Source organism: Pyrus communis, chromosome 14 (genome assembly GCF_963583255.1).
Source record: "Pyrus communis chromosome 14, drPyrComm1.1, whole genome shotgun sequence".
NCBI classification, from domain to species: Eukaryota; Viridiplantae; Streptophyta; class Magnoliopsida; order Rosales; family Rosaceae; genus Pyrus; species Pyrus communis.
This window is the reverse complement of record NC_084816.1, coordinates 21294052-21365643: the sequence shown is the minus strand read 5'-3', so window position 1 is coordinate 21365643 and position 71592 is coordinate 21294052. Positions and strand designations below refer to the sequence as shown.

The window sequence follows — 71592 nt, the reverse complement described above, 5'->3', positions numbered from 1 at the left end:
CAGTTATGCTGCCATGCATTCAATGCCAGATAATCTTATAGATCAGCTTACAAAAATTGGATTAGATCCATTTCCCAGAACAAAAAATGTCTGAAAATACATGAATCTGTCGGCTTTTTGTTATCATTACTCTTTGGAAATGGACCGCTGGACGTGCAGTGATCATTGAATTATCAAGGGACCAGACAATGCATTTATTTTTCCCTAAACCGTAAACCCTAGACACTGTATTTTTTCCTTACCTTTTTTGCAGATGTATAGCTTGAGCTATAAGCCAAAGGAGGGGCAAAAAAAAAAAAAGGGCAACTTGCGTTGCCTGCTTGGTTGTACACGACTACTAAAGCAGCGCTATTTTGCTATTCTACCTCTTGAAAATGGCTCCTAAAGCTAACTACTAGCGCTAGCAGGAGCTAATAACAAAAGCAAAGCTACTAGCCAGCCGCCGCTATCTCTTCCTATATAGCATAGCTTCAAAATAGCCCCAAGCACTTGTCCTATAGAGCTTCCACCTTCCCTACGCCAAATCAAGGGAGCAACTAAAACAACTAAGGTGGCAGCTAGGAGGAAGGGAAGATAATGGTATTGAAACAACATCGTATTCTTGGGATCGGAAATAGCCATAGGAAGAATTATAGGAACGATATCTCTTATCAATATAAAAATCAATCTCTTTTTCGCAATCGCCCATCAAAAGAGTGCAACCATGGTCCATGGCAAGCAGGACACAAATAGAGCTGTCTTTCACAAAAGGAGAGAATACTTCATTGAAGTCCACACCCCTCTCTCTGGCTATAGACCTTAAGAAAGAGCATCAGGTTAATCACGGTCGCAGCCAGCTAAGTCCTTGCCTGCAAAAAGCGAAGGATATGTAGCAGGTCCAGTCTCACCAATTAAAATCGAGAGGCACCGGGACTTGTAATACAAAGAAATCGCACGGTTAAACAAAGTAAGGCTGATAGGAGGAACAAAACTAGTACTCTAGTGATTCCGGTCTGATCATGGTGGCGGTCTTGGCTGCCAATGCCAAGAAAAGAAAAAAAAAAACAGCTACGTATATGGAGATATAAGCACCGTGGCCTTAGGTACGCAAGCTTAAGGTGAGTTGGGAGGCTGCTGTATGAAAGTCTTGAGTGCCGCTGAACCAAATGATCATGGTTGATGCATTGTTTCTTGAGTGCTCCTAAGCCTCTTGACCACCCCAACTATATGGATTGGCAACCATTGGATTTTACTGGAACACGTACTGCTACAAGCAAAAAAGCAAATGATGCTACAAGCAAACAAGCAAAACATACCTGCAGAGGAAGGCAAAGAGAAGATGCAGGTGACAAGTTGATGAAAAGTTAAAGAGCATGGGTAACCAGGAGAAGCTAGACATACGTGCTGGGGATGCTCTGAAATTGCTAATTGTTGACCCTAAAAATTACAAACCCTACGTGGCGCGCAGGCTAAGTAATTAATGAGTTAACTACGTCCTTCGGTTGAATGACGGGCGTGCCAACTCGTCGGCCGAGCTCGGCCGAGGAGTAAAATTTGTTGATGTTGCATTGATGCTGACTTCTTGATCTTGCGATTGCGGCCGAGGAAGGAACAAGTCTTGGCCTTTGGTTTCTCGAGCCTAAAGACAAAGCTGCTAGTTCTGCGAAGTTCAATATCAAATTGGCTTTCAATGTGCCGAATGTAATAACCTGGTAACACCTCACTTCGTCGAGAAGGCCAATGAGATGACCTCTGCCAATAAGGATTCAAAAATCCTTCTCGACCGAGACTTGGATAGATAACCAGTCGGCCTCGGCGCAGTGCTGTTTATCCAAACTGAAGGTATTCGCCGATTGCCTTCACAATGCTGTTTATCCAAACTGAAGATGTGTCGGCGGAAAAAGAAAATAAAAAATCTCAAGATATTTGAGAGGTTTTGCACAGGGCAGTTATGTGTTGAATTGAAGCTCTCTTTTTCCGTTGCCATTGCATCTGTATTTATAAGACTGAAGTACTTGCTTTGCAAGGTCAGATAATGTTGCAGAGTTTAATTGCAACTCTAATTCCTGAAGTTGATCCGTATCAGAAACCAAGGCATATCCTTCAAACTGAGCCGTGGGATTTATTCCAAGACTATTCAAACCTAATAAAAGTCCATCTAGGCTTATCACATCACATTTGTAGCCCACCTAGGCTTCTCATAAAAACCCATCAGTAGCCATGCTTTATCTGATCATCAAAACATCATAGAAAAAGGACTAGCCTACTTAGGTTCCTTGCGTCATCATTATCTAAGACCATGATTTTCCCTTATCCTATTATTCCACATGGTTTTGAATGCAAATCCATTCAAATATGGAACTGTGCAACTGACTAGATATCAAGCTGCATCGATCACCTAACCTTATTAGGTTTCCTATTCACCATTATCTTTGAATTGCAGATCCATGTTAAGCCATGTGAAGTGTCCAAGAATCTGTACAATTGATTTTGCATAAGAAAATTAAGATAATTGATTAAAAGATAATTATTATGATTAAGAACCATAATATTATCTCTTAACAATAGCAAATTATCCTAACTTTCTTATCCGACGATTAAGAACCATGCTTACTCAACGGCCTCGATCGCTTGGGCTAATGGTGTAAAATCGGGTCCAAACACTAATACAGAAAAACAACAAACAAAAGGAACTCGGTGAAATAGTAGTAGAGCTCTTCATTATATATTGTAGTATTTTATTTGTCGATTTTCTGATTTGAGATTCTTACATTCTGCAACGTTACCTCAAGTTTCTTAAGCTTAATGTGTGTGGATCCCTTGACCATACACTATCGCTAGATCAAATTTGATCTTATTCTAGTCCCCTAAATGCAAATAGCTCAGTGCAGTTGTTGCTTGTACCCTAAGCGCATACTCATGCAAAAATTATCATATACAACCGAATACAACCGAAGCGCAAAACTATTTACACATTAGAATGATTTAGCTTAGATGCCGAAAATGCAGCTTAAATCCGAGCGACAGCTATATCTTCAATTGGTTTTCAGGGACACCAAGAAGTGCATTTGATTTTTTTGGCACCAGATTGTACCTGTCTAGAAAATAGGTTGTAATGTATGAGTGCAGATTAAAATAGTAACAGACACAAAATTTGAGAATTACAACCACAGGCAATTCCTTGAGTAAACAATGAGCGAATTTCCAAATGAAAACTTCATAAGACGGAATCCCTGAACTCATTTGTATTAATCAAGATGCTGCTGATATGCCACAGTACAAAACAGTCGTATATATAGACCAGATACCATTGAGAAAGATGCAGGGTTTACTTCACAAATCAACCACATAAATCCAATGCACGCTGGCCACTACTGAAATTACAATTGGTGACATAGCACGAAATCTCTATTCATTATTTCTCTCATTGAAAATTTGCAGTTGCATGTAAAGATTCTAAACATTATCATTCATTCCTCCCTTCTTCCACCTATTGCTTCAATTAAAGTACAAATTGCATAAATTAATAATAAAAACATCCACAAACAAGAGAACCAAATTACAAATACTACGGAGGTGTGACCGTGTAAGGACACATACTAAAACATACAAAACGGGATCGAAGAAGGAACCAAATGATTCCGGATCAAAACCCTCTCTAGGTACAAATTGTTGTTGAGGAATGAGCATTGCTATGAATTTTTACAGAAATAGGACAACAGAAACTAGAAGCAACGCTTGATGTTTGGGACCATGTATAAAGAAGGTGGTTGGATTAGTGGGACAATATATATGACAGAAGTTGAATTAGAATACAAAAGCTTAAACCCTAAACCTATGAAGGCGAGTTTAAGGGTTATTTTTCAACACCAACAAAATTGATTTTTAGCGGTGTATGATCTTCGGAATTAACACTTAACAGTCGACAACACGAAAGGGATAGAATCTCATATCATTTTGCAGAATATCAAATGGTTAATATGGTGAAATTTAGGGAAAAAAGGGCTAAAAATTAAACACAAATCAAAGTATGGTCCCGGCGGGGCTCGAACCCGCGACCTTCGGCTCATAAGACCAACGCTCTAACCAACTGAGCTACGGGACCTGCTTATTGTAATGAACTGATTTACATTATTAACTGTAATAAGGAAAATAGTTATACGATTGAAAGTTCCAATTATTATAGTTATTGTCTTAGTTTTTGTAATCTAAACCTGTTCATCTAATTCGTAAATGGGTTTTGTGTGGACTGAGTCCAGAAAAAAAAAAAAATAATAATAATAATAGTAATTAAGGACTGACACCCTTACTGGCAGTTGGAATTCTTAATTATTGTAGCATTAGTCATCCTTTTTTTTTAGAGGAAACGATAGTGATTTTATTTATATAAAAAAGAAGGCATACAATCCTTAAAGAGGATATCCTAGATTATATCCAGAGGTTCCTCAAACCAATGAAAATTAGAAGAAAAAACTTATGCCAACTTGGCCAAACTATGAGCCGCACCATTGGCAGAACGAGGAATATGGCAGATTTTAGAGGAACCAAAGCCCTATAGACTCTCTCGAACGTCATCCACTAGCAAATCCATAGAGGAAGACCCCCTCTTCAAGCTCCCAACTCCCTGAACAACTTGCAAAGCATCGCCCTCTAGGAGAATACTTTAAAAGTTCTGTTGCATTGCCCAAAAAAGGCCATCTCGGGTAGCAAGCAATTCAACCATATAGGGGTTATTGACGTGAGATATTCGGCAAACAAAACCTCCAGCATAGCTACTAGCTTCGCCACGGAATATCACACCAATCCCCCCTATTTTAGAAGCAGCAAAAAAAGCACCATCAACATTGATTTTAATCCATCCAGTGGGAGGAATAGACCAACGGGAAATCAAGTGCACAGACTGAGGTTGGGATGCAGGTTGGGCTTTGGTAAAGGGGTCCAGTTGAAGACTTGCAAAGTAATGTCAGATTCACGAGCTTACCATCCCATAACAAGGCATTCCTGGCGTGCCAGATTGAATGAATAAGCATCAAGAACAAGTTACAAAGAGTAGGAGAAAGAAAGCCAATAGACGCAAAAAAACCAATCCCAAAATGAAGATTATGTCGTAGGTCTCTGACCCAAATTCATGTTGGGGGAGAAGAACATTACTTAGGCAAATGGACAAGCAAAAACGCATGTAGCATAGACTCCGAAGAGGAACTACACAAAACACAAATATTGTCCACCGCCACCCCTTTTTTCTCCAAGTTCGAACGAGTAGGAAGGATATTGAGACAAGCCTTCCAAGCACAGATTTTGACCTTTCCTGGGATCGAGGCTCTCCAGTGTTTGTTCCGGGTAGAGGTACCAATTGTGCTTTGATTGGATGGGGAAGCAAGATCACGCAAAGAGATGGCAACCTTACAAGCACTTTTGACAGAAAACAACATCTTAGAATCATAATGCCAAATCAGGTAATCCGGAGGCAATTTGCGACTTAACGGGATTGAGAGAATCAAGGTTGCCTCGCAAGGAGGAAATAAGGAACTAATTATCTCAGTGTTCCAAGAGGCCGACTCCCAGATAATCAATGTCATTAGTCACTCATTTGGACGTTTATTCACTTGATTCATACTATAGAACGATCTATTTCAAAGTTCCATTCTATGTATATTATAACTTAGGAGGACTTACAAACTCTAGCCAAGTTGGGTGAATAATGCGTTATGAAATTGCTAAAGAAAATATAGGAGCTGAAGTGTTTGTAACAAGGCTAAACATTAAAGTAATTTGTCGTATAAGCTGTTGAATTCAATGCTAGATTGATCACAAGGTACACCCTACCCACAATGGGTAGGTAGCTAACAAACATTTGATATTGAAAACAAAGAAAAATAGACGAAGTTGATTCAAAATAGTATGGTAGATGATGCTTTACAATAGTAGCAGAAAGCAAGTATATCTATACACTCTCGTACGGGTTTGATCTCTATCATTTCCTTTTTCTCGTGACGACTAACTATATAACCCACTAATGTTATCGATCTACTAAGAAAATAGTATGAGTCAAGTGATGAATTGTCCTAGTGGTTATGGTCTTTCTCTTCAACTTATTGTGTCCCAAGTTCAAATTCACAAATTCACCCCTCCTCTTAATGTAGATTAGTGTAAAATATCACTTGTAAATTTTTTTGTCAAAATAATAAAATGTTTACACCATTTTCAAGATGGGACTAAACCATCCCGGAGACCCTATCATCCATCTATGCAAACCGCTAATACGATTATCAAAAGAAGCCACAGAGTGAGCCACTTTATTACAATTTCGCGAGCATAACAACTGCTCAATGGACTCTAATTGCTTAGCCATGTTCACAATCCCATCAATAGTAGCATATGTCTCAAGAAAATGGATTTTTATGTATACATTGAGATGAAACGATAATGGTTTTATTAGGTTGGTTTTTATTTTTTTATTTTTTTTTGGACAACAGGTAAATTTTATTACCAACAAAAAGCAAGTACAAACAAAGGCCTAGATACAAGATTAACACAGAAAGAAGGTCAACATAACACAAAGGACAAGGCCCAAAGCCAGCTTTGGAGCCCAGCCCACGCACAAACAGAACTCAGAAACACACAACGCCTCCTTCGGCGCCTACAACAGCCGCCACCAGAAAAGTAAACATCAATCACCACGGTCCGACGCCCACCACCATCACTAAAGGTCATACCTGCAAGAACCCCAAAAGATGAGGGAGCCAATTGATGAAAAAGATGAAGGGAGATGGATGGAGGGGTATGGAAGGGGATGGATCAAGGCGGATGGAGCAAGCAAATGACCGGGGGTTGGAGTTCGAGAAGGTACTATCAAAAGCAAGGATAGATTTCGGATGAGGAAACTGATATTTGCATGGATGGGGGAAAGTGTAGACAACATGGAGAGCAAGGAGAAAAGAAAAAGGAAGAAAAACCATGGGACTACCACCGACCCTAGCAGTAGCTAGGGCCGGCGATAACACTGGTTTAATCGAAAAGACCACTCACACTAAACTGAGAAAGGTTCTCACGGAAGGAGAAAAGGTCTCTCACAGAAGGAGCGAAAACTTTTTAGGTCGTGAAGAAAATGTACAAACTTTCAAATAAGGTACCCTGAATTAAATTAATATGGTTTTCAAACTAAAAAAATTCGAAAGAAAGAAAGAAAAAACAATACCAGCTTTGTCAATTTAATAGTCACCATATTGATGGATATGTGTGTGACAAGCACAAAATGTACAAAACCAACACTCCAAAACCGAAAGAGCTTCAATCTCACCAGTGTCAGTACTACGATCTGGTGGTATTCCTCTTCACTTGTAAGTGAAAGGTCTTAGGTTCGAATATCGTAGATGGCGAATTCAGTACCAAATTAGATTGTCATTGTATGGCTTAACCGAACTCTCACTCCCCTTAGTGCAAAAATATATCGTTGTACTAAAAAAAAAGAATTTTCATCTCAGCAATTAGATATTCAATCACTTCATATATAACTCATAGCATGAAAGATTTTTTTATTTATTTTAAATGTAGCTCTTAGTCTAATTTCTCTTCTCAATATTAAAGAAGTTTCAAGTTCAAATATTTTATCTTCGTTGATGAAAAAAAAAAGGGAGAAATTATAAAATGATACAAAACCAATTTCGAGATCATCATGCACTAAAAAAATTTCACTCATACAAAACCAATTTCATATCTTGTTCACACTAAATACAACTTTAAACACACGACCCATCAATATTTATGATGCTATCAACCACAATAAAGTATTGGTTGTTGAAGATTTTAAATTCACCCCAAATGATTCAAATACCAAATAATGCTAAAGAGACATTCAAAAGTAAGACTTTTTATAGACTCTCTTTCACATCATTTTTTTTGTCACAATATTTTATAATATTAGCACATTAATTGACATTAAACTATAAGGTAACAAAGAATTCAAAGAAAATCTCACTTTGAAAAAGTCTCTTTATAGCATTTCTCTTACATGGTACTCAAACCAATGAACAACCAATGAAAGAAAAACAAGAATGAGATCAGGCAAAATAAACAGAATCTTATTGATAGATGCTTTATATTTATGATGGACGCCTTATAGTTTGTGAATCCAACAAAATCTTTGGCTTCTTATGTGACAAAAGGAGTGGTGTCATGGAGGCTCCACAGTCCCCTATGGAATATATGGATGGTGGGTGGCTGGTTTTTCTTGAAAGGCACCATTTTTGTTTTGTTTTGAGAAAGTTGGGATAGTTTGCTGTGGCCAAAGTGGGGTCTTTCAAGAAAGGTAGATTTTAGCTTTGCTCATTGGTATGTCACAAGGCAATATTTGAGGATTCGATCATATATAGTGACCTCTCAACTTGTGTTATCTATTATCTGTTTCAGATTATCAAATTTATGATTAGATTATGGTTACCTTAATTTGACTCAAATCTTTGAATTGGCTAAGAATTTGATATTACTGTCAATTTTTTATTGGATGGAATTTGAATTTAAAGTATCTAACTAACGGCTCGTGGCTCATAAACCAAATGAAAATAAATAAAGTAAATAGGATCTAGTGTGTCCAATTTTGGTAGATTTTCAATTTTCATGATAGATTGAACTTAAAACCTAAATCCAAGTTCTGATCACCATTAAATTTGAGAAATCTCCTATTCTAATACTTTAATTATTCTCTTAATTACTATAAAAATGAATCATGCGGAACTATACGTCTTGGTTCTTAAAACATTTGGTGATAAAAAAAACCAAGTGATGGTCACTTAAAAGCAAATATATCATTTGTATGAAAATTAAGCAAGCACTTTTGAGACATGCATATATATGATATATGTCTTCTTTTTTTTTTTTTTTGGAAACGTTTATAGGTTCTAAATATAATTTATATGAATTTAGTGTAGATTTTATATCATTTGTGTGTGTGTGTGTGTCTGTGTGTGTGTGTGTGTGTGTGTGTGTGTGTAATTTACTTTTTCTTTGATGCGGTATACCATTCTGGAAAGCCTAATGTATAACATTAGGCGTATTTGTTTTGAATAAATTATATACTTGTGTTAACACATTTTTTTCTAAAACGTGAACTTATTTTCTTCAGTTTCAAATCATCACACACACCATCTAGTTATTATTGAAAGTATACGATTTATTTTTTTTTCCGGTAACAGAAAGTATACGATTTTATATATAACATTGATGTTCTCACAGAAGCTTTTGCTCACGTATATCCAATCGGAAGGGGGAAACATAAAAATTGATCCAGTCTGTATATATCTATCTTCAACTATGTTCTTGCTATAGTTCGTAAGTAAATATGAACCGTAGAATATCTTTTCTTATAAAGCATAACGTTCAAAATAAGTTAACGTTATAAGTAAACTTCCTATTCAATTTCCATTAATAATCATTTATAATTGTTATCACTAACTTTCCATCAATAGGAAGTAGGAAATAGAAACTAACAAGTTGAATTTAAAGTATAGAAAGGAAAGAAGTTTAGAGTGACAATGACGGTAGGTAGGGATGGCAATTTAATCTATCAAATATGATTCTCGTAAGTAACCGATCCGAATGGTTTGGTTTCAGGTTCGGTTGTGGTTATTGGGGTATTCGGCCCGAACCCATACCCGAAACCGAACAATTTCATCTATGAATAAAAAAAATATAAATATTTATTATATGAAAAGGGATTGTTAATAATCATGCATTATTAAATATGAAATCAATTATTTACTTTTATATCATTAATAATATGAATTATATGCTTATCTCTACTAATTAAGAAAACACTCATTGTCAACTAAAACCCTATGAAATTACTAGTTTAACCCTTTAATTATAACATAATATAAATAAGAAATATAGGGCAGAAATCTAATTTCACACAACCAAATTTTACTGTTTTTTTTTTCAAAGCCTCAACTACATGTAATCCTAACATATCTCCAATTTAAAATAAAATAAAATAAAATAAAAAAACCTTCCCGCTCCCACGTTCTCTATCACTCTCTCCCTCTCTCTCCTCCTATTTCACAAACAAAAATAAAAAAAATTCTCACACACTTTGTGTGTGCCCATATGCTAGTAATTTTTAAGAGTGTAAATGTTTTCTTAGTAATATAAATTTTTAATATTACTTATTAGATGCATTGTATCAATTGTATTAATAATAGCAATTTATTTAATATCATTTATTTAATATTCTTCATTTAGTTAATAATATAAATATCATAATGGGAAAAGCCGTTCCTCAATCAAAAATCCGTCACCCGACAAGTTCGATTATGGGGAAAATATGTTCGGGAATTCCACGGGTTCAGGTTCAAGGAAAATAAATGGGTTCAGGTATGGAGATGGCACATCCGAACCCAATCCACCCCGTTGCCATCCCTAGGTATGACAATGGAGGATGGGGTTGAATTTGTCATTCTGTTCTCAAATTTTTTTTACTATTTTTTGCCTTGAAAGATGAAACAATTTCACCTTAAATAAAGAATGGATAATTAGCCCAAAGATAAACGATGACATAATGAACGCACAACAATGTTATAACGAAAGAATGATCATCCAACTAATTGTCCATCAAGGATATAGGACATATATTAGTAACAATGACAACTTCAAAGACATGTAACATGTCATTCACTCATTCTAGTCAATGATATTCATTTAAAAACCTCAACCGTACGTACAAGACATAAATCTTAACAAAATTGTAAATGAAACAAACCGAAAAGGGTAAAATTAAAGGAGGCACAAACTGCATAAAAAAATTAAAAAAAAGAAAAACTAAAAACTCACGTCACTAGATTAATTTATAGTTTTCAACATCATTGCAAAAAACAACAAACACTTATCTCAAATTGTATAAGAATAGTTTGCATATGGTATTTGTTTGTTTTTCTAGTGCTTCTAGCTTTCCTATCAAAGAATTTAGTATGTAAATTCAAGGGTAGTGCCAATCAAAGTTTGAACTTGTGTTATTTAAAAGGAATTTTGTCATGTGAACACAATGTCGATATTTAAATTAAAATGCATATGATATTTGTCCAAATAAGAATGTGAAAACTCCCATATTGCAACACTTTATACTTTTCAAATTCCAAAAACATGCTAGTAGATATGGATAATATTAAGGAAACTAAATTTGTAGACAAAACTTTATAAACTAAATGACATGGAAGTTGTTGATTGAATTATTACTTAAACGTTGATAAACGTACTCATTTATTTTGATGACACATCATTTAATTTGTAAATTTTGTTTATAAATTTTATCTTAGTAATATTATCCAATAAACCTATACGTTACTACGTTAGGCAAATTTAATGGCGGTGAATTCCATGCGTCCGTGTTGGGGATTCTTTAAACGGGTCCCGCGTACGTGGGAGTTGAGATGGTAGGCCCTATACGCTAAAGCTGCAAAAGCCAGCCATGCATGGATGCCCAAAAATGAAACAAACAAGCAAAGCATTGGTGACACTCTGGTTCGTAGCTCAATTTGGTAACTCACAAACAAACCCAATTGGAATTTGAGAGCAAAAATATAGCTTTCAGCTTTTGGCTTATGGCTTTCGGCTTTCGACTTTTGGCTCTCACTTGTCTTCTCAGGAGCGAAAGTAGTGAGTGAGTGAGAGAAAACAGAGCTCATAAGAGTCGGTCTAGGAAGCAAATGAGGAGTGGAGCGAGAATGTGGGCGACAAATTGGAGAAAAATATTAATCATAGTGTTCTAGATTTGCATGGTTTGAATTTCAAAAAAACCCTACAAAAAATACAGATTTTTTGGTCATAAATTTGCATATACTCTCTCTCTCTCTCTCTCTCTCTCTCTCTCTCTCTCTCTCTCTCTCTCTGTCATCTGATCTCTCTCGGACATGTGAGAAAAATCTGAAAACCTCTCAGATTATCTCTCTTCCGCTTCTCTCTCTCTCTCTCTCTCTCTCTCTCTCTCTCTCTCTCTCTCTCTCTCTCTCTCCCCTTTCCCTTTTTAATTTTTGTACTGTTTGTTTTGCTAAAAACTTGGCTAGGCTTTTGGGTTTGTTCCTCCCCAAGCGAGATTTTGGGTAATCTTAAATTCCTCTAAGAGTTTGTTTTCAAATCATGGTTTCTTGAAAATCAAGGATTTGGGTATCTCTCTCCAATCTTTGTTTCTTTATTTCCTTAAACTCCCAAAAAAAAGTTATAAAAAACCCAAATTTTTATTCATGGAAGAGATGAACAAGAGCAAGCACTACAAAAGCCACAAGAACATGTTCCTCCTCCAACTCAAATCACCATCAAGATTTAGTTTTTCTCCCATAAATCCCCATTTCAAATCCTGAGTTTCTGAGTGTGATCCAGAAATCCCCTCTTTTTTATTATCAATCTTTTGTTGCTATAAAAGTAGATGGATTTATTAACATAGCAAAAGAAATGGCTCATGAGGAAGAACAAACCCAAAACACTAGCACTGAAATTATTGGGTTGGGAAGCAATAACATCATCAGTAGTAGATCTTCATCCAAAAAAACAAAGCAGAAAAAAGTGCCACAGAGAGGACTTGGTGTTGCACAGCTTGAGAAAATCAGGCTTGAAGAACAGCAGAAGAAAGCAGCAGCAGCTGCAATTTTGTCCACCACCCCACCATCTTCTCTCCCATCACCAACAAAATCTTCTTCATATTCGTGTACTAGTTCGGTTCCGATCAGGCATTTTTATCAGCCTCCCTCTTCAATCCCATTCCCATCACTGGATCTGCCCTCCCCCAACTCGATTTTCCATCCGCAGTTTATTCCATCGGCCCACAGCGGCGTTGATGGTAGGAAGCCAATGATCAGCAGTGGAACTGTTCCATTTGGTGTGGGAAATAATAACAACAACAATAACATTAATGGTGGTGGCAATGGGAATCATGTTCCCAACTTGTGGGATCCATGTGAGTTTAATATTCTTGATCAGAAGGTGAGTTGTAATCCTGGGTTGGATCCTGGATTGGCATTCAGGTCTACTATGAATTTGCCTTTTGAGTCCAGCAACAACAACCCCGTTTGGCCGCTCTCCAATTTTCCAACAAGAACACAGCAATTTCATCACCAGCAGCCTCCTCCTCCACCGCCACCTCCTCCTCCTCCTTCAATGGTAACACATTCTTTCTACTCTATTTTCTTCGTTGTTTGTTTCAGTTTCCCCTTTCTCTTTGTAGTTCTAGAAAAAATCTAATTATGTGAAGAAATGTTAGATTCAAGTTAGGCAAGTGTTAACTCAGGATAGCGTGCCTCTTTGTAGATTAAAGTAGTTTAGAATATTGTCGTATAAAAAAAATAAAATTTAGTTACGTGAAGAAATTAATGAACTTTTGATGATCCACTCTTTTTAATTCTATTTGAGAATGAATTGTTGGTGTATGGGAAATATTGCAGGTTAATCTGTCAACAGCAAATTCATCATCTGTACTAAATTTGCAGATAGAGCCCCCTTCAAACCAAAGCTATTACAGCAACTATACTCCTATGTGGCCGGATGAAGAAAAGGTTTGTTCTGTTCACCTCTATATTTAGCCTATATGATTGCCTCTTTTTCCTGAAATATGTATCTAATTTTAGCATCTCAAAACTTAAAATTTCTCAGTACTTATTTTGCAAATTATTTCTCCTAGTGGGAATTAGTCCAACCAGTGGGATTTCATTAGATTTGGAAATCCTATTTCACATTGGAATTCAGAAAGAATTTGTATACTTTTATATTTCAGTTTGTTTTATTTTGATGCAATTGAATTTGAATTTGAGTACAATCTGTTTGATAATTTTGTGAGGCACCTAAGAGATTGGTGTTCATACATACCTATGAGTAGCCAAGTTGACTATAGCAATGTGGTCCTCCTTCTGAACCCAAATTGTAATTTTCCTCCTCGTAATTTAGATTAGAATATAATCAATATATAGAATATCACTCGAATAATACTTCATTTGATTAATTCTTACTATCTTTAATATGTAGTAGATGGTTGGCATGAAGAGGCCATATCCATTTTCTCTAGAGAATCCACCGGTCCCCTCCATCAAGTTCCCTACATTTGTTGCTCCTCCTATAAGAGCCGATGAAGCAACTTCATGTGGGAACAGATCCGCCTTTAATTTTGATCCAGCAATCAAAACAAATTTCAGGTCAGTTTATCTCTAATTATCTTCCATTTATTTACACCAAGCACATTATTTTGCTCACATGGATTTTCTTTCCTTTGCACCATATTCAGAGAAGGACCTTCATGCTCAACTTCAATTTCTGAGTCGAATTCAAGAAGCAGCATCAAAGAAAATGGGAGTGTCAATGGAGATTTTCTCACCCTAGCCCCTCCTTCAACTAGTTGGACATGTCCCAGCCCAAAGCTCAACCTCCCTCCATCTTATCTTGCGTTTCATAACCGTGAAATTCCAGATTTTGAATCATTTCACTATCAAGTGCGATAATCAATACAGCCCACTTCTCATTTCACTAACTTTGTTTAGCAGTTTCATTTCATTAATTGTCTAATTTTTTTTTCGTTCATTCGAATTGTTATAGGGGAACAATGCAGATGACACAATTTACCAGCCAGGACCAAGTATTCCAAATCCACAACAAGCTTTCTACAGCTTCTTCCCACTAGCAAAGGCACAAAATGGTAGGGCAGCGACCACTCTAAACAACAATTGCAATGGTGAAGTAGGAGAAAGTGTTGATCTCAATTTGAAGTTATAAAATCCGATTTATTTATTAATTAGGCCATTTCTTGTGGATCTTGTTTTCTCTGTAAACCAAATTATAATTTTTTTCTTTTTCATAATTTAAATTTATACTTAGATGGGTCTTTTATTTGCATATGTAAGCTTGAGCCTTGTGAAGGGTGAAGAGTTTGGAAAGGAAAAATGGACATGGAGATGCAGATTTGTCTGTATGAGTGGTTACAATTGTATTCTTATGAAGTCAAAAGTGCTTGTGTGCCTTGGGATTTTGGGATCTTTTGAGTTATGTTTTGAGTTTGTTTTTTAGTTGGTGGATGACCGAGGCACTGCAGTTGCTAACAAACTTTTGCATGTGGATTGTGGAAGATCTGACAGTGCTTTGTCCTATCGTTTTTTATGTGGGGTAGGCACATATGACATCCACTATAATTGCAAGCGTTTGATGTGAGACTCTGGGCCTATGTTGCCTGGAAAAATGTTAGCATTAGTCGTGCTAGTTAATTCTAATCGTTAATTTTTGTATATTTCATTCGTGAGCATACAATTATAGTTGGTTCTTCAAAAAAATTATAAGATAAAATTATTCCAACTATCACAATAACTCTCTTATAAAGTGCTCTCTTGCACTCTTCATACACTTACCGAAGACGATTTCGATTGAATTTTTATCGCCTAATGATTAATTATGGTTTGAACCTCGTCATCAATCTCGTTTTGGTGATTTCTTCTTACTCTGGTTTTTATTTGTCTCAAATCTCAACCATCTTGTTGGATCCACACCACCCACTTCATATACACTACTAAATTTGGTGTTTTAGGTAGGATGGTGACACTACTATACCAAAAGTATGAGTTTTGATAATCTAAAGGGTTATGAGTTTTAAGATGTATAGTTTAGAGCGCTTTTATTAATAAGTTGTAGAAAGAAACCTCTAGTTTAATTTTGTTTTTAGTTTTGTTGCATCTCTCTAAGAGAGTTTTTAATTTACTTTCACTTCAGTATGGATTTTCCGCTTTAGGTCGTTTTTGTTAAAGTTAATCATTTGCTTTAAAGTTAATCCTTTTATGTAATTTGAAATGTTTGGATTTTTAATCTATTGCCACATGTATGGCATAGATCTTTTGTAAAAGAGTTGACCATTTGCCTTATCAGATGTCCCATGTATTGGGACATTCAATCAATATCAAAAAATATATCTTCATGAAAAAGCTCTCTGCCCTCTGTTTCCCCGTTTGCTCACTGCCCTCTATTTTCCTGTTCTACTCATATTTGTCATATGTTGCTTCATCTTTCTAGCCTAATCCGTGTGTTTAGTTTATTAAGATGAAAGATTGTTTGAATATCAACATGGTTTGATCAAATAGTAGGGCGTTTTTTGATTCTCAAAAGGGGGAAAATTCTAAGTGAAACCCTAGAATCAAAATTTTCAAATTCATGGCTGGTTCAAGTAGTAGTGGAGAGATTCGAACTCCTATCTTCATTGGAGAGAATTATGACTTCTAGAGGACAAAGTTGAGAACAAGATTTGTATCTCATGATTTGTGGAGCTTGATGGAAGATGGCTATGTGGTACCTCTAAGTACTGTGGTTTTGATAGAGGCTCAAACAAGGGAACTAAAGGAAAACATCAAGAGAGATGCAAAAGCTCTTGGGGTCATCCAAAATGCTATCTCAAATGAAAATTTTCCGAGAATTTCGAACAAGACAGATGCCAAATCAACTTGGGATGTGCTGGAGAAAGTCTACAGAGGCTCTACTAAGGTAAGGGCAGTCAAACTCCAATCTTTGAGAAGAGATTTTGAGTACATAAGAAGGAAAGATGATGAATTACTAGATGATTACCTGAGTAGATTGTCTGAGATTATTAATCAAATGAAAAGTTATGGTGAAACCTTGTCTGATGAGAGAATAGTTCAGAAGTATCTAATTAGCTTGCCAAGAAAGTATGACAACATAGTTTCAATCATAGAGGAGACTAAGGATTTGTCAACTTTGAGTGTTGAAGAATTGATTGGTTTACTCAAAGGTTTTGCTCAGAGACTATCCAGGCATGACAACAATGATGTAGAAAATGTTTTCCAAACACTTACAGTGAATCCAAAAACTAAAGCTAGTTCAAGTCAAAGCAAAGCCAAGTCCAACAAGAATTGGAAAGGCAAAAAAAAAGTGTGGGAAGGAAAGGGTAAGAGAAGAAAAAGGTTGAGAAGAGTTCGTATGTTTCGAAGTGAAAAATTTGTGACAAAGCTCATTCTGATGAATGTTGGTTCAAGGGAAAAGTGAAATGCCACAAGTGTAGCAGATTCGGGTATATGAAAAAGGATTGTACTTACAAAGATAATCAACTAGCTCACTACACCAAAGCTGAAGGTGAAGAGACCAATATGTTTTATGTTGGTCATAATACAACCGTCCAAGAAGAAGCTAAAGTTTGGTTTGTGGATAGTGGCTGTAGCAATCATATAACGACGAACAAGAACATTCTCCATAATATTGACACTACAAACCCAACCCGAGTGAAGATGGGAAATGGGCAGCTAGTTGATACTTGGGAAGAGGTACTATTGACGTGCATACGAAGAATGGAAAGATGTTCATCAAGGATGTCATGTTAGTTCCTGATTTGAAGCAAAATTTGCTAAGTCTTGGACAACTCATTAAGCATGGCTACTACTTGTATTTTGGAGACAATACTTGCAAGATATATGATGGAATGAATCATGAACAACTCTTGGCTAAGATTGAGATGAGGAAGAGTAGAAGCTTTCTATGCAACTCAATATGCACTCAAGATGGAAGTGCAAGAAGATTGAAAGCTATTGCATAAAAAACTTGGCCACTTGAATTTTCAAAGTCTCAAAAAGCTACAAGAAAAAAAAATGGTGTGTGGGTTGCCGAGTATCCAAGAAAATGAAGAAATATGTGAATGTTGTGCACTTGGGAAGCATCACAAAGATTCATTTCCACATGGTAAAGCTTGGAGAGCAAAAGCTTCATTGGAATTGATTCATATATATGTTTGCAGACCCATGAAGGCCTCTACTCAAGTGGGAAACAAGTATTTCCTAATCTTCGTGGATGATTATTCCAAAATGACTTAGGTATACTTTCTAAGACAGAAATCATAAGTGTTCTCAATCTTCAAGCAGTTGCAAGCTATGGTTGAGCGACAATTTGGTTATCTAATCAAAGTTCTTAGAAGTGATAGAGGAAGAGAGTACACATCCACAGAATTTGATAAGTTTTAAGAGTACACATCCACAGAATTTGATAAGTTTTATTAAGATATTGGCTTGGAAGGGCAACTTACTGTTAGCTACACTCCATAATAAAATGGAGTAGCCAAGCGAAAAAACAGAACCATAGTCGAAATGGCTAAGGCAATGTTGCATGACAAGGGAATGCCTCAATATTTATGGGGTAAGGCAGTTAATACAGCGGTCTACTTGATGAATAGGCATCTGATAGTGGTGGTTGAAGGCAAGACACCATTTGAGGCATGGAGTGGAAGAAAGCCTTCCTTGAATCACTTGAGAGTGTTTGGGTCAATCTGCTTTGCTTATGTTCCGAAAGAACTAAGACAAAAACTTGATGAGTCAAGTGATGCATTTTCGTAGGCTATGCTTCACACACAAAATGGTACAGACTCTACAACTTAAAAAAGAAGAAAGTTGTGGTTTGTAGAGATGTTCTCTTTAGTGAGAAATCTTCGTGGGATTGCAATCAAGCAACCATCTGAGAGGAATCTGCACTAATCAGAATTGAAGAAGAAAATCGGCCAAATGAAGAGGAAATTGAGCCGGAAATTCCACGATAGTCACCTGAAAACAGTCCTCAAGTTCACTATCCCACAACTTCGAGTCCAAGTTCAACGCCGATTCAGTTAATGAGCTTAAATGAAGTCTATGAAAGCTGTAATTTCTGTGTTGTAGAACCGAAAAACTTTGATGATGCAGTGAAATAAGATACATGGAAGGCTGCAATGTAAAAGGAGATTAATGTCATTGTGAAAAACAAGACATGAGAACTAGTAGACAGACCTTGTGACAACTTCGTCATTGGAGTGAAATGGATTTATAAGACTAAGCTCAATCAAGATGGTTCCATTCAAAGGACTAAAGCTAGATTGGTAGCAAAGGGTTATTCTAAGAAACCCGAGATTGACTTCCAAGAAACCATTGCACCGGTAGCTAGGCATGAAACAATCAAATGCCTTATTTATGTAGCTACGCAGAAGGGGTGGTTTCTACACCAACTTGACATCAAGTCCGCTTTCCTAAATGGAGTCCTAAAAGAAGAGGTGTTCGTTGATCAACCTCAAGGATTTGTTCTTAGAGGATAAGATTAAGAATGCACTTTATGGCTTGAAACAAGCTCCGAGAGCATGGTATGGAGAGATCGACTCATATTTCAATGAAAGGGGATTTCAAAGAAGTGAGAATGAACCTGCCCTCTATGTCAAAACCGAAGGTATTTCAGATATCCTTATTGTTTCCTTATATGTTGATGTTTTGGTTTATACTGGAAGTAGTGATCAAATAATCTTGAATTTCAAGAATGACATGATGAGGAAATATGAGATGAGTGATCTAGGCATGTTGCATTATTTTTTTGGGAATTAGTATCATTTAATCAAATGATGGTATCTTTATTACTCAAAAGAAATATGCAAAAACAATTTTAGAAAAATTCAAAATGGCTGGTTGCAAGCCTGTTGCAACACCTCTAGTTGTGAATGAAAAGTTTCAAAGAGAAGATGGTAGTGGTGATGCTGATGAATCTATGTATAGAAACCTAGTTGGGAGTTTGTTGTATTTGGCAGCGACTAGACCTGATATTATGTATGATGCAAGCTTGTTGTCCAGATTTATGCACAAGCCTAGTCGCATTCACTATGGAGCTGCAAAGAGGATCCTAAGATACATACAAGGTACACTTGACTTTGGTATTATGTATGAAAGGAATGTTGAGCCAAAATTGTATGGGTTCTGTGATAGTGATTGAGGAGGTAGTGTGGATGACTTGAAGAGCACATCTGGCTATACTTTTACTCTAAGGGCTGGCGTATTCTCTTGGGTGTCTAAGAAGCAAAAATCAGTTGCACTATCAATGGCAAAGGCTGAGTATGTGTCGGCTTCAATTGCAACTTCTCAAGCAGTGTGGCTGAGAAGAATTATGCAAGATTTTGGTGACAAACAACTCATATCCTTCGTGACAACAAGTCAGCAATTGCCATGAGCAAGAATCCTGTCTATCATGGCAAATCAAAGCATATTGCTCTAAAGCATCACTACATCAGAGGTGTTGTGGAAGACAAGGAAGTGGATGTGGTCTACTGCATGATAGAAGATCAAGTTGCTGATATCTTCACCAAGGCATTACCAAAGGACAGATTCATCTACCTAAGAGAACTGTTGGGAGTGAAGCAGCAAAGCATTAACGAGGAGTGTTAAAGTTAATCCTTTGCTTTAAAGTTAATCTTTTTATGTAATTTGAAATGTTTGGATCTTTAATCTATTGCCACATGTACGGCATAGATCTTTTGTAAAAGGGCTGAGCATTTGCCTTATCAGTTGTCCCATGTATTAGGACATTCAATCAATATAAAAAAAGATCTCTTTGTGAAAAAGCTCTATGCCCTCTGTTTCCCCATTTGCTCTCTACCCTCTATTTTCCTGCAGCAAGCTGCTGCTCATATTTGTCATATGTTGCTTCATCTTTCTAGCCTAATCCGTGTGTTTAGTTTATTGAGATAAAAGATTGTCTGAATATCAACAGTTTTGTCAACCTATATGTGTGACTCAAGAGATGTGATTTTGGCGAGTGACTCAGATGTTTTCCTGTGTGTTGATTTCAAGGGGATTCTCTCTATATATATCATTTCAGCTTTACGTTTAAACTCGTTATAGAAAAAATATTGAGATTTGTCACTACGGAAGGATTTGATTCCATTCTTGCTCATCACATCACTGTCTTTTGCAATTAGGATAACCCCTGTTTGTTTTTAATCTTGTATTAATTGAGCATCATAACTTTTTTAGACTTAAGGTCCATTTGAAACTACTTCTCTATGAAGCACTTTTGCTCATAAGAGCTTTAGCTATTACTTTTATGTGAAATGTGTTAAATTTTTATTAAAAAAATCCAATTACTTCTCGAAGAAGAGAGCGGTCCTATGATTTGTAAGCACTTTTAAGTTTTTTTTGTCAAATATAGCCAAAAACATTTTTGTTTGTTAGAAAACCAACGTTTGGATTCTGCTAAGAATGATTTGGGTTATTTTCTTGATATTCTTTGTTTTCATGGTTTTTGTCAAATATATTGTAAGCGAATATGTCAATCACTAAGGAAATCACAAACTTCTTAAGAACAAAATTTTTGTTGAAAGCAAAAAAGTTCATAAGATCAAAACGAGCTATCCACTACAATAATACACGTGAAATTGAAACCTGTCCTCAAATCCTCAGGCCACAGACAAACTGCATAAACTGAAAACACCCTACTAAGTTCATATGGCCCCTCTAGTCTATGACCAGCCGAAAATATAATCCAGGACATAAATCAGTGCGACGGAGAATGGGTAAAGTAGGAAAGCGATCGAAGATGTCCAAAGAGGGAAGACAGTGCGGAAACTGCAGAAAACCCCCATCACGATGCAAACAATGAGAATAATAAGGACTTCTGCTGAGAAGTCCCACGTTAACTCTCGAAAGTAAACAAGGGCCAAAAAGACCGACAGGCACAGGACGTTGTTCATGGTCGCTGATCCGTACAACTGCAACAAGAAACAAAAGAGATAAAGAGGTCTTATTTCAGCATACACTGCAGTTTCCATATGTTACAGTTAAAAACAAAGCATCATAGCAGAATAACTACTTGTGAAAAGCATTTGACATGTAAGTACATTCTGATTTTTGTTGATTTAGAAGCCTATAGTTAAAATTGGGCGTTTAGTAAACTTAATAATGATGAAACTGGACTATTAAATTGGAGAACAGTCGAACCTATTATGGATATAGTCCTAGCGGTCCACTTCTAACCACACCGATTATATTGTGCACCAACTCGCATTCTACTAGCTGCCCAGCATGGCAGGGTCGAGGTTTTGTCGAAAGGGACATTGGTGTAATAATTAGTAGTGAAACTACTCAATAAAAGTCATGTATATTTTCTGATGTAGAATTCTTCTGTTCTTCAATAAGTTATTGACACAAATTTTCGCCATGTGAAGTACTGTCAGGTTCACAGAGTGATATAACATAGAGTGAGATCGGATATGTGATATACGAACCTGAGAAAATGTTAAAGAGGTGGTTCTGATCTTTTTGCGGCTAGCAAACATTATTGCAGACACAGCCTCACAAGAAGTAGCCAGAGGCAATGCAATGAATGAGATGAAGAAAGTCGGAATGCCGGTGGCAGTTGAGAAATTATCAACAACGTCAATCAAGGGATCTGCAGCAGCAGCTGCTATAAGAGTTCCTATCAACAACATTAGAACTGCTTTGAAGGATGTCCACTTGGGATTTTCAACACCTTCAATGATCTCATCACTTTGCCCCCCGAGAAGATCGTGCTCTTGCTTAGTTTTCTGCACGTTAGTTTCTGAGCAGTTAGTGTTGAAGTTAGAGCATGCAACTCAAAATCAATTGGAGATATCGAACCTTACCAAGTGAAAGTCAAACAAAAATTTCATCGTGCGATGATCATTGTCATCTCCCGAACGCTTTGCCTCATGAATCCATTTTGAGATACCGAAGAGGAACTCATTCCGATCGATTTGAGAATCGTGAGAAGTGTCAAAATCATTCATCACTTTCTCCACAGCATCATTCTTATCCAACTCTATTTCGTCGAACTTGAGACCTACAATCATTGCTCTTAACTCATTACGTGAAATATGTCCATCCCCGTTCTGATCCATTGCATAAAACAACCTATACACGAAGAATGTTGTAAGGTCAAGAATGGACAATATAAATAATAACGTCATACGAACGAGGTAACTGCATTATAAAAAAAATTAAAAAAAAGTGCATTAATCCTAGTGAAAAATTTGATAAACAATGCTAACTTTATTATATTTTCTTCATTAGGTTCACCGTCATCCGTAAGGAGATTTCCGAAGCGCATTTTTAGATGTTGTAAGATTCCTGATATAACATGTTTGTGCTTTGCATACGCAATTCGCCTCCGCTGGATCCAAGGCTGAGACACCTGCACCACAATTAAATGTGTTTTGTAAGCTCAGATTAAGCTTGATTGGACATATCAGACTAGACAATTATGTAATTGATTGCTACATGAACATCAAATTTACCTGATAAAGGCAGTAAGAAATAAATAGTGCGACAGAGATAACAAGTGCAACCAAAACTGCGATCTGGCTGCCGGATTTTGAACTGAGAACCGCTGGTAATTGAACAATAATGAAAGGGAGGATAGATATAGCCATAATCCTTGCAGCATAGCTTGTCCAGATATCAGTACTCACACCAGAACCTGCAAATACAAAACATCTCCAAATTTATAATTCCTCAAGTGAGAAACACAGTTATTTAAAACATTCAGGCAGCAAATATATAGGCATGTCATGTAAATTGTAAACGAGTTATTTCCGATTCCCAGTTCACAAAAGCTATTATGAATTGTGATTAATTATATTAAACTCATGCGCAAATTAATTACTAAATAGAGGGTCAAGGGTTGAAACAAAGACGGTAAAAACGGGAGTTTTATTCCATTTAACTGTTGAAAAAGGAGATCATGTTAGTCCATTTTTTTTTTGTTTGAATCATGATTTGTGTTCTCTCATTAGCTTTTCAAAACTTCAAGGGTCTCTGAGGAGCGAACAACCATTTCGTAAAGTAACACTCCACTCTGCTGGAGGAGGTCGTGTTCAAATCTCATGGACGAGGACTGAATAAAATAAAAAATTAGCTCCGAGGTGAAAAATACATGGAAGGTTTTCAAATATTGAGCATTGATCCTTTCCTCTTCATGTCTTTTGATGTGTTTCTGAATCCTCAGTAGGAAATGATTTTACTGTAAGAACTTAGTATCATGTTTGACAAATGTAGACTGCATAGGAAAGAAAAAATGTATACTGTATAAAGTGGACGAATATACCGGTTAAGCTAAGGCCCTTTGTATCTTTGTTATCGATGGCAACCGAATTCTGGATATCGCACTTGCCAACGACAACGCAGGAACCCCAGATCAATGTGAGAATCAATACAGTTGAACCAGCTAGCAACCCCATTCCAACTGAGACCTGACTTTGAGCTGTTTCTTTACTCCCAGAAAGTCCGGATACTGCAAATTAAGAAGACTAGTTTAATTCAGAAACAATTTTATCCCAGTCTATCTTCCGACACTATAATTAACTACGTCTGGTAAACATTTTTTATAAATGCTAAGAGGACTCTCCTAAAAAATGACTCTCTGTCATCTCATAATTTAATGTCAATTTCGGTAGCAACATTATAAAACACTGTACCAAAAAATACAAGATAAACATGAGGTGGCAAAGGATTCATAAAAAAAAGTCTCATTTTTTAGAGAGTCCCCTTGGCATTTCTCAACATTTTTTTATATTTTTCCATGTTCATTGTTAATTTGGATAATCCAATCAAATTATTCCAAAAAAAATCCAACATTTTACAGTTATTCACTAATTCTATGTATCTTGTAAACATTTTTTATATTTTGTCATGTTCGTTATTTATTTATTTTTTTCAATTGTCATGTTCGTTGTTAATTTAAGTAATTTTGTTCATGGCTTTTATATTATATATTGAAAAAAGTGTTTGATTATAATGTTTCTATGTTGTATACAATCAGTAGGATAATAATATACCAAAAAATGTATTATAATTTACATAATTGTTTACAAATATTATTGAATTGCATGCAGAAGAAAAAAGATCCATGTAAACACATCCGAAACATGCAAGATGTAGAAATTTCAAATTATGACCCGAAAATTCCAAAAAAAACCACCGATTCCAGAAAACCGAAAGTTTCCAACTTAAAAGAAAAGTTAATTTCAAAAAGTTTTAAATAAAAAATTGAAAATCTTATTTTTTTTATCTTATCCGATCTGGCTGAAAGTCACCTATCATTGCCAATAATTTAGTAAAAGGAGTAAAAGAAGATGTGTTTCCCTAATCGTGGGCCACATGGTTTGTCGAAAAAGTAACAACTAACAATTTTAATGCTGCTTCACTTTTTCAACGTTGTCCTCGGCTTTTCTTTCAATTTTTTCCCAGACTTTCCCGCCCAAAAGCAAACAGAGAATGCATGAGAGGGTAAGTCAGAGATATTCACCGAGAATGAGAATGGCGTCGGGAAGCGACCCGAGGACGGGGAGGAACAACCCTCCGACGATACCGGGGCCGAGAATCTCGAGCAATAATTCGCTCCCATTAGACAGGTACGTTGCTGCCAAGTACATCAAGTAACCGTACACCAAAATCAGGAACAGGTTCCCTAGCACGCTGTCGGTACAAGGTAAGAACCCGTACGTCTCCTCACACTCCCCCTCCGCCTCCGCCGCGATGTCTCCGGGCCGGTTGAGAGTAAGGTAGGGCACTGTGGAGTTGTTAGACTGGCGGTGTACCCCATCAGACACATTTACATCGTGCGGTGAGGATTGAGGCCTGGAGATGTTGTGGCTCGCAGCCACTCCGCCGCAGAGGATAAGAAAGAAGAAGAGACGGTGAAATAGCAACGTGTTGAACATGGTTTTTTCAGGTGGATGTTGAAGTTCTTGTGATTCAAAATTTTTTGGCTCTTCAGATTGCAGTCCCAATTTTATGATAATCTGGATACTGCATGCCACATAAAGCAGATTTTCAGCAGCAAGTCAACCGAGGTCCTCAGCCAATCGTGTGGCCACGTCAGCAATATTTGTGCCCACATTATCTTAAAAAATGTCAGCATATGAGTTGCCAAACTTGTAATTTATCCTCGAATAGTTGGCAATTTTGGCACTTCCAGTTTAGCTTCCGACACTTCCAGTTTGAGTATTTTAGTGTCAAAAGATAAACTGGGATAAAACCGCTAACCGTAACCCCCATAATCGAAGCAAAAAATGTTTAGGTCAATCAAGATAGCAAGTAGCCATTCACGACAGTAGTAGAAAGGTGTTGAGTTCTTGCATAATAACGTAGGTTCAAATCCCGTCGATAACTAATCTAACAAAATCTATTGTTTGATCAAAAAAATTAAAAAAAGATGACAAATTTCAGAAGGTATAACTCGAGATGTTAAAATTGCAATAACATATCAGGGTTTTGCTTATACAGAGAAAATTGTCTGATAATACAAGTGCCCCTACAAATCTCAAGTTTCTGACGAAAATGAAACAGGCATACTCACAAGAACATTATCAAAGATCATGGAAACCATAAGAAAATTGAAAACTGAAAAAAACATGTCGATTTATATAAGCCGAAGACCACTCAAACGGATTCGTATGACCTCATGTGTCTATGACCAGCCAAAAACATAGTCCAGGACGTAAACCAGCGCCAGGGAGAATGGGTAGAGTAGGTAAGCAATTGAAGACGTCCAAAGAGGGAAGACAGTGCGGAGACTGCCTAGAAGACCCATCACAACGCAAACGATGAGAATCACCAGGACTTCCGATGAGAAGTCCCACGTTAATCCCCTGGCGTAAACCAGGGCCAAAAATACTGCTAGGCAGAGGAGGTTATTCATGGTTACTGCACCATATAACTGCAACGAGAAACACAGATAAAGAGGTCATATTTCAACCGCATGATTGCAACGGCGTGACAGCAACAAAACCATACAGTACATTACTTTTCACGTTCATGAATTGGACTCAAATTATGCAGTACTTTCATACATTCATTTTTTTTTTCTTTTTCTGTTCTTTTGGTTAGATGCAGCACCTTCAATAGTACCTTCAGTGCAATAGTTATCAAAATAAATCTTCCATGCAATTGTATTAGTGCTCTCGAGCACCCATCAATTAATATAGCATCTCGGCTTCAGTCAAATACTCAAAATAAAACCTTCTTGTACTATGAGCGCATTATGTCAATCAACTAATACGATGGAGCGTGAAATCACAGATTCAAATTAAATATCATTCCTCCATCAACATAGTTAAATCATGACAAACAGAAGAATGTTAAATTGCTAATTGTGCAGGATACCCTAAACAATGTTGAATTTGGTCAATAATAATTTAATAGGATTGAGTTGGACACTTTAGAAAAGAGTTTGATCTGAGTGAAAGTCTAAAACTTAAAGTTGTAAGTTTATGGCAAACTTGTAAAAGCTCCAACTGATAAATTATACAACTGTTGAAGATGTGAAATATTGACAGGCTTGCAGATTGGTAAAACATCAAGAGATGGGATATGTGAGATACAAACCTCAGAAAATGTTAACGAGGCAGTCCTTATTTTTTTGCGGCTGGCAAAGATAATCGCTGATACAGCCTCACTAGAATTAGTAGCCAGAGGTAGAGCAATGAATGAGATGAAGAAAGTTGGAATGCTTGTGGCATCGGAGAAATTATCAACAGCGTCTACCAAGGGGTCTGCAAATGCAGCGGCAATAAGAGTTCCTACCAACAACATTAATCCTGCTTTGATAGAGGTCCACTTCACATTCTCAACACCCTCGACAACCTCATCACTTTGGTCATCCGCCCCCAAAAGAGCGTGCTCTTCTTTTGTTCGCTGTACTCGACAAAGCATTTACAGATTAGCATAGAAAAGTCGTATCAAATAAGCAAACCTTAAATCTATCTTCATAAGCAAACATTACCTTGTGAAAGTCTGTTAAAAACTTCATTGTACGATTACTGGGGTCAGTACTGATATCTCCTTGACGCTTTGCCTCATTGAGCCATTTTGAGATGCCAATGAAGAACTCATCACTACTGATATAGGAATCACGAGAAGTGTCAAAATCACTCATCACTTTCTCTACAGCTTCATTGTTATCCAACTGTATTTCATCAAACCGGATTCCTACAATCAGTGCTCTTAATTCAGAAGCTGAAAGAAACCCATCCCCATCCTCGTCAATTGTACAAAACAACCTGACACATATCCAATCAGAAAACGAGTTAGAACGAATTCCAACAATAAAATAAAATAAAAAATGCAACAGTCTCTCATAACAAAGAGACACAAAGCACAGACATGACTAACTACTCCATTGGTAATACTATTATAAAATACTAACTTCTTGATAATGTCTGCATCAGGTTCACCCTCATCATTAAGAAGCTTTCCCAATGCACGCTTCTTCAGATGTTGTAAGAGTCCTGATATTACATGCTTGTGCTTTGCATAAGCAATTTTTCTCCTCTGGATCCAAGGCTGAAACACCTGCAACAACAATTAAATATAAGTCAATAGCAGTGAAAATAAGCGTGAAGATCCAATTCGTAATACTAGGAAAAAGAAAATTTAAACAGTTTATGTTACCTACGGAACTAGCATGACAGAATCGCAACGGGTATCCAAACCTTTGGTATAAAAGAACTTACAGAATATTAATGCGCTTAAAAGTACTCAGACCTTTTAATAATAAACCTACAAAGCATAGGCGGTTGCTCACCCTTGATTAATAATAGGGCTGTCCAAGCATATCCCGAATTCCCATTAGTAACTGGAGTTCACAGTTTAAAAAATTAACAAGCAACAGTTTCCACCAATCTAGTGATATGGAATCCTTATAAGAAACCAAGATAAATTCTGTGATCTTAGTTTATAATACCTATTAAAGATATGAAACAACCCAAACACCCCCTCTTTCACTAAAGGAGTAACCAATTGTTATGTCATCTTCAATTATTTTTCCTTTTTCTTACGAGCTGACAAAGTTAGCTTTACTAGGCATAAGTACCAGCAATCTTCACATGAAAATGCAAATTACAATAGATGGAAGAAAAGCAGACAAATTTGTTAGCCGTAAATTACAAATAAGCTTTATAAATTAAGCAAACAGAAAAAAAAAAGTAAATAAATATAAAAGATTGGTTACACTACACCGTGTATGTAATTGCTGACTTGCTGCATCAAAACTATAATTACCTGATAAAGGCAATAAGAAAGCAATAGTGCTACCGAGACAATGAGTGAGATCAAAACTGCTAGGTGTCTACCCGAGGTGGAATTGAGGAGCTGCGGTAATTGCACAATAAGAAATGGGATGACAGATACAATCATAATCATTGCAGCATAGCTTGTCCAGATATCAGTACTGACACCAGAACCTGCAATTACCAACAGTTCTGCTTTAGTTCATATCTCCTTATATATCAGACATTCAAAATTTATGATTCCTGAAGTGGCAAACACAATAATTTAAAAGATTCAGTCAACAAGGCATATAAAACTGGGTTTTTTAAGATGAACAAGAAGGTCAAGTAGTCCAGTTTTCTTGTTGGAACATTCACAACTTGCTCTCTCTTGTTCACAGAACCGGAGATTAGGAAACAAATATACAACTAATTCAACAAAGCATTCTTCCCACTACATGTCAGTAGGAATACAAATTTTCTCTTAATTTCATTTTTCAATCTTCGTTTAGAATTTCATCACTTATTAAACTTTCACTGGTCAACATATAACACATGCATTCACACATGTGGATCAATCCTTTGTTAATCGTCATTGTGCATTTTCCCATTTACCATAGGTGAAAATAATTTCTGACCACAGATAAAGAGAACAATGTTTGTAAGGTGAAAACAAGGCATATAAAATTTGCAATTTACATTTCTCAAATAAACGTGCAAAGAGAATATAGACTTACCAGTTAAGCTCAACCCTTTTGTATCTTTGTTATCCATGGCAACCGATCCCTGAATATCACACTTTCCGACAATAACACAGGAACCCCATATTACCGTAAGCAGCATTACAGTAGAACCAGCTAGCAAGCCCATTCCAACAGAGACCTGACTTTGAGCAGTTTCTTTAGTTCCAGAAAGTCCGGATACTGAAAATAATACATTACATATCAGAAGCCATTAAAAGTTAATTATTAAATAGATAATCTAAATAGGATGGATAAAACAAAGAGCATCCTTTTTTTAGAACACACCACACATCCCCGAAAACCGAACATGTATAGCTAAAGACTAATGCGAAGGTTTAAGGTATTTGAGAAAATGATATATTAGACTATTGCATAAAAGTAAGAGCCTGTTTGGTATTCTACTTGAATCCAACTTTTTAGACTCGAACCACTTTTTAAGTTTTACAACTTGAATGCTTGTTTGGTAGGACTGTTTTCAAAAACTGAATTCAAAACTAACTTGAAAATTAACCTACTTCTAGAAAACACAGAAAGTGAGTTTTTAAACCGTAAATCCACTACTTTTACTCTCTCTTCTCCTCTCACTCCCTATTTTTCTCTCTATCATATCTTACTCTTTCCTCCCTTCCAGATCTCTCTCCTCTTTCTCTTTCCTCCCCTCCTCCCTCGAATCTCTCTCTCCTACTTTTCTCTTCTCCATCTGCTCTTTCTCTCTCATCTCTCTCACCTCCCCTCCTCTCCCGAATCTCTCTCCTCTCACTCTTCTTTCTCTCTCATCTCTCTTGTTCTCTCTAATCTCCCTCTCCTCCGACCCTCCAATTGAGTTGTTGTACGATATTTTTCTATTCTTTTTAATTATTAAAATTTAAAAACAATTTGAATCTCATAGCGAACAAATTTTTGGATCTTAAATAAAATTGTTCTTAAAACATGTTCTTAAGAAATGTTTTGAGAAATTATGAAAAACAAATTAATACGATACCAAACAGGCCCTAAAGTTCCAAAATTTGCATATGCAAAGGGCTAATTCAGCACAATTTATATTGCAGGAACACTTTCTCTTCTTGATTTAGCTTTTAAGCATTCGATCTTTGTTTTTTTTATCTTAAATTTGCTTCTGAAGTACGATCACTAAACCGAAACAGGTCCAATTATTCCAGATCAAAATCTTCAAATCCGAGCAAAATTTTGGTATTAAGGACAAGGCATAAAGCTAAACAACTGGGGCCAATCCCAAATTCGAATCGCAAACAGATAGAGCAACTAACAAAAGTGGGATCCAATCTACATCACAATTCAAAATTCATATCATATTCTCTCTACTGGGATCCAAATGAAAAGATACATTCGAAAAAAAGTTGAGAATTCAAATTTGTTTTATTTAAATATTGAAAAGAAGAAAAGAACACAAAGCTTGCAAAAGTTTAAAGGTATAATCTTTCAATTTCCAAAGGGAAAAAGTTGAATTATTCGAAAGCAAACACAAACAAAACAGTGCATATTACTATGGTCTATCACTGTACATCACTCACATAAAGTCGATATTTAAAAATGCATAATTTCATCCGAAATAAACAAAAAAATGATAATTTTCTATCACTTTCTCGGCAACCAAACAGCTAGTAAGAAAAAGAGACTGACCGAGAATGAGCATGGCGTCGGGAAGGGCGCCGAGGATGGGGAGGAACAAGCCTCCGATGATACCGGGCCCGAGAATCTCGAGCAACAGCTCGCTGCCGTTGGAGAGGTAGGTGGCGGCCAAGTACATCAGGTAACCATACACCAGAATCAGGAAGAGGTTGCCGATCACGGTGGTGGTGCAGGGCAGGAACCCGTAGGTCTGCTCGCAGGTGGAGTCCTCCGCCGAAAGGGCGTTCTTGAGAGTGAGGTAGGGCGCGAAGGTATGGGACCGGTGGTGGTGGTGGACTCCATCGGAGATCAGATCGGATGACGTTGATTGGTTGAAGTCGGAGAGGAGCAAGCGGCCTCCGTGGGCCTGGCCGCAGAGGACCAGAAGGAGGAGGAAGAAGGACACGTCAGAGGGTTTAGACATGGCGGGAGGCGGGTGGGCTCGGGGCGCGGGGGATTGGATGTGAGGTGGCGATTGGTAAGCGATAAGGGAGAGGGACTGGGGGAGTCGGTCAGTGTCTGAATCGTGTTTTTCGGTTGGTGGTGGGGGATATGATATGACGTGGTTGGGGGGGGGGGGGGGGGTGAAGGCGATTTGTATTACTTAACTTTTAAGCATTAATTATGATTCAGAAGACTAATTTTTCCAACTATTTCTATTTATATTTTTAAATTGATATTTTAAATTCCAAGTAATTCCATCCAAATTTAAAATTTCTATTTTTTTCATATTTTTTTTCCTTTTTAAGATGTGCTCCAATTCTTATAAAAATGCTTCTACAGGGGTCATCTGGCTCATTTCTTTTATTTTGGGATGGTGATAACAATACACTTATTCTTACTTTTTTCAGATCCCGTTTAATTTTTAATTATCAATTCGTATAAATTAAAGAAGATCAATGAACAAATATTAACAAGTATGTGTGAAAAGTTAAAAAAAAAAAAAAAATGTTTGGATAGCACTACTCTTATTTTATTTGGTTGAAGTCTTGTTGAAAGATTTGTGACTACTGTACTGATGACTCTTTCAATCTTCTATGTATGGGCCGGCCTAAATGAAGTTTTTGTTTTCTTTATCAATTAAACAAAGATGAAAAAATATATTTAAACCCAACACATAAAGTTTAGGGGCTTGGTTTATTTTTATTTTTTATACAACGATAGATTTTATATTAAGAAATGAGGAAATATGTTAGTATAGAACTTGACATATATATTTTTATTTTCTATACTATCATAGATTTGTTTTTTTTTTTGACTCCCCATCTTATCACGTTTTTGGCACAATTCGCGTGTCAATATTGTAAAATCTTATGCAAAAAACATGAGGTAGTGTAGAGTTCATAGAGTCTCACTTTGAGAAAATATTCTTAGCATTTCTATATACAAAATATAGTTTAAAGAGGAATATTAGGTTGACTGAATTTTGTAAACTAAATAACATGAAAATTAATGATTGAATTATTACTTAACTGTTTAACTGTTGATTAACATATTTAGATAACATATCATTTAATTTACAAATTTCGTCTACAATTTTAATTTACCTAGCATTACTCTAGTTTAAATAGTTGATCTCCGAGCATTACTCAAAATTCTTTTCTTTCTCAATATATTTACCCACTTGCAGATTTTTATAGCTTTACCACAAACATTTCACCATCATTTCCAACAAAATTCGTCATTTGGATATTTCAAATCATTTCACATTAACTATGGTGGATGCTCATCATCCTTCTTTTAAGACTGCTACGTGTCTATTTTTAATTGTAGTTAACATTTATATTAAAGGTTTATTATTAAACTTTTAAAAGGCATAAAAAAGCTAATAAACATTAAAAATGCAAAAACCCAACAGTCAAGAAAGCTGCACCGCCACCATCACCTTGCCACCGTCGGCGAACCCACCCTCTTACATACTCTCTCTCTCTCTCTCTCTCTCATATTTCCAATTGAGGATACCAGCCTTCGAACCCACAACAATGATGATTCAAACGCTCAATTTTGATTTAAAAGATACACAAAACTAAGTAATCATGAAATAAATAATTTCAACAGTCACCTAACCCAGTCACATCACCTCGCCGGCAGCAGCCATCTCACCTCCTTGCCGCCGGCTATTTTCTTCCCTTCAACCTCTCCTTCTTCTTCCCCCATCCAACCTCTCTCTCTCTAGACATTGTTCTAGGGTAAAGATAATCTGAAATGGGACGAGGAGAAGGAGACCGGGTGTGGACGACAACGAAGGAAGCGCGCTAAAGCTCTAATGGGTTGTAGGTTTGGAAGAGAAGATGGAACAGTCAATTAAAATATATATTTTTTAGAATAAATTACATAAAATTACTTTAACTATAGATCAAATCATAATCTCATATCTCATATTTTAAAAATGACAATATCATACCTCATCTTACAAATTTGTTATAATATCAAATCTCCGTCAATTTATTTAATTATTTTGTTAAATACTGACGTAGCTTAAAGTGGACCACATTCTTTAGCCCAAGTGGATAAAAATATTAATAAATTTACAATAAAATTATTTAAATATTTTTTGTAAAAACATATGGGATCCACCCTCTTCTCTCTCCACCCCTGTCACATCCGATCTCTCTCCTCTCTCCTATCTTTCTTTCACATCCAATCTCTCTCCTATGTCTCTCACAACCGATCTCTCTCCTCTCTCTCTCCTATCTCTCTCTCTCACATCCAATTTCGTGAGATTCTTTCTTCCTCCATTCTTAACCTTCATCCTCCATATTTTTCAACTCATTTCGTTTGTTTCCCAGAAATTCAAATCGGCACAAAGAAAAAAAAAATTCACCACTCTCCTCCTCTTTCTCCAAAAAAATTTCACGTTCATCCTCCAAATTTCACCACTCATTCTCTGTCCCCCCAGAAAAAAAAAATGGACAAAAAAAAACCCAAACTTTTTTTTTTTTTTTTGCAAGCAGGTTTGTCAGGCCTGGGGACTGGGTCGAATTTAAGGATCTAGAAGAGAGAAGGTAGAAGGTCGAGATGCAGGGGTCGAAGTAGAGGTAGAAGATGTCATCGGCGAGGCTGACGACGATGAGGGGATAAAAATTGATGTTGTTCTTGATTCCAAAAATGATGAGGAACCCATCATCGTAAATGGGCGATCTGGAAGTTATCTTGACATTGTTGAGCGAAGGGTGACCTGGTGACAGAGAGGGAATGCGCAGAGAGTAAAGTCGAGATCTTGTGCTAACGATGAGGGATTTGAGGTTTTGGATTGGGGAAGATGGATAAGGGTGATGGGTTTATAGGGGGTGGGTTCAACGATAGGGATTTGGTGGAGGAAGAGGAGGGGAGGAGCTCTAAGGGAGGGAGGTGTATATGGCCGAGGAGAAAGATGTAACGACTCGTCCCCAAAAACTACGGTTTTTATAGTTTTAAAATGTGAAATTTTGAAAATGCCCTTCGAGGAAAATGCATTGACTTTTGCTGACCGCCTTGTCAAGTCACATAAGATCCATTTTCTTGGCGTATCCTCGTAGTACTCATTGTTACGAATGCGTAGGCGCAAACAGAACGTAATTTGGAGTTATAATGAATGAGTTATTAACGAATGAAGTCGAGGGCAAAATTGTAAATTTATTATTTTTTGGAATGCTCCAGATTTTTGGAGCAAAATCTGGAAAGCCACGTGTGTGGCTGAGATTGAATGGAATGAGAGATGGTCGGTGGAGATAGAAAATAAAGGAGAGAAAAGAGGGAGAGGTGAGGACGAATAGAGAGAAGAAGAAAGGGGGAGAGGGTGAGTGACCAATGGGAAAAAGAAGAAAGGAAGAAAAAGGAAAGAGTGGAGGAGCACCGAATCACCCTGACCCAGTTCTTCCCCACGCGACCGACCCGTTTCTCTTCAAATTTTCCTGCTATTTTCTTCAGTTTTCCTTCAATTTTCTAAAAAATTGTAGCCAACCAACACCACCAATCAACTCGGTGTCATCCCAATCTCCATTACCACCCAAGTTTAATGGTTATAGGTCGTGATTTCACGACAACACTCACGTCGGCTCGGAGGACACCCACAGCGGTGAATCCGCCATTTATGCAACGATTTCGTGCAATTTCCACCACCAATGTACTCCCATCAACCTCAAGAACAAAGCCCATGCATTGGTTAAGGCGTCGGAGCTTGTTTAGAGTCGAATCAAGAACCCAAATCTTAGGGTTCGGGCGTGGCGACTTGAAGCTTTTCCCGGCTAAATTGGACTTGACCACAGGTATAAAACATGTTTTACTCATTAAGATCTTCATTTCTATGAAATTTGGGAACTTTTAGAAATAGTTGATTTTTTTGGCCAGTCGGGACAACCGACCGCCGTGTACGGCGGCGCGTGGGCCGAGACATCCCCTAACCTTCCTAAGCTAAGTTTGATACCCCAATTCTATAGGTGAAGTTAGATTGATGAAATCTCATCATATGAGCATAGTTTTGATGGAATCCGGCACTTGATTATAATCAACGATCCGACCGTTGGATCGTCACCAAACTTTAATATTTTATAGTACGTAATATATGAGGATCATAGGAAATTATGGATTGGGAATCCAATGTACGGATCTTCCCGAATTGGATTTGTAAGTTCATAAAATAAAACGTTAACCGCCACTTGAACTTGCAATTGGCGGAGATCCAACCATTGGATCGTAATGAAACTTTAGTATGATGTTTTAGAAGTATAGTGTGGGTTTTTGGAAGTTACGGATCGGAAATCTATGATGCGGATCTTCTAGATCGAGTTACGTAGGGTTGTGGAAACTACCATCGATTTTTTACCGACAGTTGACTTTTGGTCATTGGGTCCCAAATCATTCTAGAACATCCTTAGGGATGTATTTTATGTAAGTTACATGTTCTATCGATAAGAATTCTGAGACGTGGCTGAATATTTGTTCTAGGCGCCGATCGTTCGTGACGTCTCAATATTCGTGCTAGGAAGTTATAGTGTAGACTCCAGGTGAGTAGGTCTTTTTCCTTTTTATAATATATATAAACTTTACAGTTTCCACGAATGTTTTGAACTGAGTTATGCATATCATGCCATGATTAAATATTGTTATATTTAAAATGTTGCATTATTATGAAATTGTGAAATGCCAAACAATCCTACGGGATGCATATGTAAGTTCAGGTGAGTTTACTTTGTGATTGAATCGGTTGTATTGCATTGGTATGCACACATTTATTTAGAGCTCATCATGACTGCACCCCAGTATTAGTGCTCCTACCCAGGGCTAAGGCCAGCCTTCACGTAATTGTTCACCTTCTGCACCACATGCTCACCTTGGATCCAAGTCTGGTGCCATCTTATCGTACAGACCACAATAGGTGGTTCCGACTCATAGGTGACCCACGAATTATCGCACAGCCTTTACGTGATCGTAGCACTTGAGCGTACATATTTATACCCAGCTTGTCGTACAGGTCACACTAGGTGACTCCGACTCGTGCGTTAATCTAGATTGATGAGTTACAGGTCCAGTCGTACAGGTCACGTTAGGTGACTCGAACTGGCATACTATTTTATATTGGTTTCACACCTGACTTACATTTATTATTGCTAAGATATTATGACATGGCATACTTCAGTTTTCACTGCTCTTCTGCATTGGTTTTCATACCTACGTAGTAGTATTTTCTGGAAACTATATAGGTTTTACGGCGAGGGGTTATAACATTTTTAAAAGGTTTTTATTAAAACTTTATTTTCAGGGCCACTCACCCTTGTTTTTCGTCCCTCCAGGTTCTAGTAGATGAGTTTTCGTACCAACGAGGATTATTGGCAAATCTTGGTGTAGACAATTACCATCGATGCTATAATTCTCACCTTATTTTACTGTACTGTACTTATGTTCTGTCATCACGTGTGAATTGGGTTCATTCCCGCTCTCAGGAGCACACTCTTGTATTTAGGCACTTTTAAATTTAAATTTATTCACATTTTCCACATCACTACACTTTATGGCTTTGTCGTCTTCTAGGTGTCGGCCAGCACAGCTCGATTCGAAGTCCTAGTTGACATTCCAGGTCGAGGTGTGTCAAATGACCCATTGAAACGGATCAGGAGAAAGAGAGAATTATAAGGGGGTGGGTCCCACATGTTTTTTTTAATAAAAATATTTAAATAATTTATCTTTAATTTATTAATATTTAATTAATATTTTTGTCTAGTTGTGCCATGGAGTAGGTTTCGCTCCAAGTCACGTCAATATTTAACAGAAAAATTAACAGACAAACAGGCGGAGGTTAACATTGCAACAATTTCGTAAGATTAAGTATGACATTGTAATTTTTAAAACATGAGGTATGAGATTGTGATTTAATCCATAGTTGAGATAGTTTTGTGTAATTTACCCTATTTTTTATAGGTATTTGTTTTAACAATCTAAAAATCTCATTTTGCACTCCAAACTTTCTATAATTAGAAAGAAAAATACACTTATGATGAGTGTATAATGAGATTTTTGGAGTACTAATAATAGTTCCCTTTTTATATTAATCTGTTTTCTCTTTCCTCATTTTAAAAGTTTAAGAAAGTAAATTGTTATTAGCACTCCAAAAATCTCATTTGGCACTCCAAACTTTCTATAATTAGAAAGAAAAATACATTTGTGAGGAGTGTAGAATGAGATTTTTGGAGTGCTAATAACAATTCCCTTAAGAAGTGATTTTTTTGAAACATTATCGTCAATTACAGTAAAAAAACATAGAAAAGAAAAGGAGGGTCTACCATGTTTCTAAATTTTTTCTTTTTCAATGTGTAGTAATCAGTGCTCTTTAATGAAATTTTCGAATGACAAATATACCTTTACATATTTACAAAATTACAATTATTACCCCTATATTATTCTCTTTGACAATATTATATCACATTAAATACTATATCTTTTTTAGTCATTTAATATATTCACAGTAATTTATATAAACGTTTACTAAACACTCTTAACACTATCTTTTTGTTTTTGTTAAAAACATTTTTACAAAAATATGTTTATCAAACACTCAACAATTTTATTTTACAGCTGTTTATTCTTACAGTACAATAAAAATGGTTTTTTTTTTAAAGCACAACAATACCAAACTAGCCCTTAAAAAATAGGGATAAGCACTCACTATAATTTATAGTTGTGAGCAAAAATGCTCCCTTCAGATTAATTAAAAAATACTATTAGACAAACAATTTTTTTTTTTTTTTTTCGAAATGAATGTACGATATTCATTAAGCAAGAGTAGAATACATCTAAACTGACGATAGCGTGCATAATGGGTCTTAATAAAAACCTTGACGGGGCTTTCAACCCTTTTCTGGGAAATGGTGCCTTGCCAACACCATTGTTTGGCGAGCTGCAGTGGGCTCTGTGTGCAGTGCAGATTGTGAGCTCACAATGGGACCGACGTCAACAACTAGAAACTCCCCCAGATGGTTACGCAACACCACCCCATAACCACCCGTCAACCACTTTGATTCCAGGCCCCATCAAAATTACACTTAACCCACCCCTCCTCTGGCTTTCTCCACTTTTGCAACTCTCGGGCAGCCCTTCTTGCTATTGGCTTATGCCATTTATGAAATTCCTGCATCCACCCTTCTGTTCAAAGCACAATTTCTTGCAAGTGTATCACCTTGCCTTCCCAAAGAACCTCATTCCTATGATTCCATAATGCCCACATCATCATCAAACAAAATTCAAACCCAACAATTGATACATGTAGTTTTAAATTTGCTAACCAATGGATGAGAGATAAACGTTCACTGTTATCCACCTTTAGGCCATGGCTGCGAAACCACACTGCTCTTGCCACATTGCAATCTTTTAGAATGTGCTCCGTTGATTGCGTTTGACCACCACACACGACGCAGACCTCCTCATTCCACACTCATCGCTTACAAAGGTTCAACCGTGTAGGCAAAGAATCTAGGCACGCTTGCCAAACGTAAATCTTGACCTTCCCAGGAACACAAGCACTCCACAAATTCTTTCAAAAAGTTTAATCTAAATTTTATAAACTCAATGTTCTAACGTTACTTTAATTGGAAACTCCTGCTTGTCCAGCCGGCTCCTAAAGAAACAACTCGTTGGAAAACGACACATTGGCTGTCGGCAATAATATTTTAGCGTATAAAGCAAACGCTAGATTCACCCGCGTTTGCAGTATCAAGTCGGCCAGACCTTTGACTGTTTGTGAAGTAAATCAATATATATATTCCAATTTGGGTATTCTGTGGGATTTACCTTAAAAGAGAAACAAATTTTATTCTATGTTGGCCCACAATGTCTTATCAGATATTACTTAAGATAGGGTTAATCTTAAAAGAAGGAGAATAAATAGGTCCCAATCAGATCGGATTGCTTGCTTTCCTTTTCTTCGGTTGCTGGATTCCTTTCTTTGAAGCTGCCACTTTTTCTTTAACTACAAAGTATCTTACATTAATTATTGCTAAAGAAAGGAGGCCTCCAATCTGATACGTAATTAACTCATTAACTGAGGAAGAATCCACTAACCAACAATGCAATTCATCGCTTACAAGGCTCGCACATTTTTCTATGGGATGATTACACTTTTTACTTGTGTAATTTCAGACCATAACCTTTTTTGTATTTGTATTTTAAAAATTAGCAACAATTACTCGTAAAGTTATAGAATGTTTCGCTATTGATTACTTTGTTTAAGTATTAAGTTAACTTTCTATTTCTTGATGCGACCCTTGTTGAATTTTATATTTACTTGGTGTCATGTGAATTCATGACCTTAAAGACAATGAATTTTTTTTTTCTAAAAAAATCCCCTATTAATATCCTATATATAAAGTTATGAAAAATAAACCAAGTGACACCAGCCCAACTCATGTTAGGAAAAATATCACTACTTTTAACGCTAAAAATTAGTATTTAACTTGATAGTTAGATGAATAAGAAGCCAATATTGTAATACTTTGTAACTTTAACAGTTGTTTTTGTCAAATTTTAATACACAACGACAAAACTATTATCGGTCTTAGACCACTCAAGTAAGCAGACTAATTTTCTAATAAATTACTTTAAGCGGTTGTTGAGGCACCACAAGGACAAACTTGTTGCTAGTCCCAGGCCGCATGAGTAAGTAGAACAACTCTCTAATGAACTTCTTTAAGCATGTGTTGAGGCACCACACTCATGACATGCCTGCTAATTCACAATTACTTATGTACATACCAATTATTTAGTAATGAAAATACAAATGGATCCCCCACTAATATCAAGAATTCAACTTTTGATGTTGGCGGATCCAAAATTTTAAATTCGGAGGGTCCCAATAATAAAGGTAAAAAAATTTATAGATAATAACCTTTAAAAGTTAAATTATAATACATTTCATTCATAAATCATACACAAACAACATTACAAGCTATAAAATTCTAATTCAAGCGTCTACAACGATATTTCATAGTCTGAAAATGTTCCATTTGCAAATATGCTCTTTGGCTTGAAAAACCTTTCCATATTTCTTATCTCTACACTACACATTAACAAAAAAAAAAAAACACACACACACACACACACACAAAACATATACCAATTAATCAATAGACAAAATTCCAATAATTAAATGAGTATACAAACATAAAACATATTTATAATCATAACAATAATAGATTATAAATCTCCATCAGATAATATAATTTAGTTGAGATTAGATTAGATTAGAATACCAAAAAATCTTATTTGAATTTTGAACCAAATGGTGCTGGTGTGGATATTTGAAACAAATTGAGATATGATATTCAAGTAAAATTAAAATATGAGATTGGGTGGGATTTTAGGATTTTAGGGTTTTGAGAATTGGAAAATTGAGGATTGGATATGTGAAAATGGGCGGTTTCAAGTTTTGGATGGGGGAAGGGATGAGTAAGGTATGGGATTCAGGAAGAGTGATGGGGGCATTGGGGACTTAAAACAAAAAGGAAGAAAACGAAAACGTTTTTCCATTGTCTAATTTTTCTTTTTTTTTATTTAAGAAAAGGTTTTAATCAGTTGGCCAAAACGTGCGTTTTGGGCCAAGGCTGAAAAGGGCAAAATTGTCTTTCTTCCTCTGCACGTTCGTCTTCCCCATGAGGACGCCATTGCTGCAGCTGCATAGCCTTCATCCGAGTACGAGGGGTCCCTGAAAATTTTCAAGAAACGATTCAGGGGTCTTCGAGGGGTCATGGGACCTCCCAGGTCCCTCTGTGGATCCGTCATTAGCAATACCTACACAAAAATCGTAAGTGATGCCTTTTGTATGACTGCGTAGTTAAAGTTACGATTCTCATTCAAACTTTGTCCAAAATTGCATATGAGGCTCATAGACAGTAAAATTGTCCATACATCCTTCTTTTGACTAAAAACGATATTTTTGACCCATGTGGTGTAAAAAGTGTTAATCATGCTTGTGTAATTAATGTTAGTTAAAATCACGACTTTTGACACACCCCGACCTAGAATTCAATGTGGATACCCATATCGAAGCGTGTTGGCCAACACTCAAAAGGTGATAAAGCCATAGATAAAAGTGATGAGTAAGAATAAAATAAAGTAAGAGAATAAAAAAAAAAAAAAAAAAAGTAGAATAGAGTAGAGTGAGTAGATTGCACAGAGAATAAAGTGATGAACCATTAAGTAAATGTACGTAATGGACACTAGAGATACCAAACTGACATCAGAGCAATCTAAATATCTAAAGCGAATGTAACTAATGTATTACATCTCAAGATGCTCATTACAAGATTAATAAGAGAAGTCCCTATACGGGTGAGGGAAGATTATGCTACCACATCTCAGTGTCAAGAGCTCTAAAGCCTAGTAAAACATTTATCTTTAGAACATACTAACCTCTTGCTTTAAAAACTCGTATAGATGTCAAATCATATTAAATCATAAGTATGAAAAACCAAGCAATAAAATAGAAATATTTATTCCAAGAAGTCGAGTAAAACTCATAAATTCTCAATGTAAAATCATTCCGAATAAACTAACAAGTAGAAATCGCAATAACAAAGTATCATAGTCTGAAACCGTAATAATAATAAAAATAAAATAATAATAAAGTACCATAGCATTAGTGAAAATCATGTATACCTAAAAAACAGGTTTATCACAATCATCAATAAATAAGATATGGTATGCTCACTAGACAATGCAAACATACAAGTTCATGCAGAAATATTCTAACATGAATAGGCTAGGTGTATAAATCTACACTCTACTACATGCACGATAAGTTGGCGCTAGGCGCTCACATACGAGTCCTAGTTGCCTAGTGCAATTTAAGGATAGGCTGACACCTATTATGGATCCTAAGCAAATATAACGGTGCAAGTGAACAAACACGAAAAGCTGATCCTGACCAAAAAAGTACAAATAAAAGGAAACACCTTGTAAGCATACATGGTGAGCAGACATATCATATGAAAACATGCCATGGATTATATCTTAAATCATAAGTATCACTAATCAAGGTATCACATAAAGCATTTCCAAACCCAAGTAAAGCATAATACTTTTCAAGGAAAGATTCACAAGTTCAAGTCACAAAAATCAAAATCTGGTAAAACATTTACACAAGCTAAGTATAAGAAAAGCAAAGAATAAAGTGAAAACATATTGTAAAAACACTTAAAAAAAATATAATAATATGGTTTAGAAATAAAAGCCCACTCACACAGATCAGATGGTCGTAGCCACTTTCCCATACACGTTTATAACGCTCCCAAAGTAGAGACAACCTCTACTTAGTAAATCAATTAAAAACTACGAGGAATATAGAATTACGGGTCTCCAACTACCGAAATTCGGATTGAAAACCTATGATAGCCACAGTGTACCACCTTACGCCGCCATAAGCTACGATGAGAGATGGCGCACGTCGTGACGTGCCTCCACGCGTTGACATGCGCCTGTGAGAATGGCGGTCCCCGGTGATGGAATATTTCTTCACTGAACAAAATTCGTCGGTATCTAAAAAGATGCTAACGGATCATACCTAGAATTTTTTACCTAGATTTAGAAATAGGTCCAGTTGTCGGGTAGAACTGAATTTGGATCGAGACAATACTGAATTTGGATTCAGAATGGGCTGTCGAGTTAGGTTGACTTGGTTGGGTTCGCGGCCATCGCTGCAACTCCATCGAATTTCTTGCGAGCTCACCCCACCAATCTATTTCGTCCAAATTCCTATCAAGGAGTTAAGTTTAGCTCATTGCATCAACAATGACATGATGGTACAAGCCTTAAGGATTAGATACTCGCTGTTTGGCTGGAAAACCTTTGCTGGCCTTCAGTTTCCTTACCAGAAACTGGGAAAATTTCCATGTCGTCGATATACACGATTTTCAAACCAAACCACACATGCAAGATATGAAAATTCATCCTCAACAAGAGGAATCCAATGGTAAATGTTAGAGGCCTAACCTTGGCCGGAATCAGCGAGAAAGTCGCCATGAAAGTCACTTTGCTTCGGAGCTCTTTGAATCGGCGTCTCAAGTTCGAGTTTCACAAGGGCCGGCCCTAGCCTAGTGCAGTTGGGCATCCGTCTAGGCTTCAAAAAAATTGGTGGCACCAAAATTATTAGGGTGGTATATTCATATATGTTTTCATAAGAATACAAATTTATAAAATTGGGTTAATGATTAAGAAGTTTAATCAGAACTGATGGTTTTTGTTGTTTAAAATTAATAAGGAGGTCTCGGTTTTGATATGTTATGCATGTTTATTTACTTTCCAATTTTTACGAATTTCTTTTCATTAGTGTATAAATTTATAAAATTTGGTCAAATGATCAAGAAGTTTAACCAGAAGTTGTGGTTTATGCTGTTTATAATTAATGAGGAGGTCTTGCATTTGAAATGCTACGTGTGTTTATTTACTTTCTAATTTTTACGAGTTTCTTTTCATTAAAGTATAAATTTATAAAAATTGGTTAAATAACCAAGGAGTTTAATTAGAAGCATTGGTTTTTGTTGTTTAAAATTAATGAGAGGTCATGAGTTCAAAATGCTATGTGCACTTCTATTCTTTCCAATTTTCATGAATTTATGTTTAGTTGTTGGTTTCTTTTTAATTACTATTTAGTAGATATGTGGGTTGTAGTTTCTAGGCATTCATTCCAATTCAAGTCTAGCCTTCAATATATAGTAGTAGACCAAATTTGCAACTCATATGACGTCTCACTAATAGGAAATAAATACGTTAATCAACACTTAAGTAATAATCCAATAATAAAAAATCCAATCATATTACAAAATTTGGTTTAAAATTTTGGTATCCATGGCATTAGCTATCAAGAAATTAATGTATGTATTTCTTTGACCAACACTATGTTTAATTTAGTGCTCATATTGCTTATACATATGAATTAAAGTCTAAAAATTATGATTATTTTTTTAGTTCCTTATTCACAAGGTTAGTAAATAAGAAAAAACATATCCTGATTTATATAAAAAAAATTTAAAAGTTCTTTATAAATAAAAAATAAAAAATTAAAAGTTCAGATAGAAGGGAAACAAAACTCATCATCTATCTACTTGTAAGCCCAAAGTTTTTTCAGTTCTTTTCTCTCAATACAAGATAAATTGGTTTTTCAGTGTTTCTAAGTTATTGAGTTTGAATTGCTTTTCTAAGTATAAGTTTATTGAAGTCTTACGTGTGAAAACAAATAATTTTTCATATAGGATGTTAGGGTACATTTTTTGGCATCATCCTGAGCCTCAAAAATCTCAGGATTCGCCCTGAGTTTCATGAAATTGTGGTTAGGAACGAGTTTGTGGTGATGAGAGGATGTGATGGTGAAGGTTTGGTGGTCTAGGTCGTCGGAAAATAGCTTTGGAGCCACCGTCGGTGTTTTTATGTGGTATGGATAAAGAGGAGGAAATGAGAGAAAGAGAGAGAGAAAGAAATAAGAGAAAATGAAGCGAGAGGAGATGAGAGGGTGAGTGAAGGAGTACCGTGAGATTAGAAAGTTGGTGTGTCTCATTGGACTCAAAACCCAAACAGGAGTAAAATAAGATTGGAAGTGTCTTGAGTATCATAAAATTAAGATAATGCTCTCGAACCTTCCCCTTTGAGGGCCATTTTGGTCATTTTATACGTTCGCAAATTAAAAACAAATAATTTCTGGAATAGGTCGTAACAATTTTCGTTGAAATTTTGGTTAATATTGTAAATTAAAGAATATACTGCAAAAGTAATAATGATATGAAAATGTCACATTTAACTATCTTCTCAACTACATTGTACTTTTGGGTGGGAATGGACTGTTTGTCAGTGGTGGTGGCCATAGAGTGATGGCTAGCCAACTTGTGTTGCTAGTTCATTTGGCAAACATCATTCTTAGAGTTATGCCTTGGAATACATGACAATTGAGCTAATTAAATTTCAAATGCTTTAAAAAAGTAACATCTCTTCAAAAACTACAGCCAAAAGATCCACAACAGGCGTCGCACCAAGCTCATCAAACACCAAGAACAATAATACAGAAGGAAATAATTTTTGCATGTCAGTTTTCTCCTTTTTTGACATCTATATCATATAATTTACAAAAGAGAAATGCTAAGGAAATCCTTTTAATCCGCCTCCTTATGTTTTTATCACAATTTTCGTGCTAATATTATAAAATAAAAGAGAGTGAGTCCACTTTGACAAAATCTCATTGGCATTTATCTTCACAAAATATAGTTTAAATAGTTGATTACCAAATTTTTTTTTTTTTTATCACAAAAGAAACAACTCGTTCGGAAAACGACACGTCGGTTGTCGACAATAATATTTTAGCACGTATAAAGCAAACACTAGATTCCCGCGTTTGCAGCATCAAGTCGGCCAGGCCCTTGACTCTCAATCAACTTTATCACAGTCGTACCGTTATCTTCTGCAAAATTCCTATATATTTCAAATTTGGGTATTTGTGGGATTTACCTCAAAAGGAAACAAATTTAATTCCATATTGGCCTACAATGTCTTATCAGAAATTACTTAAGAAATAGATAATCTTAAAAGAGGGAAAATGAATAGGTCGTAATCAGATTGGATTTCTTGCTTTCCTTTTCTTCTGTTGCTGGATTCCTTACTCTGAAGCTACCACTTTTTCTTTAACTATATAATATGGTACGGATAAAAAGGAAGAAACGAGAGAGAGAGAGAGAGAGAGAGAGAGAGATGAAAGAAAATGAAGACGGAGGAAATCTTCTGTTGCTGGATTCCTTACTCTGAAGCTACCATTTTTTCTTTAACTACATAGTATGGTACAGATAAAGAGGAAGAAAGGGGAGAGAGAGAGAGAGAGAGAGAGAGAGAGATGAAAGAAAATGAAGACAGAGGAAATGAGAGGGTGAGTGAAGGAGTACTGTGAGATTAGAAAGTTGGTGTCTCATTGGACTCAAAATCCAAGCATGAGTAAAATAAGATTGAAAGTGTCTTGATATCACATCCCAGTCCGCATAGTAACATATTGTCCGCTTTGGGCCACGCCCTCACGGTTTTGTTCTTGGGTTTCCTCCCAAAAAGTATCTCATTGTAGGGAGGTGGGCATGTACATATAAGGCACATCATTCTCTCTCCCCTGGGCGATGTGGGATCTCACAATCCAACCCTTTAGGGACCCGACGCCCACATCGGCACACTTTCGGCCAGGGAATGACTTTGATACCAAATTGTCACATTCCAGTCCGCATAGTAAGATATTGTCCGCTTTGGGCCACGTCCTCATGATTTTGTTTTTGGATTTCCTCCCAAAACACGTCGCACTATAGGAAGGTGGGCATGTACATATAAGGCACATCACCTCCTCTCCCCGAGCGATGTGGGATCTCACAATTATTGTCACATCCCAATCCACATAGTAAGATATTGTCCGTTTTGGCCCACCCCCTCACGGTTTTGTTCTTGGGTTTCCTCCCAAAACACGTCTCACTATAGGGAGGTAGGCATATACATATAAGGCACATCATCTCCTCTCCCCCAGGGGATGTGGGATCTCACAATCCACCTTCCTTAGGGGCCCGACACCCTTGTTGTCACAATTCCGGCGGGGGAGTGGCTCTGATACCAAATTGTCACATCCCAGTCCGCATATAAGATATTGTCCGTTTTGGGCCACGCCATCATGGTTTTGTTCTTGGGTTTCCTCCCAAACGTGTCTCACTATTGGGATGTGGGCATTTACATATAAGACACATTACATCCTCTTCCCAGGATGATATGGGATCTCACACTTGAAGTATCATAAAATTAGGATAATGCTCTCGAACCTTCCCCTTTGAGGGCCATTTTGGTTATTTTATACATTCGCAAATTAAAAACAAATAATTTTCAGAATATATCGTAACAATTTTCGTTGAAATTTTGGTTAATATTGTAAATTAAGGAATATACTGCAAAAGTAATAATGATATGAAAATATAACATTTAACTATCTTCTCAACTACATTGTACTTCTAGGTGGGAATAGACTGGTTGTCAGTGGTAGTGGCCGAGTGATGACTGGCCAACTTGTGTTGCTAGTTCATTTGGCAAACATCTTTCTTAGAGATATGCCTTGGAATACAAGACATTTGAGCTAATTAAACTTTAAATGCTTTAAAAAAGTAGCACCACTCTTCAAACACTACAGCCAAAATATCTACAATAGGCTCACTAATCTCATCAAACACCAGGAACAATAACACAGAAGGAAATGATTTTTGCACGTCAGTTTTCTCCTTTTCCATTCAGTCCTTAGTTTCTAACCCTTTATTATTAGTTTACGAAAAATTCTATTCTAATCCTTATCTAAGATTACTTTTTGAATAAAACCTTGTCTATAAGATTAAAATCTAATTATAATCCTTAGGATTTAATTGTAATTTTTAATATTAAATAAGTTGAAATAGTTATTGAATATTTTGTTTGTAGGTTATATATTGATTCTCATCAATAATAAAAATGTTATTTATCATTGATAGTTATTATTAAGTTCCCATAATAAGAAAATCATATATTATTTTATATTTTTCATTGTGTGTGAATTTGTTCATATATATGTATATTTTTTTGTGTATATGTATATTACCTACATACGTATGTTTATATACTATAGTTGTGTATCGATACATTTGTACTGATACATTCACACCGAAAATTATGTACCGATACATTTGTACTAAAACTTACGAACATATGCTTATGTACCTATGAGTAAAATAAGGTAGCTAAAGTTATGTACCAATACATTTATACCGATACTTTTGTACCTATGAATAAAATAAGGTACTGAAAGTTATGTATAAATTTATTTTGTTTTGTTGTAGAATTTTTTTAATAATAAGAAGTTGAATTTTGAATAAATTTTTATATTTTAAATGATTGGAGCACAAAAAAAAAAAACATTAATTATATGGATGGGTAAAGAATTTCGAATAGTAAGTTTATAAATAATAAATGTGCTATAATTACTTAAATATGGTAAGTTTTAAAAATAGGAATTTATATTCGATTTTGAAAACCATTTAGGTTAAAATCTAAAAACAATCTTATTAAACCCCAAAATCTTAAAACCCTTTTGGTTTATTCAATTCAACAACAAAAAGGAAAAAAGAAAACAAAAACGTGAAAGGAGATCGGCGTTGATGCGGAGGTGGAAAGCATCGTTAATGACATTTGGGCTTTACAAATGATGTGGGGACTGTTTCGTTCGAGATTGTTCGTCGAGAAGGCAACTGAGCGGCACATTCTGTTGCAACATTTATTAAAAAAATTAGAGGTTCTTTTAGTTGGGATGGTATTGGTCCTGAGTTCCTTTTTAACATCTTAACTTAAGATGTAAATATTTCAATTAGAATTTAATAAAGTGTATCTATTGAGGGAAAAAAAACAAATTAACATCTTATCATGAGAATGTTAATTGGTGATTTAATTTTTCGACACATAAAAACAACTAAACGGTCTTCAAATTGAAAATGAATTTTAGACAATAAAGAGAATAACTGGTTCTAATTCCGACATTTATGCCGTAAATAATATCATATCGTCATTGAAAAAGAAATAACTCAAGATATGCCTGTATTGTCCAACAAGTTCAACGCCCTAAAGAAAGCAAAGAAAAGTATCATGATTAGCAAACTTTGCGCAATTAACACTGATGATTGACTATCACTCTTTTTCTTTAAAAAACAAAGCAGATTTCTTGTTTTACTTGAGTGATCATTTGGTTCAATTTTAATAGTGATCGGAGATGAGTTTTAGGTGGACAGAAATTCTTCAACACCAAAGGAGAATACGAAAATCTAGTTCATCCTAACGAGCCTAAGATCGATTAGCCAACCCAATCACATTATAATCGGAGAATTTAAGTCACAAAAAATCGGAGTTACTAACGCTAACAACTCGTTTTGTAATACATGTTTTCGCATTTAAAGAGAACTTGAAGAAGAGAGTTCAAGCACTCACTCTGGCATCTCCGAAGGCAGATGTCATTCCAATTGGGTACTTGATGTTGGTTTACACAGACAGTGCGTGCGCATGCATCAGCACACGCATCAACCTCAGATACGCCGCAGACGGTAACATAAGTATCATGAATTGGGTCCTTTGAGAATGCACCAACCTTTTTCAGCATTCTCATCGACGTGCATACCCTTTCGCAGACAAAAATCTCATCAGAACTCTTCTCCCTTCCTCTAGCGCCCTTTAATCTCTGCTCTTCGGCGCGCATTTTCTTCACTGGAAATGCTTGTCCTGCAACCACTGCAGGGATAGCAGCTAAGAGGGACCACCCCACTTCCACCATCACAAAAGCAGGGGTCAACTTCTTCTTCAGCAGCCTAATAGAAAAAGGAAAACATGACGAACTTAGATCATCATTTAGTCATCAGTGCAATGCCAGTTTAGACATTACTTTGTAAAATCTCCAGGTCACTTTGACATAACGAATGAGGTTATATTATATATAACTTGATAAAAAAAGTAGAAAAATTCAGGTCATCACGAGACAATCCTCGAATTGCGTATAGGAAGAGACAATATCAATATCAACAAAATGCATATACCAGAAGTTCTGGAGCAAAATTTATTAATCCTGCACATAAACAAAAGGCCACAGAAAAAAAAAGTGCAAGCATTAGTCCAACATTTACTGTTATCCATTCCTAACACGAGACCAGAACCAAACAGACTCATATCATCTGATACACAAACAGTAACAGGAAAGATTGCTACAAGAATCCCGAAATGTTCATCAGGCATTTTTGTTTTCCTTAATCTTCAAATTTTTTTCTCTTACAAACAAAACAATTGAATTACTTTTAAATTGTCAAGTTACGTTTGATGTAAAAAATAAAAATGTTTAGTGATTAAAAAATATATTTTGTTAAAAAAAATTATGTGTTTCTGATAAAGTGTTGTCACTTGAGGATTTTTTTAAGAGACATTTTCAAAAGGGTTCTCATATAGTAAAGATTCCAAATATTCCGGCTAGCATGCCTTTATTAATTACTAATGAAAAGGGTTTGAAAACTTTGAGTTTTAATAATAAGAACAAAATAAAGAGTAAAGTGAATAATACCATGATTGACTTTTTAGTGTAAAAATGTAGTTTTTCGTTAAAGTGAACAGTACCGCGAGTTTTTCGTTAAAACTCCCTTAATTGTATTATGTTAGAGTTTTGAGCTTGGGAACACACGCGACCATACGTACACTAAATTTCATGTCGATCATTCAATCGCAAAAGCAATCAACCTGCTCTAAATGTCGAAGTTTCGAAAAATTTAAGGTCAACAGTTTACTAATAACGATTGATAGATTAAATTGTGAGACCATATTTACGAATTAATTCCTAAGTATAGATCTATTAGTTGAGGATAAATTTTTGGCTCGTATCTTATACAACACATTTTAGTTCAATTTTTAATGCGTGTAAATCACACCTTGGTGGTCAGGAGAGACTAAAATATGTTTATGAGTTTTTCTGACTCCTGAAATGATGAACTGTCGTGACAAAGTCACTATCTAGTCCCCTTTTTTTTTATTTTTTTTACATAAAAATCACATTTGCAAATCATGTGATATTTCCTGAAAAATCACTCTAATTGGCGCTTCATAACAATCTAATAACTAACATCTATATCATATAATTTACAAAAGAGAAATGCTAAGGAAATCTTTTTAATCTGCCTCCTCATGTTTTTATCATAATTTTCATGCTAATATTATAAAATCTTATGCCAAAAATATAATGTAAAAGAGAGTGAGTCCACTTTGACAAAATCTCATTGGCATTTATCTTCACAAAATATAGTTTAAATAGTTGATGACCCAATATTTTTTTTTTACCACAAAAGAAACAACTCGTTCGGAAAACAACACGTCGGCTATCGACAATAATATTTTAGCACGTATAAAGCAAACACTAGATTCCCGCATTTGCAGCATCAAGTAGGCCAGGCCCTTGACTCTCAATCAACTTTATCACAGTCGTACCGTTATCTTCTGCAAAATTCTTATATATTTCAAATTTGGGTATCTGTGGGATTTACCTCAAAAGGAAACAAATTTAATTCCATATTGGCCCACAATGTCTCATCAAAAATTACTTAAGAAATGGATAATCTTAAAAGAAGGAAAATGAATAGGTCGTAATCAAATTGGATTTCTTGCTTTCCTTTTCTTCTGTTGCTGGACTCCTTACTCTGAAGCTACCACTTTATCTTTAACTACATAATATGGTACGGATAAAGAGGAAGGAAGCTACCACTTTTTCTTTAACTACGTAATATGGTACGGATAAAGAGGAAGAAATGAGAGAGAGAGAGAGAGAAAGAGAGAGAGATGAAAGAAAATGAAGACAGAGGAAATGAGAGGGTGAGTGAAGGAGTACCGTGAGATTAGAAAGTTGGTGTGTCTCATTGGACTCAAAATCCAAGCATGAGTAAAATAAGATTGAAAGGGTCTTGATGTCACATCCCAGTCCGCATGGTAAGATATTGTTCGCTTTGGGCCACGCCCTAACGGTTTTGTTCTTGGGTTTCCTCCCAAAACGCGTCCCACTGTACGGAGGTGGACATGTACATATAAGGCACATCACCTCCTCTCCCCCGGGTGATGTGGGATCTCACAATCCACCCCCCTTAGGGACTCGACGTTCATGTCGGCACACTTTCGGCCGGGGAATGGCTCTGATACCAAATTGTCACATTACAGTTCGCATAGTAAGGATTGTCCGCTTTGGGCCACGCCTTCACGGTTTTGTTCTTGGGTTTCCTCCCAAAACACGTCTCACTATAGGGAGGTGGGCACGTACATATAAGGCACATCACCTCATCTCCCCCAAGCGATGTGGGATCTCACAATTATTGTCACATCCCAATCCGCATAGTAAGATATTGTCCGCTTTGGGCCACCCCTTCATGGTTTTGTTCTTGGGTTTCCTCCCAAAACACGTCTCACTATAGGGAGGTAGGCATGTACATATAAGGCACATCATCTCCTCTTCCCCGGGCGATGTGGGATCTCATAATCCACCCTCCTTAAGGGCCTGACACCCTTGTCATCACAATTCCGGCGGGGGAGTGGCTCTGATACCAAATTGTCACATCCCAGTCCGCATAGTAAGATATTGTCCGCTTTGGGCCACGCTCCCATGGTTTTGTTCTTGGGTTTCCTCCCAAAACGTTTCTCATTATAGGGATGTGGGTATTTACATATAAGGTACATCACGTTCTCTTCCCTAGATGATGTGGGATCTCACATTTGAAGTATCATAAAATTAGGATAATGCTCTCGAACCTTCCCCTTTGAGGGCCATTTTGGTCATTTTATACATTCGCAAATTAAAAATGAATAATTTTCAGAATATATCGTAACAATTTTCGTTGAAATTTTGGTTAATATTGTAAATTAAGGAATATACTGCAAAAGTAATAAAGATATGAAAATATAACATTTAACTATCTTCTCAACTACATTGTACTTCTAGGTGGGAATAGACTGATTGTCAGTGGTAGTGGCCAAGTGATGGCCAGCCAACTTGTGTTGCTAGTTCATTTGGCAAACATCTTTCTTAGAGATATGCCTTGGAATACAAGACATTTGAGCTAATTAAACTTTAAATGCTTTAAAAAAGTAACACCACTCTCCAAACACTACAGCCAAAATATCTACAATGGCCTCACCAAGCTCATCAAACACCAAGAACAATAATACAGAAGAAAATGATTTTTGCACGTCAGTTTTCTCCTTTTTCCATTCATTCCTTAGTTTCTAACCCTTTATTATTTAGTTTACGAAAAATTCTATTCTAATCCTTATCTAAGATTACTTTTTGAATAAAACTTTGTCTATAAGATTAAAATCTAATTATAATCCTTAGCATTTAATTGTAATTTTTAATATTAAATAAGTTGTAATAATTATTGAATTTTTTGTTTGTAGGTTATATATTGATTCTCATCAATAATAAAATATTATTTATCATTGATAGTTATTATTAAGTTCCTATAATAAGAAAAATCATATATTATTATATATTTTTCATTGTGTGTGAATTTGTTCATATATGTGTATATTTTTTTGTGTATATGCATATTACGTACATACGTATGTGTATATACTATAGTTATGTATCGATACATTTGTACTGATACATTCACATAAAAAATTATGTACCGAAACATTTGTACTGATACATTCACACCAAAAATTATGTACCGATACATTCGTACTGAAACTTACGAACAGATGCTTATGTACCTATGAGTAAAATAAGGTACATAAAGTTATGTACCGATACATTTGTACTGGTACTTTCATACCTATGAATAAAATAAGGTACCGAAAGTTATGTATAAATTTTTTTTTGTTTTGTTGTAGAATTTTTTTAATAATAAGAAGTTGAATTTTGAATAAATTTTTGTATTTTAATATGATTGGAGCACAAAAAAAAGAAAAAAACATTAATTATATGGATGGGTAAAGAATTTCGAATGGTAAGTTTATAAATGATAAATGTCCTATAATTACTTAAATATGGCAAGTTTTAAAAATAGGGATTTCTATTAGATTTTGAAAACTATTTAGGTTAAAATCTAAAAACAATCTTATTAAAACCCTAAAATCTAAAAGCCCTTTTGGTTTATTCAATTCAACAACAAAAAAGAAAAAAGAAAACAAAAACGTCAAGGAGATAAAAAGTGCGAAAATTATTTTCTTAATACAAATACAATTTGTCTCTACAATATCTGGACAATTTCAATAGAGCAAAAACCCTTGAACTATTCGTAACCTTTCAATGTCCGTTTTATTTTATTTTATGTATAATTTTTTTTAATCAAAATCTTCAATTTCTTATACAATTCCAGGTGAGAATGCATTGTTTGTTCGTTAAAATTAATTTGATCTCTTTGTCGGCATGCAATATGCCAACCTACGTCCACTTGAAAGGCTACGTGGACGCATTACGCCCTCCCTCTTTGCAAAAAATTAATTTAAGAAGAATATGACCGATCCGAACCGATCCGATCCGATCCAAGCATCTCCACTGCCTTCATCATATCATATTTTTATATTTCATATCTTATTCTTCTACTAATTAATGAAAGATTTGGCTTTGTTACATGGTTCTTAATTAGATTCTCTTCACATTCATTTTTTTGATTAATTGGAATATTAACAAACAATTGTGCCTGCTTTTACGAATGACATCAATGATTATGGACTGATATACTAGAAAAATTCATTAATTCTACATTACAAACGTTATAATCGTTTCATTCTTTCTTTTTTATCATCATCTAAAAATTATTTAAAAACAAAAAATCATTTCATTTAGAGACTGGTGTGGGAAGAGAAAGAAGGGGCCAGGTGGCTGGGTTATACGCGACTTTGCGGGGTTGTTGGTTACAGCGCGGGGGACGGGGAAGATTCAGGGGGCCAATGCTTTGATGGCAGAGGCCTCTACCATTCGAGAGGCATTGGAGGAGTGCAGCAGAGATGGTTTGTCAAACATTATCGTAGTGTCTCATGCTCGTGAAGTTGTTAGGATGATAAGGACGGAGATCGGTGTTGATGCGGAGATGGAAAGCATAGTTAATGACATTTGGGCTTTACAAATGATGTGGGGACTGTTTCGTTCGAGATTGTTCGTCGAGAAGGCAACTGAACGGCACATTCTGTTGCAGCATTTATTAAAAAAATTGGAGGTTCTTTTAGATGGGATGAAATTGGTCCTGAGTTCCTTTTTAACATCTTAACTTAAGATATAAATATTTCAATTAGAATTTAATAAAGTCTATCTAATGAAAAAAAAAAAAAAAAAAATTAACATCTTATCATCAGAATGTTAATTGGTGATTTAATTGTTCGACACATAAAGACAACTAAACGGTTTCCAAATTTTAAGTGAATTTTAAACAATAAAGAGAATAACGGGTTCTAATTCCGACATTTATGCCGTAAATAATGTCACATTGTTATTGAAAAAGAAATGACTGAAGATATGCCTGTATTGTCCAATAAGTTCAAACGCCCAAAAGAAACCAAAGAAATGTATCATGATTAGCAAACTTTGCGCAGTTTACACTGATGATTGACTATCACTCTTTTTCTTTAAAAAACAAAACAGATTTCTTGTTTTACTTGAGTGATCATTTGGTTCAATTTTAATAGTGATCGGAGATAAGTTTTAGGTAGACAGAAATTCTTTTAACACCAAAGGAGAATATGAAAATCTAGTTCAACCTAACGAGCCTAAAATCGATTGGCCAACCCAATCACATTATAATCAGAGAATTTACAACCCAAAATCGGAGTAACTAATGCTAACTACTCTCTTTGTAATACATGTTTTCGCATTTATAGAGAACTTGAAGAAGAGAGTTTCAAACACTCACTCTGGCATCTCTTAAGGCAGATGTCATTCCAGTTGGGTACTTGATGTTGGTTTACACAGACAGTGCGCACGCACGCATCAGCACACGCATCAAGCTCAGATACACCGCAGACGGTAACACAAGTATCAGGAATTGGGTCCTTTGAGAATGCACCAACCTTTTTCAGCATTCTCTTCGACGTGCATACCCTTTCGCAGACAAAAATCTCATCAGAACTCTTCTCCCTTCCTCTAGCGCTCTTTAATCTCTGCTCTTCGGCGTGCCTTTTCTTCACTCGAAATGCTTGTCCTGCAACCACTGCAGGGATAGCAGCTAGGAGGGACCACCACACTTCCACCATCACAAATGCAGGGGTCAACTTCTTCTTCAGCAGCCTAATAGAAAAAGGAAAATACAATGAACTTAGATAATCATTTAGTCATCATTGCAATGTCAGTTTACACATTACTTCGTAAAATCTACAGGTCACTTCGACTTAACAAATGAAGTTATGTTATATATACATAATAACAAAAGTCGAAAAATTCAGATCATCACGAGACAATCCTCGAATTGCATATAGGAAGAGACAATATCAATAGCAACAAAATGCCTATACCAGAAGTTCTAGAGAAAAATTTATTAATCCCACGCATAAACAAAAGGCCACAGACAAAACGTGCAAGCATTAGTCCAACATTTACTGTAATCAATTCCTAACACGAGACCATAAGCAAGCGGACTCATATCATCTGATACACAAACAGTAACAGGAAAGATTGCTACAAGAATGCCTGAGTGTCCATCAGGCATTTTTGTTTTCGTTAATATGTTCAAAACATTATTGCCATCACCTACAAAAACATTTGAACATTCTGTTTTCCCTATAAACAAAATCTTCCAACAAAAAATATTACTCTTACAGTTGGTTTTAGAATCCAATGCAGAGTGCAAGGAAAACTGCTTCAGCTTCAGGGCTACAGGTTCTTCTGCACTTGAAAAATCAACTGCAGAAGCGGGGCCTCTCTCTCAGGTTCCATTGGTAGGCCTAGATATTCACGTCAAGTAGACATTTGTTTGGCCAACTCTTAGCACATCGCCACCACCAAGGACATGACCAGATGAAGTAATTTCAAGAAAAACAACCCAGTTGAAGCACAATAATGCAATTAATCCATCGTTACCGAAAACCAGTATATTCACGTCCTCAGTATCTCTTTTGTAATGATCCATTACTCGATTTTTTTTCTCCCTAACTCGCTGTACTTTTGCGAAATTGATCAGTTACTGGCACCTAGTAAATGAAGAAAATAATCCACACAGCTAGAATTTCATCCTAAACCCTGAACCCTAAACCCTAAATGTCACAAATAAATATAATACATGAATGCCTAGATTTAGTAAACGTACACAAAAAAATTACAGTCTCAAACACTCAAACGTGACATTTCTTCAAGAATTATAGCGGATCGCAACCTCTCGTATACAATCCATGTAAATACCAAGACTTGTCCGCATCAGAATTTTGCACAAAAGAACAAAAATTACAGAGAAGAATCCACAATCACAAAAATAAAACCAAATTTCAGTGCTGGAAAGGACATAAATTGATTCAAATTTCTGGAGAAATGGAAGAGTAACTCACTGAAAAGTTTGAAGCTTTGGAGTGGGAGTAAATTTGGGGGCGTTTGTGAAGTTGCGGAGCTTCTGGATGTGCTTGTGAATGCCGTGAAGGTGAAGAGCGTCTGAGGTAGTGACTGAGTCGACTGACCAGTGAGAAGGCTTTTAAATTTTTTCCGGTTCGAATTGGGCTTGGGCTCGGGCTCCTCAGGCTTACACAAACGAAAATAATAAGAGGGCTCAAGGCCCATTTACGATAGACAGAAGAGGCCAAGCCCAATTCCTAATATAAGTGGAATCTTCAAAGATTTATGAAGAAAAAAGAAAATTTAATTAAAAAAATGCTTTATTAAACATCATGATAATGTATGTAGGATATCACAAACCATTCAAATCCAAACATGAATATCATGAACTATAGTTGTGTTTTTATTATAAAAGACACGCGGCATAATTACTATCAGAGGACATAAAATACAAAGATGCATTACCGTCAACACTTTACTAAATACCGAAACTACCAAAAGAAAAATACAATACACTAGGCAGTGTCCATTATCGATGCGGGACTCTGTTAAAAAACCTTAAAAAAACAAACTACTTCGAGATAGGGAAATAGATCGCCGCACATGCTTAAACCTTAATATACACCAACTATTTTGAACATAAAATGATATTAATAAAAACCAACGCATGAAGAATCAAACCTAGACGTAAGATTAAAAAGGGACACTGCTTACCACCATAACACAAATGAATTGGTGATATTCCATTTAGTTGTTGGTTATTTATATTTAACCAACATAATATATATTTTTTTTCGGGACACCCTAGACGGCCCTTTTCCGGCTGCCCTCAAGGCAGCCTTGGTGGTTCCGATCATCAGCCCCCGGCTCCAACATCGATAAACAACGCAAGAAGTTGCATCGATACATCCCAAATGGTAACTGACTATATATTAGTGTAAATAAATCACAGTAAACTGGCATGCATTGGCCAAATGAAATATATGGCTTGGTGACAATGACAAATCTCTAGCCAATGTGGGAAGAGGGAGAGAAAGTGAACATTAAACGAACTTATTTCTCTCCCAAATGATTATGTGAGGTTGTAACTAATAAATCGTTTGTTAGGATGAAACTTTATTTAATTGAAATTAAGTTCTATTTGACTTGCTAAACTTTTTATCTTCTGAAAAATTTAATCTTTCAAGTCAATTAGAATGCGTTAGATGTGTTAATGTTTAGAAGATTAAAACTTTTAAAATGTTGAACGTTTTTCAAAAATGTGTTGAAGAAGCTTAAACCGACAAAACCAAACTGAATCAAAACGAATAATGGTTTGGTTTGGTTTGATTTGAATGGTGGTATTGGTCAAAACCGAACCAAACCAAACCGAACTGTTGAATGCTTGTTGGTTTTGTTCTATTTTTTGTGTCAAAACTGAATCAAATCAGTCCGCCCCCACCCTTATTAGTAGCAAACTTCTTATTTGACAATTGTTTGATATCGGATGGTACCAAAACTGATCGGAATGGGATCGGTTTGGTATCAAAACTTAACATGGACAAAACCGAACCATGCCAAACTGAGCGAGAATTTTGGTTTTGGTTTTAGAATAAGTCCACCCCTGAACCGTACAAGAAGTAGAAAAATGCATGGAATAAAGATATACCAACTAAATAGTCTTACATATCGAAAGGCTGAACCTTTGAAAAACTAAAAAAATATTGTATAGAAGAATTAACAAAGAAAGAAACTACATAGGTTGCACAAAAGAAGTAACATGTTGTAATTTAGTGTTTTTGACTCATTTTTTTAATTTCTCGCATTTATATATTTGAGTCATATACAAATATACATTGGGGTTATAAAAGCTATTGGGGGTATGAGTATCCAATGACCTCATGTTGGCTCCATCCCATAAAATATTTTTCATCCCCGTAAAGGCATGAAACCCTAATCTTATAAAGCAAAAAGAAATATATACTTAGAATTTTATTTCAGAATTTATTTCTATCAAAAGTTTCACATTATTAGTGCATCGCTTCAAATCCAATCAAACAAAAAATGGAAAAATTCTGGCCTTTAAAAAGAACAAAGAATGGAACAATAATTCCAAACATATGTGCATGCTAATTTACAAAAATACTACATCCTTGAGCTTAATTCAGGTATACTTGACAACATCATTGAGAATATAGACTAAAAGCAATGAAATTGGGTATAGAAGGTAGGCCAAGAATGAGGTCCAAAGGGAAAAGGTGGAGACAAAGCTTGCAATGAAACCCATTACTGTGCAAACAATTAAAACTACCAAGACTTCAGCAGAAAAATCCCAAATCATTTCACGAGCATAAATTATAGCTAGCAGCACAGAAAATCCTAGAACATTGTTCATAAACACCCCACCATAAATCTGCATCCAAATAAATATGTTCCACATAAAACATGAAAAAAAAAAATATTAGGTTTTATTTAATTGAAAATGAAAGAAAAAATACGAAAATTAGGCACAATGACAAACCTCAGAAAATGTCAAAGATGTGGTTCTTGGAGTTTTTTTTGAAGCTGCCTTAATTGCTGAAGTGGCTTGTCTGGCATTAGTTGCCAAGGGGACTAGCACAAATGCTACAACGAAAGAAGGGATGCTTGCAGCTATGGACAAATTCTGAACACTATCTATAAGAGGTTCTGCTAAAACTGCCAATACAACAAACCCTAGAACCAAATATGTTATAGCTTTCACCCAAGCCCATATTGACTTGTCTATAGCTCCAACACTGCTTTTCTCTTCATCCACCAACTTATCTGTTTCTTCCCAAGTTCTCTACACAATCATTTAAAAAAATTAAGCTTAACATCTGTAATCATGTAAACTACAGCTTGATCCATGCGCACAAAACTTTTCTTTTTGTATCTTTAACGAGAGTGATTTCTATATATGTGTCAGACGAACGATTTGCATATAAGGAGAAATCAGTTTCTTATAGGATAAGAAGCTCAGCAGTGTTCATTTCAATTCCTTTCCCTTATATAGTTCACAGAGTTACTTACTTGGTAGATATCGTCCTCAGATTCAGGTGAAGGAGGAGCTTGATCGTTGGATTTGTTTATCCATTTTGTTAATCCAGCAACAAATTCTTCCTCGCTAATCAACTGGTCTCCACTTGTGTCAAGTTCTTCTATCAGTTTTACAACTGATTCATCCACGTTTCCCGGAATTTTACCAAACTTGATATCCCCAATCAGTTTTCTCAATTCTGATTGGGATATGAAATTATTTCCATCAAGATCAATCTTTTCAAACAACCTGTTTTTCCATGTTGAAGAAGGTGGTCAGTAGGCTCAATGCCACAGCAATATAGAGTAACAGATTGTCTCTCCTGCGCACCGGGGGTGTGCATGGGTTGTACATGACCTGATTTAAACTTGGTAATTACCACCATCAGTGGGGTTAGGATATTCAAACTATTATTTCTCTTTTTCTATAGCCAATTTGGGACTCAATACGCCCCTTCACGTGGGACCCAATTACTGGGTCACACATGGGAGGTCCACACCTTGGCAACCACTTGGAGCCAAGGGGACTCATCTTACACGCAGGGCCAAGGAACTCACCCATCATGTGACAATATGTATGGACCCGCTCTTTGGCTCTAATACCATGTAAAATTATCAGAGAGACGGGGCAATGACCCACTTCCAACAACACTCATACCGTCCTTAACTTGGTAATTACCACTTGCACAATCCGTCAAATGTGAGGTTTTATCACAAAAGGTCTCGGTGTTAGTTGAGTAGGATTAGGATATTTAAACTATTATTTCTCTTTTTCTATAGCCAATATGGGACTCAACACAACATTCTATGATGCCACGAGAACATAAATGTATACATAGCAACCAACCAATTAGTCTATGGTACCCTTTAAAAAAGGGTACTAGTTACTCTTTAATTAGACGAAATGTAGTTCGAACCTTCTAATATTTGGTATGTCAGGCATGCCATCGTTTGTGACAATGCTTCGGAGTGAATTGCTTTGGACATGTCTTAGAACTTCTGACATTAAGTCCTTCTTTATTTCACGTTCTCTTCTTCTATTTATAATCCAAGGTTGAAAGACCTGCTCATCAGATATAAATTATTGAGTAAAATGGACGTAAGTTAATATGAAATAGGCAAATGATCTTTTTCACATAATGCATTTCATTAAAGTTCGTACTATAATCTGGGCATGCATGATATATAGGCCTCATTTCAAGGTGTGTTGAAAGAAGAAATGAAAAATTGGAGGCCAACTTGGAGGTAGTTGAGTTACCTCATATATGTTCTCCAACGATCTTTCTGTATTTTGTTTATGCACTGACTTGATCTCCTCAATCCATTTTGTGAAGCCATTGATGAATTCGTCTTTATTAATTTTCCCATCATTATCTAGATCAAACTGTTTCATCACTTCTTCTGTTCCTTTATCCTTGTCATCTTCTGTTGATTTGAATTTGATTTCACGAAGAAGTTCTCTTACTTCAGAAAGTGATATGTAATTGTCACCATCTTCGTCTACTTCCTCAAACAGCCTGCAATGTTTAGTTGGTGACCAATCAAACAATACCCCTATTTATGCAATTCCACATGACCAAGGCATTATTTGATTAGCAAATTTGGTGACTCTTAACACTGGCAAGATTCAACGAGACCTCACCTTCTTATAGCAGTTATATTTGGTGCCCCTCTTACGGTGAGGACTCTTGCCAGAGCATGTTTTTGGACATGTTGTAAAATGCTTGAAACCAAATACCCATGTTTCACAAATTCTAATCTTCTTTTTTGAACCCAGGGCCGGAAGATCTGTAAGGTTTTAGAAGTAAATATTTTACATGAATACTCCAAAGACATCAATATATATATAATAGTAATAATATTATTAGTTCATACATTGAGATATTCATGAATGCGTACCTGATAAATGAAGTACAATAATAGGAATACAACAGAAACACTGAGAGCAGTCAAGATTGCAATGCGTTCCCCGGAAGAGGATGGAAAGATTTTTGCCATTTGCATGATAAGAAATGGTATTACTGAACAAACCATAATCCTTGCAAGGGAGCTGGTCTCTGAATCCGTAGTAATACCCCAATCTATATATGGATTCAAAGGAGTTAAAAAATGTAATAACAAGTTGTCCATGGACATTCTTCTCTAAGGTAGTGAGGAGGCTGAAGGCTGACCTGTCAAAGATGCAGAGAGTCTTTTCCATGAAAAAGAGGATGAATTTGAATCATTGGGAGCCGTAGACCTTAGATTATTTGAAAACTCTTGGCTACTGACTATTACACAGGTCCCCCATAGTATTGTTAAGCTCAAAATTGATGATCCAGCCAATAACCCAACTCCAGTATAGACATATTCCTGAGCAATCTCCTTGGAGTTAAAAAAACCAGAAGCTGCGTGAAGAAGGTGAAGGGTTACATAAAAGGGTGTAATTATGCAATATAACTTCTGTTCAAAAAAAAAAATTTATGTTACTTTTTTTGCTTCTTTTTTTTTTTTTTTTTTTTTTTTTTTTTTTTTTTTTTTTTACAGAAAGACAACTGGTAGCAAGTCAAAATTAAGTTACTTATTGTGTGGTTTAACCGAACTCCCCTGCCCTTAATGTAAAATATATAGTCGTACTAAAAAAAAAAAAGTATAATTCTACAATATTAATTTAAGTAGTTAAAGAAAATCAATGAGTTTAATTGATTGCAACTTTTAAATCCGGTAGTGTGGTGGTGAGATTAATAATTTAAGGGTGGTTTGATAATTATTTTTATTTTTAATTTTTAATTTGTGTGTTACTGACAAAAAATAAATACATGAAAGAAACGAGGGATGAAGAATAATGGATGAGGGATGGTGCGAGACTTGTAGAATAAATCAACACATTGGAAAAATAAAAGACCTTGCATGTGCTTATAAGAAATTGGATTACTCCCTAAATTGCTAATTGGTTTTATGGTGCAATCTCAACTTTCTTCTCGGTATAAGAGTAGGTTGTCCCATAGTTGAAGTTTAACGGTCACACTTGCTTCACGTCTCCCGATCTATGTTGTACACATGCTAAACTTGAAAATTCGCTATACATGAGGATATGTGTTAAAAGTGAATCCCACATCGAAAAAAGGCGGGATCCGCAATTGGGCTATCTACTCTCTATATTTCCAATTGATTTACGGTAAAATATCAAAAAAACCAATTTTCTTCACAAAGAAGAACACACAAATAAAAACTAAAATTATTTTCACTTTCAAAATTTTGTTTTAATTTCTTCTTTCTCCCATCACCCTTTTTCATCTTTTATTTTCCCTATATCTATGCACAAACATGAACAAATAGTTATCAACGAGCTTCAAATCTTTTGTACCCAAGACTATATGGCCTCTATGTCTCTTGCTCTAAGAGTACCCATTTCCGTCACGCCGACCACAGTCACCAACACGGCCCCCTCACTCGAGGGCCACCACCTCTCTCTCGGAGGGTTTGGGGTATGAATCTAGGAATATCTGAATCTGATTCATTTTCACATTTAAGTTTTTTTTTTCTCCTTTGTGGATGTGTGTTTTATTTCAAATCTGGGGCTTGTAATTTTGGAACTTTGGATTCTTTATTTATTCACAATCCTTGGGTCTAGTGTACTTAGTTGCTCTGTATACTCAAGTTTTAACTCTGGCCCCGCTGATATCTTGACATATGTTTTATTGATTTAAAACGTAATAGACGTGTTAATTAATTTTTAAAATGTAATCAGTGTGTTAATTAATTTTTCTTAAGTTTAAAAAACAAAGAACATATGATATATTTTGATTGCGTCAAATCAAATAGTGAGTATACAATATATTCATTAGTGAGTACTTAAATATTATTAATTATTAATTATTTCCTTTACTTAATTCGCAAACAATCCCTTACAATTGTCATCACACTAATCAATGCCTACGAAAGTTGACTTTAAAATGGGTTTCTTGAGTCTTGGTCTTACGATTTTTATTCTTTTTTTTTTTAAGTATATTGTTTACAACACGATTAGCCAACCTAAGTCATTCAGCAAATCTTCTATTAAATAATTGTGTAATATTTTTCTTCCTAATAAAATAATTGTATAATTAATTATATATTGTGGTTCACTAATTTGATAACATGTGTGCATATCACAACTCACAAGCTAGTATATATTATGCATGTCCTTATTCTATGAAGATTTTTCACGGAATGATCAAAATGATTGATTGTGGACAAACTCAGAGATCAATTCTATCTATTTCAAATCTCAATGATCAAAATGAGGAGTTATGCAAATCTCATGAACTATTTTAACTAAAAAACCTTTTGCACCACAGTTAAGTGATGGTAGTGTATGAAACCCAATAAATACCTGGTGGACCTCGAAGACTTACAATTTAAATTCTGAATGTCTTTCATATTAACAGTTGGCATCCCTCATATCCAACTATATACTCTAATTATATTCATTAACAACAATTTCAAGGAATTTTGGATATTTGTGACTGTAATTAGGTTAATTTTTTTTTTTTACGTTTTGAAAAAAAAGAGAATAACTGTTGACAAGTCACGGTTATCTACTATTTCTAGGCCCGGAGAGGCTTTGAGAAATTTTGGATATCTGTAATTATGTTTATCCAAGGGAACTATTATTAGCATTCCAAAAATCTCATTCTACACTCCTTATAAATGTATTTTTCTTTCTAATTATAGAAAGTTTGGAGTGCCAAATGAGATTTTTGAAGTGCTAATAACAATTCCCTTATCCAATAATTAACAATTCGATGATATAACATATGAGATAGATTGGCATTCAAGACAATATTCAATTAAATTATGTACATAGCACATTAATCATATATCAAATCTAATTCATTTGCTACGTTGTGTGATCAATAGCACATGATCGTGAATGTTGGACATTCGTTTCATGCAACAAGTGTATGAAAGTTTTTCTCCATACGAAAGGAAGTCAAAATAAGCAGACAAGTAAAACACATTTAGCAGATCATCATCTATGATTTGTGACAACAAGAAAGAAGATAAAAATTTGTGAATTGTGTATGGAAATTAAGAAGAATAAGAAAATTTGCATACCAAGAAGTAAAAGAGACTCAGGAAGGGCACCGATGACGTGAAATGCACTAGCACCAAACACACCAGGACCCAAGATCTTGAAAATCTGTTCACCTCCAGCAGCCAAATAAGACTCACCATGAAACAACAAGTATTCATACACCACCATTAGAAACACATGCCCAAAAACACTGTTGGAGCATGGCAAGAACCCGTAAAGCTGCTCGCACGATGACTCTGTTGAATCGATATTCTCAATTCTTTTGAGAAGTAACAGGGAGCTGCTGCTTTGATTTTGATATTCATGATCTATACCATCTGAAACCAATTGGGAAGACGAAGTACCCTGAGTATTGAGTCCAAAAGAACGACCTCTGACTTCCACCGTTATTACAAGAAGAACAAAAACTACCCAATATGCAGTTTTGGTGATGTTGCTCATTGATGATCTTCTCTCTTCTTGATCTGCTAGAAAAGAGGACGGGAGCTAGAGGATGATATGGAAGTTGATTATTTTATATTTTCATGTCAATTGTCATGCTTATGAGCTTAGAAAAGTATACGGAAGACCAATGTGCGTAAATAAGGTCAATCGTTAAATTGCTGATTTTTCAGTGGTTAGAGAAGATTTTTTGTGACTTTATTCCAAATCAGAAACACCCAAGCAGCCAACTGTCATAAGAATAAGGAGAAGTAATAAAAAGCCCCTCACAGGAAAAAGTTATTCAGTACTACGATCTGGTGGTATTCTTCTTCACTTAGAAGTGAGAAGTCTTAGGTTCGAATTTCGTGGATGGCGAATTCGATACCAAATCAGGTTGCCTATTGTACGGCTTAGACGAACTCCCCCTTCCCTTAGTGTAAAATATCGATGTACTAAGAAAAAAAAAAGTGACTATTGTCTACAAATTTAGTCTTTCTAGCGCTATCCCTCACAAAATGTTTAAGAGTGTTAGTGAAGCAAGTTGGAGTTTCATCATAAACTTAATTGACAATATGAGAAGTAGCTCAATTTTTATAAACCTTTGTAAGGTTTCTTTTATTGATGTAAGATTGTTTTACCTTCACATCCTCACACGCTTCTCATATGTGGTGAATTTTCAAGTCTTACACACAATACGAATTGGGTGACGTGCAACAAATGTGGCTGTTGGACTTCACACATGAGCCAACCTACTCAGACACTATGAAGAAAATTGAGGTTCTACTATAAAACTATCGTCAATATAGAGAGTAACCCAACGTTTTATAAGATCTTGCAATATTTTTTTTTTTTTTTTTTTATGTTGTGAGACTCTTTTACCCTTAGATCCTCATAGTTAGAACCTTGGACAATATTAACGAGCTAGCACATGTTATGAGTTATTGGGTCATTGTGGGCCCATTTGTCAAAGGTCCATGGGTTGTAGCCCATTTGCTTAGTTGTGCTGGAGAATACTTATCGTTGTATTAATATGCATCTGAACAGCCTCATTGGATAGGCAATAATGAAAACATACGTTATTTATTTCTTATTTTCTTTATATTTTTCATTTCTTCTTCTAAGAAATGGGAGGGGGTGGGTTTGGATAATACTAAGAAGGAGGGGGTGGGTTTAACCTCACAATGGGTTAGCAATAATTTGGTTCAAATTCGCTTTTGGCGGGAATCGAACCTAAGACCTCTTACTTACAAGTGAAGAGAAATACCATTAGACCGTAGTACTAAGTGGCATTTAGTTTTGAATTATTACTTCTAATATGTTTCCAAAAAGAAAGATAGATTACAACAATTATAAGAATAAAAAATTAGTCAGTCCTTGTTTGAAAAAAGATTATTCCATCCTAATATATATTTTTAATAAAAACATTATTCATGTACCTAATAAGTAGATTCATCATGATTTCCAAAGTCAAAGTTAATATAACATGTAATTTCTTTTTCTTTTTTTTTTTGTTCAACATCTAACATATAATTTCATTCACTATAAATTGAGCTCGAAAGTAGACAGGAACGGTTTTGCATTTCGATGATATTAATATTTCAAAGGAATTAGACATGAAGTAAACTTAACTTTGATTGAGATTTGAAGACGTAATTTTTCTCATGAGCGATCCAATTTCTACCCTTAAGTGGAATAAACTTTATTCATTTCTCTCTACAACATGCCTTGAATATAATGAGTTATCCAATACCCTGAATATAATAAGTTATCCACTCCAATATAATTTGACTCTAAGCACCAAATGAGCCCAGAAGGTATGACCAAGAGGTAGGGGAGACACAATAACGAAGAAGAATGATATTAGTTAGTTTTGAGCAAAACAGTCAAGGGAGATGAGCCTTTTGATTAAGATCATAAACATATGAAAATAAATTATATGGCTTTCTTATATACAACTTAGGTATGTCTATAGACTATACCATTTAGAACTTGAAACAAGGCCCACAAAATGATGAGCAGTTCCTCCCAAACAATTATGTTCTAGACTAGCCGAAGAGTGTCTTCTTCTCAACTTCTTTTTCATCGTGTTCCTTGAGGCTATGGCTATGTCCAGCCCAAAAAATAATGCAAGACATAATAAGCTAATACGAGGGACAAGGGATACAGTGGGACAGCTACGAACGACGTCCAAAAAGGCAAAATCGTCCGGCAGCTGGTGAGGGCACCCGTAACAATGCAAATAAGGCTAGAAACAGCACCCCATCAGATGATAAGTCTCATGTCAATCCTTTTACAGCAACTTCAGCGTGGGCTGGTGCTCGGGGGACGGTGGACCAAATAGGGCCAAGTAACCCGGCCTTGAAGCTGCAGCGTAGGCAGCCCGAGGGAGAGTGGAGGCCCGAGCTCCGAGCTTGTGAGGAATTGCCAGCCCGAGAGCCCGAGTGAATGTGACGCAAGGGCTGACGTCATCCTGCCGTCAACCCAATTTTATATTTTTTTTCTATCAGACACGTGCGCCTCATCCCCGCATGGGGGCATGTCAGCCGACAGCTTTTCAGCTTATGGGGCCCGCGTCGCAGTCTGCCGAGGTTACTGTTGGGAAGCCACGTGGCTTCCCACGGTCCGTTCGATCTCAACGGCTCTTTAAATTAGACCGTCCGATTTGCAACGGTAATAAAAATAAAAAAAATCTTATTTAATATCAACCGTTGGATCTAAGATCAACGGTTGATATTATTCTGCTTTATAAATAAATAAAAGAAAAAATAGTTTTAAAATTAAGAAAAGTTATCGTTGTGACACGTGGCACAATCTGGAGTGTTGGAATTCATTTTTTTTAAATCCAACGGTAGAGATTAATTAGTTCAATAAAAAAATTTAAAAAATTGTAAAAAATCTGAAAAATTAAAAAAAAAAATTGTTTTTACTTTTCTATAAATACCTTCTCATTATCATCTACCTTACACTACAATTTCATATTTTCTCAACTACTTTCAATCAAATTCCTATCTTTCTCTCAAAGTTTCAAATTCCTATATTATTTTGTATTATTTTATAACTTTTTCGGATAATGACACGTGGCGCAACGAGAACGATTAAAAATCTTATCTGAAATTACAAATAAAATTATTTTGTATTATTTTATAAATAAATAAAATACTAATATTTTATTGCCTATTGCCAGGGCTATTGAAATGCAACGGTGGAGAAGCAAAATGCGATTACTGTTCATTAAGGGCAGTTATTGTTCACTGGATGGATAGCATAGTGTATTGCCTGGGGAGAGGGTTCCCAGGCTGGAACTACTCTTCTGTAAACAATGGCCAAGAAACTGTTAGGCAGAGTAGATTATTCAATGTCACCATTACATATAATGGCACCAAGAAATTCAAACATTAGAATTTTCTTAATTTTCAGAGTTGGAAACTACAAGTATAGATCACTGATAATGGTTAGACGTACTACTTGAAGTGATAGCGATGATAATCAAATGGAACGGCATTAGTAAACATGTACTTAGCGGTTTATATAATGCTACTACGACTGCTTTTGGTAACAAAAGGACACTGAGGCCTGCAAAGTTGATAGGAACATTATAAGCATAATATCTTTGCAATATAGGCCGAGGACGGGCGGGGGCACCCATAAATGTTGGTTCTCTTCCTTCATGATAGTGTGGATGCATGATTGCATCTAGTGACCCTTCTTGAGGAGCTAATCTCGCATAATCATGTACTTTTACTTTCTTTCTTTTTTAACAAGTCTTTGCAATCTTATACCTTTTGTAATCTGGATTACTATTTCAGATTACTACAACTTGAAGTAGTATATTTAACTAAGTCGCAAAATCTTGGATCGTGGACCAAAAAATGAGAATTTGCTACCAACTATAAATTAACTAGGTTTTGGTTCGATAATCATTATTAAGAAGATGCATTTGGTCTATGATATTCCAATTTGAAAAATCTTATCGGCTTAGAATCATTATCGTAATATATGCCAACATTCTGGCATGTCCAGGCATTGCCACACAATTTTCATATCCAAATTGGAATAAGCAGCATTTATCCGAAATAACTGCTAATTGTAGAGAATATAATAGGCAATAACTTTGTTGAATTAGTGGATTGAGCAGAAGAACCACAACCTAATATAAAATTAAAAAAATTCCAAATAAGACAACCCTAAAATATTCATGTACAGAAGTAACGGTGTTGCGTACCTGATTATATGTCACTGTTTGTCATTACTTTGAGTTAGCCATCGCGGGTCTCGATGGCTGGTAATCTGAGAGCGAGAATAAAGACCTTTAATTTTTCAAGATTTATCTGGCTCTTCTATTATATTTTGCCGCTGGTCGTCATTGCTCGGAGATCATCGTGGATCGGAGTTCGCCGTGACCAGTCTGGGTGGATGGTAGTCTGAGCGAGAGGGAAGGGGACGATTGGAGTACTTTCTACGTTGTTTGGAGAACACGAGTTTCTAAAGTTATATGAATGTGCAAGGTCGTTTAGTATCTCCTTAAAATAAATTTACAACAGTTAATAAACTTTTAGTGGTTCATGTCATTTGGTCGGTAATTTGGGTACTCACTACTACAATATTAGTTTTAGATGGCGGATGATGGTGGCGGATATTAGAAAAATCATGTCAGATAAATTATATCCGACACATCATTCAATTAGTGGCGCATATTAGAAAAATCTTGTCGGTTATATCCGACATAAAGTCATAGCGGATATAAAAAAAATCATGTCAGTTATAACCGACAGTATTTTTGAATCTTTTTTTTTTAAATATTTTTGATAGATTCTGACGGTTTTTAAGTTAATGGTGGTGATTATAACCGACAAAAATTGACTACTTTATTATTTTACTTTCTGGCGGTTATTATTTTAGTATGCTGGCGATTATAACCGACAGAAATGAAAATTTTATTATTTTTAAATGTTATATTGATTATAAATAAATAAACACATTTTTAAATATTTTTTTTTCACTCATGACCCTAAACTCTAATGAACCCAATTCCCACAAGCCATAAATTTTCTAAGAGAATAATAACAACAGACTAAAATATGAAGCTTAATCATTTTTGTAATAAGGATTATGCTCCCTCACAGGCAAACAACAACATACAAGGAAATTCAAACAATTTTTTTCAATGCGTCACAAAGAACATTGTCTGGCACATGAACACACATGAACATCTGGTGTACTCTATCATGTCTGATTTTATTATTTTAAAATGTTATATTGATTAAAAATAAATAAATAAACACATGTTTTAAAAAAAAAAATTTCACTCGTGGCCCTGTTAGATATAACCGACACGAACAAAGCAAAATTTTGGACGGTCGCCAGAATAATCTCTTAATTTTTTTTTTTTTTGGCGATTTTTTAA

General features: G+C 35.8%; 7 protein-coding genes and 1 non-coding gene across 9 annotated transcripts; 3 read left to right on the top strand and 5 right to left on the bottom strand.

Moving 5' to 3' along the window:
- Positions 1-4010: 4010 nt before the first annotated feature.
- Positions 4011-4084, bottom strand: TRNAI-UAU (transfer RNA isoleucine (anticodon UAU)). Its single transcript has one exon. It is a non-coding gene; the product is annotated as a tRNA-Ile (tRNA).
- An 8166-nt stretch (positions 4085-12250) lies between these two features.
- Positions 12251-13541, top strand: LOC137714567 (uncharacterized). Its single transcript, XM_068453757.1, has 2 exons — positions 12251-13122; positions 13404-13541. The coding sequence occupies exons 1-2, from the start codon at positions 12418-12420 to the stop codon at positions 13539-13541; spliced, it is 843 nt and encodes a 280-aa protein (XP_068309858.1). The 5' UTR covers positions 12251-12417.
- A 2716-nt stretch (positions 13542-16257) lies between these two features.
- LOC137714566 (uncharacterized) lies at positions 16258-16986 on the top strand. The gene has a single exon (XM_068453756.1). The coding sequence runs from the start codon at positions 16258-16260 to the stop codon at positions 16984-16986; it is 729 nt and encodes a 242-aa protein (XP_068309857.1).
- Positions 16987-19398: 2412 nt separating this feature from the next.
- On the top strand, positions 19399-19941 carry LOC137714565 (secreted RxLR effector protein 161-like). Its single transcript, XM_068453755.1, has 2 exons — positions 19399-19633; positions 19712-19941. The coding sequence occupies exons 1-2, from the start codon at positions 19399-19401 to the stop codon at positions 19939-19941; spliced, it is 465 nt and encodes a 154-aa protein (XP_068309856.1).
- Positions 19942-21082: 1141 nt separating this feature from the next.
- Positions 21083-25487, bottom strand: LOC137716276 (sodium/calcium exchanger NCL-like). The gene is made up of 7 exons (XM_068455703.1): positions 25033-25487; positions 23833-24018; positions 23024-23205; positions 22778-22920; positions 22373-22640; positions 21995-22294; positions 21083-21478 (listed from the first exon to the last, which is right to left on the bottom strand). The coding sequence occupies exons 1-7, from the start codon at positions 25445-25447 to the stop codon at positions 21230-21232; spliced, it is 1743 nt and encodes a 580-aa protein (XP_068311804.1). The 5' UTR covers positions 25448-25487; the 3' UTR covers positions 21083-21229.
- Positions 25488-25955: 468 nt separating this feature from the next.
- Positions 25956-31690, bottom strand: LOC137715135 (sodium/calcium exchanger NCL-like). The gene is made up of 7 exons (XM_068454372.1): positions 31159-31690; positions 29512-29697; positions 28788-28969; positions 27934-28079; positions 27511-27787; positions 27114-27422; positions 25956-26445 (listed from the first exon to the last, which is right to left on the bottom strand). Exons 1-7 carry the CDS (start codon positions 31568-31570, stop codon positions 26197-26199), a joined length of 1761 nt encoding a protein of 586 aa, XP_068310473.1. The 5' UTR covers positions 31571-31690; the 3' UTR covers positions 25956-26196.
- A 24222-nt stretch (positions 31691-55912) lies between these two features.
- On the bottom strand, positions 55913-57768 carry LOC137716453 (uncharacterized protein At5g64816). Of its 2 annotated transcripts, none has more exons than XM_068455914.1 (2): positions 57670-57768; positions 55913-56419 (listed from the first exon to the last, which is right to left on the bottom strand). In XM_068455914.1, the coding sequence occupies exon 2, from the start codon at positions 56383-56385 to the stop codon at positions 56008-56010; it is 378 nt and encodes a 125-aa protein (XP_068312015.1). In that variant the 5' UTR covers positions 56386-56419; positions 57670-57768; the 3' UTR covers positions 55913-56007. The 2 variants fall into 2 exon arrangements, with proteins under 2 accessions (XP_068312015.1, XP_068312016.1); XM_068455915.1 differs by lacking the exon at positions 57670-57768 and adding an exon at positions 56948-57639.
- A 2010-nt stretch (positions 57769-59778) lies between these two features.
- Positions 59779-66206, bottom strand: LOC137715200 (sodium/calcium exchanger NCL1-like). Its single transcript, XM_068454442.1, has 9 exons — positions 65786-66206; positions 62878-63093; positions 62606-62787; positions 62349-62494; positions 61965-62223; positions 61624-61769; positions 60701-60956; positions 60171-60473; positions 59779-60062 (listed from the first exon to the last, which is right to left on the bottom strand). Exons 1-9 carry the CDS (start codon positions 66204-66206, stop codon positions 59814-59816), a joined length of 2178 nt encoding a protein of 725 aa, XP_068310543.1. The 3' UTR covers positions 59779-59813.
- Between the last annotated feature and the right edge of the window lie 5386 nt (positions 66207-71592).

Excerpts from the sequence above, each read along its gene's own strand:
- LOC137714567 (XM_068453757.1), top strand. The coding sequence starts at position 12,418 with ATGGCTCATGAGGAAGAACAAACCCAAAACACTAGCACTGAAATTATT. Across the intron at positions 13,123-13,403 it reads CTCCTCCTCCTCCTTCAATG|GTTAATCTGTCAACAGCAAA; the intron begins GTAACACATTCT and ends GAAATATTGCAG.
- LOC137714566 (XM_068453756.1), top strand. The coding sequence starts at position 16,258 with ATGGAAGATGGCTATGTGGTACCTCTAAGTACTGTGGTTTTGATAGAG.
- LOC137714565 (XM_068453755.1), top strand. The coding sequence starts at position 19,399 with ATGGCTGGTTGCAAGCCTGTTGCAACACCTCTAGTTGTGAATGAAAAG. Across the intron at positions 19,634-19,711 it reads GATCCTAAGATACATACAAG|GTAGTGTGGATGACTTGAAG; the intron begins GTACACTTGACT and ends GTGATTGAGGAG.
- LOC137716276 (XM_068455703.1), bottom strand. The coding sequence starts at position 25,447 with ATGTTCAACACGTTGCTATTTCACCGTCTCTTCTTCTTTCTTATCCTC. Across the intron at positions 23,206-23,832 it reads AAAGGGCCTTAGCTTAACCG|GTTCTGGTGTGAGTACTGAT; the intron begins GTATATTCGTCC and ends TTGTATTTGCAG. Across the intron at positions 22,295-22,372 it reads TTTTGTTTGACTTTCACTTG|AAAACTAAGCAAGAGCACGA; the intron begins GTAAGGTTCGAT and ends ACTAACGTGCAG.
- LOC137715135 (XM_068454372.1), bottom strand. The coding sequence starts at position 31,570 with ATGTCTAAACCCTCTGACGTGTCCTTCTTCCTCCTCCTTCTGGTCCTC. Across the intron at positions 29,698-31,158 it reads CGACGCCATGCTCATTCTCG|TATCCGGACTTTCTGGAACT; the intron begins GTCAGTCTCTTT and ends TATTATTTTCAG. Across the intron at positions 28,080-28,787 it reads TTTCTTATTGCCTTTATCAG|GTGTTTCAGCCTTGGATCCA; the intron begins GTAATTATAGTT and ends TTGTTGTTGCAG.
- LOC137716453 (XM_068455914.1), bottom strand. The coding sequence starts at position 56,385 with ATGGTGGAAGTGTGGTGGTCCCTCCTAGCTGCTATCCCTGCAGTGGTT.
- LOC137715200 (XM_068454442.1), bottom strand. The coding sequence starts at position 66,206 with ATGAGCAACATCACCAAAACTGCATATTGGGTAGTTTTTGTTCTTCTT. Across the intron at positions 62,224-62,348 it reads AATATAACTGCTATAAGAAG|GCTGTTTGAGGAAGTAGACG; the intron begins GTGAGGTCTCGT and ends TAAACATTGCAG. Across the intron at positions 61,770-61,964 it reads CGTTGGAGAACATATATGAG|GTCTTTCAACCTTGGATTAT; the intron begins GTAACTCAACTA and ends TCTGATGAGCAG.